Source organism: Physeter macrocephalus, chromosome 1, assembly GCF_002837175.3.
Source record: "Physeter macrocephalus isolate SW-GA chromosome 1, ASM283717v5, whole genome shotgun sequence".
NCBI lineage: Eukaryota > Metazoa > Chordata > Mammalia > Artiodactyla > Physeteridae > Physeter > Physeter macrocephalus.
The window spans coordinates 50,407,553-50,479,436 of record NC_041214.2 but is presented as its reverse complement, the minus strand read 5'-3'; the positions used below and the strand labels follow the sequence as shown (position 1 = coordinate 50,479,436).

At 37.2% G+C, this 71,884-nt stretch overlaps 3 protein-coding genes and 1 long non-coding RNA gene across 11 annotated transcripts in view; 2 read left to right on the top strand and 2 right to left on the bottom strand.

Annotated features, from left to right (window-relative positions):
- The window catches only part of GMPS (guanine monophosphate synthase), a 115,800-nt gene extending 115,716 nt beyond the window's left edge, over window positions 1-84 (bottom strand). Inside the window, exon 1 of the mRNA XM_024124297.3 lies at window positions 1-84. This exon is cut by the window's left edge and continues 279 nt beyond it. The gene's annotated coding sequence lies outside the window, so the exon portion shown is untranslated.
- Window positions 85-510: 426 nt separating this feature from the next.
- On the bottom strand, window positions 511-11,700 carry LOC114486413 (uncharacterized). Its single transcript, XR_003680067.1, has 3 exons — window positions 11,602-11,700; window positions 1,254-1,382; window positions 511-682 (listed from the first exon to the last, which is right to left on the bottom strand). It is a non-coding gene; the product is annotated as an uncharacterized lncRNA (long non-coding RNA).
- A 7,107-nt stretch (window positions 11,701-18,807) lies between these two features.
- On the top strand, window positions 18,808-42,041 carry SLC33A1 (solute carrier family 33 member 1). 4 transcript variants are annotated; one of them, XM_028490402.2, is made up of 7 exons: window positions 18,822-20,017; window positions 32,148-32,338; window positions 36,219-36,403; window positions 36,678-36,795; window positions 39,096-39,311; window positions 40,003-40,198; window positions 41,685-42,041. In XM_028490402.2, the coding sequence occupies exons 1-6, from the start codon at window positions 19,243-19,245 to the stop codon at window positions 40,168-40,170; spliced, it is 1,653 nt and encodes a 550-aa protein (XP_028346203.1). In that variant the 5' UTR covers window positions 18,822-19,242; the 3' UTR covers window positions 40,171-40,198; window positions 41,685-42,041. The 4 variants fall into 4 exon arrangements, with proteins under 4 accessions (XP_007106966.1, XP_028346203.1, XP_028346204.1 ...); XM_007106904.4 differs by lacking the exon at window positions 41,685-42,041 and having other exon boundaries at window positions 18,808-20,017; window positions 40,003-41,042; XM_028490403.2 differs by lacking the exon at window positions 41,685-42,041 and having other exon boundaries at window positions 39,096-39,143; window positions 40,003-41,042.
- A 7,495-nt stretch (window positions 42,042-49,536) lies between these two features.
- On the top strand, window positions 49,537-67,521 carry C1H3orf33 (chromosome 1 C3orf33 homolog). Of its 5 annotated transcripts, none has more exons than XM_024124380.3 (6): window positions 49,696-49,828; window positions 51,665-51,724; window positions 55,967-56,044; window positions 58,735-58,882; window positions 63,993-64,153; window positions 66,442-67,505. In XM_024124380.3, exons 1-6 carry the CDS (start codon window positions 49,715-49,717, stop codon window positions 66,841-66,843), a joined length of 963 nt encoding a protein of 320 aa, XP_023980148.1. In that variant the 5' UTR covers window positions 49,696-49,714; the 3' UTR covers window positions 66,844-67,505. The 5 variants fall into 5 exon arrangements, with proteins under 5 accessions (XP_023980150.1, XP_023980148.1, XP_028346197.1 ...); XM_028490396.2 differs by lacking the exon at window positions 66,442-67,505 and adding an exon at window positions 65,291-66,435; XM_024124382.3 differs by lacking the exon at window positions 55,967-56,044 and having other exon boundaries at window positions 49,537-49,854; window positions 66,442-67,521.
- Window positions 67,522-71,884: the final 4,363 nt, after the last annotated feature.

Below are 71,884 nucleotides of genomic sequence, written 5' to 3'. Positions count from 1 at the left end.
GGGAGGAGCCAGAGCCCTTGTGGCTAGGATGCCGAGCAGCGGACACCCGCAGCTGCTGCCGCCGCCGCCGCTGCAGCCCAATAAGCCCGCCTCCGGAGGAGGGGACTTCGGCGTCCGGCCCCGCCTCCAGGTCCGTACGGGCCGCCCAGGCCCGCCCCCGGGAGAAGAAACCTGCGGGTCTCGGGCCTGCCCACCCACAAGAGGAGGGGCCTGCGGCGCCTGGCCGCGCCCCCGCCCCGTCTGGCCCGCCCTCTGGAGGAGGAGCCCGAGGCGCCCAGCTTAGCTGCCCCGGTCCCGCCCCCGTACCCGGCAGCAGGCGCTGAGAGGAAGGCCGGTGGCGCCCTGCCCCACCCCCGTCGCTAAAGCCGGCCTCGGAGAAAAACCCAAGCCGCCGTGCGCTTACTGTTGGCCCGCCGGCCCGCAGTCTTTGATGCGAGAGAGGCTGGTGGCACTGAAGAGGAGGCCTCCAGAGAGCTGGGTCGCTGGGGAACGCTTACCCGGTGGTGCGGCCTCATCCCAGGTTGCGGGTCATGGGGGAGGCCAAGGCTACTTTGAAGAGTTTCGTGGTGACTTCAACGTGGACTTCAAAGTGACATTTGATCACTTAGGTCCCTCAAAAGTTCTACAGCGGGTGCAGAATTTCCAAAAGGAAAGGGTTTGGGAGCGGCAACCTGGTGGGAAACTGGACCGGCAGAGTAGAGCTCTGTTTGTACAGCAACATTTTTATTTGGATTGTTTGTGGGAAAGGGAGGAACTGTAGTCTATCCAGCTACTCACTGATACATTGCATTGATACTCAATGCAAGTATTACAGTACCTTGAATTTGGTCACCTGTGGGTCTAAACCAGGGTTGGGGAATAAATAATAACACTTGGGGCGGCTTTCCGTTTACAAAGCCTTTTAACAGATATTCAGTTAATATTATAATACAGCCAGTATTTGCTGAGCTCATGCTGTGTGTCATGCTCTAGTCCAGGTATTAAGGAGCTAGAGTGAGACTGCCCTGACTTCCAAAAACTCATTTTATTCTAAATAATCCCGTGGAAGTAGTGCAGTAAGATTGATGTTCTTATCCACTTTTACTAATAAGAAATTTGAGGCCCAGTGAGATTATGTGCTTTTGCCTCTCTATATAGGAGGTAAGGGGTACCTGACCTGGGAAGGGATAGGCAGTTTGTTAGTAAAATATTTACAGGATCAAAAGGCCCAAGGCCCTCCTGGACCTCACACTCAAGGAAAGTATTTTACTTACCTTTTTTCGAGGTGAAAAATGGATACTCGAACTTTCTAAAGCCATGGAGACTGTGTTCTCTTGTTAGGTCTGAGTGAACAATCCAGAGAACAGTGTGGTAACCAATAGGAGAACTGCATTAACATCCACCTGGAATGGAATGGAACGTGATGTGCCGGCATTAAGTATTGGCTAAACCCCATCTGTATTAGATAATGCCTAATTTAAATATATTCTAGTGGTCACTTGTGTTTATGGCTAAGAATGTCAGCATGTACCAGAATCCTTATACCTTAAGTCTTCTGAAGCTTTTGACTGTATTCACCCCTTCCTCCTTCTTGAAACTGTACGTCCTTACAGGGCACCATAAAGGTGTCGTTTTACCTCCATGATTGTTCTCCATCACCTTTTCTTGTCCCTCTTTGTATATCTTTCCTATAGGAGGAAACTTAAGTATTGGTTTTCTTCAGTATTTCCATTCCTAGCCCTCCTCTCATCTTATTCTTCACTTGTGTTTCCCTGGGGCACTTATTTAAAAATATAGACTTGCTTAAAAACACCTTAATAGGCTGTATGTCATGACAGCTCTCTCTTCTGAGCTCCAGGTCTCTATCACTGTATACATCCTCAGTTAGATGTTAAATGTCATAGTGGGTCCCAAACTCAAGTCTGGAACAAAATGTTGTTCAAGACTATTCTTGTTAATTTCTTGTCCATTTTATATATCAATTATTGAAAGAGGGGCACTAAAATTTCCAACGGTAATTGTGATTTTATCAGTTTCTCCTTATAGTTCTATCAGTTTTTGCTTTGTGTATTTTGAAGCTGTTTTTAGGATCATAAATGTTTCGAATCATTATTGATCCCTTTATAGTTATGAAATGGTATTTTTAGATCCCCAGTAATATTCTGCACTCTGACATCTACTGTGTCCAAAATAGCATGCCTGATTTCTTGACTGGTTCTTGGCGTGATATATCTTTTGCAACCCTTTATCCTGTTTGTGTCTTTATGTTTAAAGTGTTTCTTGTAGACAGCACATAATTACATCTTGCTTTAATTGGAGTGTTTATACCATTTACATTTAATGTGATTATTGATATGGTTAAGTTTATTTCTTTAATCTGGAGATTCTCAAGGCAGTAAGCTGAGGCAATTGAAGGGCTCATCTTTTTTGCTTCCTGTCTCTCAGGGATCTGTCCTTTGTTGCTTGTTATCCAGTATCTTGCAACCATTATTGCATATATTTTATCTGAGTTTTCTGTTATTGTTGTTTCCAGGAGGGTGCATCCAGTTCATTGCTCTATTTTGGCATAAGTGGAAGTGTTTTAATGATTAGTTGAGGCATCTTAAACCTGTAAGGTCTTCCTTCTGTTACCTGTCCTATCATATTTTTATATGATTATTAAGGTTAAGGGTGAAGATTGCCCTGAATTCAGAACAACTTAGGCAACATAGAATAGTGATGCTGATTCTTATAATTGTGTGGTTTCTGGGACCAATACATTTTAAAAGAAACATTTCAGAAAATCCACAGAGAGAAAATTTACGTGACTCTTCAGATTTGATGAGTATCATATAAAATATTTATTTCAGATATAATCCATGGTCATCTTTTCAAATGTTTAATATTTTAAATCTGCCATTAACAAAAAAATTAACTTTTAAACTCACAAAGAATATTCGATGTCAACATAAAATGTGGAAGGAAGTACATAGTTTTTCAAAATCCTTTTAGGATGGTATGTGAGTTAGAAAAAAAAAAAACTTGAAGACAACTGTTCTAAATTTGATCATACATCCTTTGCCCAGAATCTTCATAATGGGTCCCCATTGCTCTCAGGATAAACTCCAAAACTTCTAACATTGCTTACTTGGTACTTGGAAATTTGACCAGCCCGTTTACCTTGTAGCCTGCTATTACCACTGCCCTCCTCACTCTACTCTCTAGCCATATTAAACTTCTTTCATTCCTTAAATATGACATGATCTCTCTTGACTTGGGCCTTTTGCACAGAAATGTCTTTTATCTAGAATATTTCTGTTCCCCTCCCCACAACCCCGAAGTCTTGGGTTAGATGTCTCTTCCTCTTTTGTGCCCCCATAATCCTTTCACCTTCATCATTACTCACCACCCTCTACAGTGTTACCTGTTCACTTGTCTCTGTCCACAGAAAAGCCCTGGAAACAGTAACATCCAGTAGCAACAAGCAAACCTAGCACCCAGATACTGGTTTCTAAATACCAGTCTCCAGCAAGAAGAACCAGGACTTCTTGGAGAAATGGCTGATCTCAGGACTAAGGCAGGGACAAGGTGACCAGGAACATCTTTTTGTGCCAGGAAGTTAGGAAGTGCTCAGAGAATGATGGGCACATTTCAGAGGGACACAGAGTTACTTTGAAAAGATTTTACTGGCCAAATCTGGAACAATATATCAAAATAGCGATGGTAAACATATTGTAGGCTCTGATTAAATTAGGAATCCATCAGTCTCTGATGATATAAATAAATGATTAAATGGAGAGAAAACCGTTCCGTATAATAGTCAGCTAATAAAGTTCAAAGGAATAATTGAGTTAGAAAATCATCATTTGTACACATTATGTAAAATAGATCATCAACAAGGACCTACTGTAGCACAGGTAACTACTCAACGTTCTGTAATAACCTATACGGGAAAAGAATCTGAGATAGAATGGATATATGTATATGTACAACTGAATCACTTTGCTGTACCCCTGAAACTAACACAACATTGTAAATCAACTATACCCCAATATAAAATAAAAATTAATTTTAAAAAAAGGCAAGTCATCATTTGGCAACCATCACACAAATAATAAATTCAGACAAGAAACATCAATGGATGGTAAAATTCGTGGATGAAAGTAGGATCAAGAACAGGTTTTATTTACATTGTCTCAAAGTATCTCCCTACAAAATAATAATTATACAAGGAAAATAGTAACTTTACAGTGGAAAAACTTGAGGATACCTCATTACTCAAGTGGTCGAAGTTAGGAAAAAATCAACATGTGTCACCTGATGAATGCAATGAGGCAACCATAGTATTACTTCAGTAGTGCTTGCCTAAAATGTATAACCTAAGGGTGAGTAAACATCAAGCAAACCCAAATGGAGGCACGTTTAAAAAAATAACAGGTCTGTAATTTTTCCAGTTATCTCTTGCTTTGTAACAAACACACCTAAATCTAGTGGTTTAAAACAACATTATTCATTTTACTACAATTTGGACAGGTTCAGCAGGAGCAGATCTTCTTTGCCCTAATGGGTCAGCTAATACAGTCCAGAGCACAGCTCCACTAGACCTCAGCTAGAGTGGCTCAAAGGCTGGGAGCTAGAATCATGTGAAGGCTTTCCCACTCACATCTCCTAACACCTAAACAGGGAGACTCAAACAACTGAGAGCTGGAACAGCTGCAGCCCATATGGCATCTCTGTCTCTATGTGGTCTCTCCATTACCACAGCTTCATAGTAACTGGATTTCCTATGGGTCAGCTCAGGACTCCCAGGGAGTGTGAGTGTATGAGAGAGAGACACAAGAGCAAGACAGAGAAAGAACTAGTGAGAACCAGGTAGAAGCTGTGTGGCCTTTTCTACCAGGCCTTGAAGTCACCGTTTATTTCTCTGCATTCTATTCATGGAATAAGTCACAAGACCTGTCCAGATTCAAGGAGAGGGTTCTGGAAGAGCACGTGGAACTGCAAATGTGGTGTGATGCTTGGAAAATACAATCAGCTACAGTAATCTTAAAAAAATTAAGGTCAGTATATGGAACTGTTCTAGATTGAAGCTGAGAGAAATACATGCACCTAGATGGAAACTTTTGCTATAAAGGGTATTTTTGGGTCAGTTGGCAAACCTTGAATGCTCTAAGAGAAGGGTTTATGGGAGCTCTTTATTGCAACTTTGCTATAAGTTTGAAATAATAAATAAAAATAATAAGACACACCATAAAAGCTCGTTGTTTAAAAATCTTACAATTAATCCTTTCATAAAGCAACAGATGATTGTGTAATGAAATAACCACCCATATATGATACAATCATATTTTTGAATGTCACATTTTATTAAAGCAGATCATTGAATGTTATTATCATAATTATATTTTTATTGATTACCTCTGCTATGCCCTCTGTCTCAACTGTTCTCTCAAATTTTGGTCACCTTCTCTTAGAGCCAAACTGACATCCTCCTGGTGAGAACTGATTCAGCCAAATCCTGTCCCTTCATCATCTCTAGGAAAGGGAGGAATGCAATTTTTTTTGTGTCTTGCCTTTGACAAGTTTCTAAAACTGGTGATGAAGAAAACCCTTAACAGTAGTAGTAGTAGTAGTAGTAGTAGTAAATCTTACATAGCACTTTATATGCCAAGGCCCTATTCTAAATTCCTTACATATGTCAACTCATTTAATCCTCATAACAGTCCTATGAGATGGGTACTATTATTATCTTCTTATTGCCCTTTTATGATTGAGAAGACAGAGAGAGAGAGACTAACTTAAGGTTATATAGACAGTAAACCACAGAACTGAGATTCAAACCAGGCCAACTGGCTCTAGCCTTTTATTGTTTATTAAATATTCAAAATATACATTGCCAAACAATCTTTAAAGCCACACGTATTACTGGGCACATTTTAAAACAGAGTAATGGCCCTGTTAACCACTGTTTCTTTCATCTGTTTGCAATGCCATGATTTTGATGAATTTTTTTGAATTGGTTATCCTTAACAAAATTCATGGCACAAATTCACTGGGTGTTTATATATTTAATTGTGGTAAAAAAAATACACAACATAAAATTTACCATCTTAACCATTTGTAAGTGTACAGTTCAATAGTGTTAAGTAGATTAACATTGTTGTGCAACAAACCTCCATAACTTTTTCATTCTGCAAAAAACACATCCCATTTCCTCCTCCTCTCAGCCTCTGATAACCACTATTCCATTTTCTGTTTCTATGAATGTGACTACTTTAAATACCTCAAATCATACAGTATTAGTCTTTTTGTGACTGGTTTATTTCACTTAGCATAATGTCCTCAAGTTTCAACCAGGTTGTAGCATGTGAAAGGATTTCCTTCCTTTTTAAGACTGAATAAAATTCTATTTTATATGAAATATATATACATATGTTTATCCATTTAACTGTCTATCGGCATTTGGGTTGCTTCCACATCTTGGCTATTGTGAATAATGCTGCTATTGGCATGTTCATATATTAAAAACTGAAAATATAAGAATGAAACATGTTAACTCATAAAATAGCTCACAGTGAGGGTGAAGAAAATGAAGCTCTTCAGGTTTTGAAATGTAGTATGCTTTCTGTTCTTGTATAAGTAATGATAACACTTTACATGGAATTTTTTAAAATTTATTTATTTATTTTGGCTGCGCTGGGTCTTAGTTGCAGCATGCGGGATCTTTGTTGTAGCATGCAGACGTCTTAGTTGCAGCGTGCGGACTCCTTAGTTGTGGCATGCATGCGGGATCTAGTTCCCTGACCAGGGATTGAATCTGGACCCCCTGCATTGGGAGCACAGAGTCCTACCCACTGGACAATCAGGGAAGTCCCTACATGGAATTTTTAAATGTAGGACTTTAAGCTGTTTTCATATGTCAAAATTACTTTTTACATAATGTCCATGAATTTAGTATTCTGGCAATAGGAATCATAATACTTATACAAGTACATATGTTACTGAACTGAACTTGGGTCCACTCACCTGCCGCACAGTAAGGGCAATTTACTGACAACAGGTTGTGGTGAAGGAAAGTACAGTGTTTATTGCAGGTGCCATGTGAGGAAAACGGGCAACTCATGTTCAAAAACCCTGAACTTCCCTATGGCTTTCAGGGAAAGGTTATTAAAGGCAACATTTGGGATGAGGACTGCAGGGTACCTGCCTTACCTCTGATTGGTTGGTGGTGAGGTTACAGGGTGGTGTTTCAGGAATCTCAGTCACCAACCTCTGGTTGCAACCAGTCTGGGGCCTAGTGCTTGTGCTCAGAAGGTAACCACCATCCTTCGCCTGGTGGGGGCCTTAGTTCCGGCAGAACAACTCAAAATATGTGTCAGATTGTTATGTATAGCCCTTGAGAAGGAACTGGGACTCTGTTTTATCACTAAACTATTGTTTCTTAACTGCTTTTCCTTTGTTTCCTTCACTTCCTTAATTAATTGCTTGAGTCTGCTCTTTGGAACTCAAGGAAGGCCTAGGAGGCCAAAGCTTTTTCTTTTTTTCAACAAAAAAGAACTGGGGACAGGAGGGGCCTTCGTACTTGCGAGGGCCCTGCATGGTCCTGCTCAGTTTCAATCCCCCCTTTTCTTTGATACTTCTCAATCCTGAGGGGGACAGGAGTGGGACAAGAAAGGGAATCAAGTTTTGGGTAAAGAGGTTAATCATAAATTTGGCAGGGGAACTCAGTTTTAAGGGGACTCAGTTTCGCATATATTTGAGGCTCAATTTGTAACCAGTAGCTTGATGTCTTTAAACTTCTGCATCTTCCCGGTAATAAGCTCTACATTCAGAGCCTCAATTCAACCAAGACACCACAAATCTGAGGCTAAAAAAAAGCGGCGTGGCCCAAATTTACTTAGGGACTGTTACAAGGGTAGATGCTTTTCCTGAAAGGAGAAACTTCACAAAGTCTGCCTTTTCAAACCTACTCCCATTTTACCTAAGATTTCTTTCCCTAGTGGCGGTGTTAGTTGCCCAAAGTAAAATTCCTTCTCTGGGAACAACTTGTTGGAAAAGATAGGTAAGCAGCATTTCAAAAGACTATTTAAAAATGTGAAAGTATATTGTAAAGATACCCAAGGGAACGTTTACCCAAAACTCTTTGAATGGCCTTCCTTTCTCCACTTGCCAGCCTCCCACTCACACATTTGTTACCTCATTCTCCAACTTTCTTCATTCCTTAGCCAATTCAACACATCTTTTGACTGTCCTTCTATTGTTCATTTTGACATTTGTCTTTGCCCTTTAATTGTCCACAATATATACATGAAAAGAATGTTTGGTTGTGGGTGATTGTGAAATCGTACAACTTAAACAGGACTCGAACCCAGTCAAAATCCAGATTGGGACTTGAACCCACTGTCTTTTTTTTTTTTTTTTTTTTTGCGGTACGCGCGCCTCTCACTGTTGTGGCCTCTCCCGTTGCGGTGCTCCGGACGCGCAGGCTCAGCGGCCATGGCTCACAGGCCCAGCCGCTCCGCGGCATGTGGGATCTTCCCGGACCGGGGCACGAACCCGTGTCCCCTGCATCGGCAGGCGGACTCTCAACCACTGCGCCACCAGGGAAGCCCTGAACCCACTGTCTTTTAATTGAGACCGCACACCTGGTCTCTCAGGACTTAAATGAAGCTCAGGTTCTTTATGTCTCAGCACAGAAGGAATTCGGCGAGAGACAAAGTAATGAGTAAGAAGGGATTTATTTAGAGAGATACACATTCCATAGACAGAATGCTCTCATCTCAAAAGGCAAGAGCGGCCCTGGAAGTAAAACACTCCAGAGACAGAGTGTGGGCCATCTCAGAAGGCAAGAGTCCCCGAAATATGGGGTAGTTAGTTTTTCTGGAATGAGTAATTTCATAGGCAAATGAGTGGCAGGATTATTACAACTATTTTGGAGTAGGGGCAGATGTTTCCTGGATTTGGGCCACCGCCTGCTTTTTAGCCTATTATGGTCAGCCTCAGAACTGTTATGGCGCTGGTGGGTGTATTATTTAGCATATGCTAATGAATTACAATGAGCATATAATGAGGCTCAAGGTCCACTGGAAGGTGAATCTTCTGCCATCTTGGACTTAGTTGGTTCTAATCAATTTATGTTGTATCCTCAATGGCTATGTAATTCTTTTAAATATTGTACCCTTACCCCTTCCCTCCTGTTTCAATTGTGTTCTCTTTTAATTTTCTTATATAGCATTAGATAATATATATGAAAGCACTCTGTAAATGATAAAACACTGTACAAAATGTTAGTTATTTTCAGAATATATTCCACTGCGTAGCATACTGTGGGTACCCAATGATTTAGTAAAGCATTATATACTCTGTCCTAATTTTTAAAACCATGTACATTGGAACATGACAAGAGATAGGGAAACTTTAACAGCAGAAGAACAGGTATGTTAATCTCTAAAGTATATGTAGCACATTATAATAAATAAAAACAAAAACTACCAAGACCCCAATTGAGAAAGGTAGAGACAAAATTCACAAATTAGGCAGTACAAATAGTTAATAAACATGATATGCTATTTTAAATATTTTGGCATCATTTTCCCAGCCTTCTGAAATCCCATAACATGAGAGAAGAAAAAAATTTTAAGTAAAATGTGGCAATATTGGAAAAACAGGTAGAATGTCATAAGCAGAGAAAAATGTTTCTGGCAGGAGTGCAAATGGCACAACTACTTTAGAAAATACTTTGGCAGTTTCTTATAAAGTGAAATATACACATACCATACAACTCAGCAACCCTATCCTAGGTAAGTGCCCAAGAGAAATGAAACTTATTTACACAAAAACCTATATGCAAGTGTTTATAGTGACTTTATTCATAATCTCCAAAAACCGAAAATAGTCCAAATGTTCTTGAACTGGTAAATGGATAAACACACGTTGGTACATCCATACAATGAAAGGCTACTCAGCCAAAAAAATGGGGGGTAGAGGGGTACTCAGGGAGGAACTATCAATACAGGCGGCAACATGGATGAATCCCAATGCATTATGTGGACTGAAGGAAGCCAGACTCAAAGGCTACATATTGTACGATTCCATTTATTTGACATTTTGGAAAAGACAAAACTATAGGGAGAAAAAACGTATCAGGGGTTTCCAGGGGCTGTGGGCTGGGTGGAGTGGCTGGCTTCAAATGAGCACAGGAGAATTTTTTGGAATGATGAAACTATTCCATATCTTGATTGTGGTGGTGGTTACACAACTATTTGTGAAAATGGTTTATATTTGTCCAAACTCATAGAACTGTACACTAAAGTTCTACTGTACATAAATTATACCTAAGTAAACCTGATCCCCCTTACACCCCCAAGAAAAAAGCAATTAAAAAATTCTGAGGCATATATAGAAGATTCCAGTCCACTAGCATATGGATAGTGAACTGGAAAAGCAGTCAAGAAATCTGCAACTACACACAGGTTTAGGAAGAGGCCACTAGATGGTGGTATTAATTTTTGTAATAGAGCCCAGGAAACGCTGGAAGCTCAGAGATCACAGGCCTGGAGCAGTTTTTTCCAAAATTTTCCTATAAATCCATAGCTATAACTCCTGCTGTCAAGCCTTAAGCTGCATTGGTTTCTGTGTTTTTGCTAAGCTAGGTCTCTCAGCCTTCCACTGATTCTGGGAAGCCATCAATACCCTTCCAGTTAAATTCTCTCTCTCTCTCTCTGCTTTTGTTTTTGTTTTCTGAAACAGACCAAATAGCAGAACTACTAAGGCTGTTAACCAACTTTTTGTTTGTTTGTTTTGGTTTTCTTCTTACTTTTCATTACATAGAATTTTGAACATGTATGAAATAAACAGAATGGTATAATGAACTCCAATATCACCAAACGTCAATAGTTATTGATAATCTGACATTCTTAATTCATCAAACCTTCATCACTTCCAACCCTCATGAAAATAGTTTTTTACAGTCATTTTTCTAATGAGATAAATTTACATTATTTTGAAATGCACAGGTTTTTTAAAAATAGCCTTATTTTATCTCAGCAAAATTGAGCAGAATGTACAGAGATTTCCCATATGCCCCTTGTCCCCACACATGCACAGCCTCCCCCATCAACATCACAGAGTGGTACATTTGTGATAGCTGATGAACTTACACTGACACATCATTATCACCCAAAGTTCATAGTTTATATTGGTGTCATACATTCTGTGGGTTTGGACAAATACATAATGACATATAACTATCACTACGGTGTCATACAGAGTATTTTCACTTCGCTAAACATTATCTGTGCCCCCCTTATTCATTCCTCCCTCTCCCTAACCCCTGGCAAAATGCACAAATTTTAACTATACAATTCCAATTTGTTTTGGACAGACCTAGTTTGGAAGTTTATAATAACATAAAGCAAAAAAGAAAAGGGAAAGTTGTAAGAGAAGACTAAAGAGATAAGTCCAGTAAACAAACAAAGTTTACTAGGATTTCCAGGAGGAGTTAATGAAGAGGAAAGAAAAAAAGGAAAAATCAAATACATTATAAAAGAAAATTTCCCTTAATTCATGAAAGATTTGGAACTTTCTTCAAAAAGGCCTAATAAATGTTGAACAAGATTAATAGAAAAACATACATGTACATACCTTCACACATTCTGGTGAAAATTCTGAACTCTGAAAAAAAAAAGAAAACTCCACAAGCTTCCAAATGGAAAAACAGGATACCAGCAAAGGAACAAAAATGGATTGATGGTGTCAACTGAAAGGAAAAAAAAAAAAAAGCACAATGTGAGAGCTCTGAGTTCAGTTATATTTGGGCTGTTACTGAAGACTATAGACTATAGCCTGGGAGACAGCCCTTCAGAGAGTTCTGAGGAAGCACTCAGAAGAGGTAAGGTGGGGAGGTCAGTATATGTGTGATTTTGGCAAAGAGGTATATGCAATCAAGCACACATCTGAGTAGAAGATTGCTGCTAGTCACGAGGAGCAGATGTCTCCATTAATGATTTTAGTGCTTTTCTAGGTAAGAGAAGATGCAAGAAATTTGGTTCATAAAATTTTCTCCCGAAAATATTTCACTATGAGAAGGCCTGTTCTGCCAGTTTTCCCAGAGCATAGAGTGCCTTATTTCTGATCTCCACCTGAATTCCTTTCAGGGTGTGTTAAAGGTCAGTGACTACAGTGGCTAGTGACTTCATTCTTGTAGAACCAGATGGTGAGTGACATTTTTTTTGTTGGCAATAGTGAACAACAATCATATAATAATATAAGTAGGGGCTTCCCTGGTGGCGCAGTGGTTGAGAATCTGCCTGCCAATGCAGGGGACACGGGTTCGAGCCCTGGTCTGGGAAGATCCCATATGCCGCGGAGCAACTGGGCCCGTGAGCCACAGTTACTGCGCCTGCGCGTCTGGAGCCTGTGCTCCGCAACAAGAGAAGCCGCGATAGTTGAGGCCCGCGCACCGCGATGAAGAGGGGCCCCCGCTTGCCACAACTAGAGAAAGCCCTCGCACGGAAACGAAGACCCAACACAGCCATAAATAAATAAATAAATAATATAAGTAACTTTTTTTGGTGTAATTCATATCTTGTTTTTGAGAGCTTCAGCCTCAAGTTACAGGAAAGAAGAAATAAAATTTTTAAAAATTGATATCATAAACATGCACATATGCTTTTATCATAATAGATTACAATTAAAATAACATCACATTTTTGTGCTTTCATACTGGTGTAGACTGACAAGTTTGAAATACGAAGGGTAGGTGAGGGGCAAGCAAATCCAATTAATCACAGCTAAACAGTATACATTAGTACAAAACTTTTTGGAGGACTATTTGGCAATATATTACATTTTAAATATATATTTCGACCCAGAAATTTCACTTCTAAAATATATATGTTTTATTTTTATGCACATTTATAATATTGATATAAATTTTACATTTTATGTATGTATTTGGGAGAGTATTGGGAAAACAAACCATCAAACCAGAAAGAACCTAAATGGTCATCAGTGTCATAAGTATGGGCATGGAACTCAGTTCTAAGAGTGATTATCTCAAGAGACAGGAAGTGAAAACTACCAGTTTCTTAAGACTTGAGCCTGGAAATTATTCCAGCATCACTTAAGCTGTATTCTATTGGTCACAGAGCCTAGATTCAAGGAAAGGGACATAGACTCAAAGGGAGAAGTGGTAAAGAATTTGGAAGCTATGTTTTTAAAACTGCCGTATCAAGTTCAGGGAAGATAATATGTTTTTAGGGTTAGGGTTGGATCCTCTAAAAAAACCTCAAGAGTTTAGATACTCAATGTGGAGTATACATTATGTATGACCAGCTGGCTTACTGTGTAATATCTGGCATTGTATTACATTGCTACCTACACCTTAATTACACCAAGATTGCACCATACCCTACATCAGAATTTCTTGACTATCCCTCACCCTCAAAGTGCTTTTGGTCAAGATTTTGCTTTTTGTGTGTGTGTGTGTGTGCGGTACGCGGGCCTCACCGTTGTGGCCTCTCCCTTTGCGGAGCACAGGCTCCGGACGCACAGACTCAGCGGCCATGGCTCACGGGCCCAGCCGCTCCGCGGCACGTGGGATCCTCCCGGACCGGGGCACGAACCCCGGTCCCCTGCATCGGCAGGCGGACTCTCAACCACTGCGCCACCAGTGAAGCCCCAAAATTCTGCTCTTAAATGAGAGGAATTGACCAAGAGGGATTTGGCTCTTTTTTTTTGTTTGTTTGTTTTGTTTTTTGTGGTACGCGGGCCTCTCACTGTTGTGGCCTCTCCCGTTGCGGAGCACAGGCTCCGGACGCGCAGGCTCAGCGGCCATGGCTCACGGGCCCAGCCGCTCCGCGGCATGTGGGATCTTCCCGGACCGGGGCACGAACCCGTGTCCCCTGCATTGGCAGGCGGACTCTCAACCACTGCGCCACCAGGGAAGCCCGGATTTGGCTCTTTTTGATGCAGCATTATTAGTTGAATGTCAGCTCTGGATAGCCATGTAGTAACATTTAAACCTCTGGCAGACTGTGGAGAATGGCATAATGAGGACAATTATAAATATCATGACACGTTTGGAAACTATTTTGTATTTAATTTTTTAGGTAGCCTGTACCTAATCAGGAGACTAAATATCAAGGATCAGTTTGATCAACCTTAGGTAACCAAACAGACTTTTTTTAAAAATGACTAAACATTTCATCTTTTTTTTTTTTTTTGTACAAGATATATTAGCTATTGTATGGCTCTCTTGGCTGGCCTGAAAATAGTCAAGGGCAATTGTATTATTTTGGATGATTTTAGACATCAGATTTATATTAGTTGTTGAATTTCTTGTTTTTTGGGGTTTTTTTTAGTATCATGGTCAGTATGATCACTTGTTTTGGATTAGAAACTTGTAGTCAGTGTAGACACCTATGTCCTGGACTCCTCCTGATAAGTTAACTGGGCTTTAAAAAACAATAAGTTACTAAGAGGTTTGTTTTGAATACTTGGAAATGCAGGATTACCTGTCCAAACTACAGGTCACAGTTGATACAGTAAGTACATGAAGACCATCTGAATACACAAGAATAGTCCTGAGGGTTTACACTAAGGAGATACAATTTTTTTAATTTATAGTAATCCAAAAGTACCAATTACTATATAAATTTACTTGGTCTGATGGACTTCAATATATTTTGTTATAGCATCTGAATAAGAAAATAATTGGACTATAGCATATTTCAGTAGTCTATGTTTTTTTTTTTTTATCCTTGACATCCCTGGAGTTTCTTTGAGGCTCTAGGAAACATCAGTAACAGTAGTAATATCAGTATCAGAGATACAGAGTAGGTGTGTTGGGGTTAGTTATATTAACAATAATAATATAACTATAGTTATAAATTGATATATAACTATATTTATAACAATAGTATTAACTCTAATAGTAACCTATGGATTTAGGGGTTAGATGACAAATACAATAGCAGATTGTACTTCAAATTATTTATAATATAGCAAAGTCCTTCCATTGGCACCTACATCTGAGTTAAGTCAAAATTGCACCTTTCCTTCCTGAAAATGTCTCAATTTTAAAAACCCTTAAAAATCTACAAGTAAATTATTACATGTAATTTTTTTTTTAATAATAGAAGAAAACTTTGCTGCACTGGAAAAAGATTTTTATCTTCAGATTGAAATGATTCACTGATACCCAGTGTGATAGTATTAAACTATGTTTAAAAATCCTTTGAGGGGCTTCCCTGGTGGCGCAGTGGTTGCGCGTCCACCTGCCGATGCAGGGGAACCGGGTGCTCCGCAACGGGAGAGGCCACAACAGAGAGAGGCCCGCATACCACAAAAAAAAAAAAAAAAAAAAAAAAAAATCCTTTGATACTCCTCCCTTCAAGAGGTGGAGCTTTATTTTCCTTCCCTTGAGTGTAGGCTGGACTTAGTGACTTGCTTCTGATGAAAGGAATATGGTGGAGATTTAAAATAAATAAATAAATAAAGTGACAGTATGTGAGTTTTGAGACTGTGTCATAAAAGCATTGTAACTTCTTCCTTGCTCTTTCTCTTAGATCACCTGCTCTGGAGGAAGCCAACTGCCATGTTGGAAAACTACCACAAAAAAAAAAAAAAAAAAAAAAAAAAAATCCTTTGATACTCCTCCCTTCAAGAGGTGGAGCTTTATTTTCCTTCCCTTGAGTGTAGGCTGGACTTAGTGACTTGCTTCTGATGAAAGGAATATGGTGGAGATTTAAAATAAATAAATAAATAAAGTGACAGTATGTGAGTTTTGAGACTGTGTCATAAAAGCATTGTAACTTCTTCCTTGCTCTTTCTCTTAGATCACCTGCTCTGGAGGAAGCCAACTGCCATGTTGGAAAACTACCTAATCAGCTCTACAGGGAGACTCGCATGGCAAGGAACTGAGGCCTCCTTCCAACAGCCATGTGAGTGTGCCATCTTGGAAGTGGATTCTCCGGCCCCAGTCAAACGTTCAGATGGCTGAAGCCCCAGCTGATATCTCACTGCCACCTCATGAGAGATACCAAGGCAGAACCATTCAGCTAAGCCATTTCTGAATTCTAACCAACAACTGTGAGATAAAATGTTTGCTCTTTTAAAGTCCTAAGTTTTGAAGTAATATGTTACTCAGCAATAGATAATGAATATAACCAGGAAGGATTAAGATTTATTTTTTAAAAGGCACATCTAGAAATTAAGAAAAAAATCTTAAAGCATCAGACAGAAAGAACAAGCTATTTACAAAAGAAACAAAATAAGATGAATATTTCTTTCTTATCAGTAATAGAAGTTGGAAGTCAACAACTACAATTTTCGGACAAGCAAAGATTAAATTTACCTATACATCCTATCTTAAAAAATAATTGAAGAGGGTTTCCCTGGTGGCGCAAGAAATTCTCTAACCATATAAAAATTGAATAGAATTTAATCATGACTATACCAAGATCTTACAGGCAAGATAAAAAAGCACACACACACAAAAGGCTATTTTGCAATATTTAAATCTAAATGGATGCTGACAATATGACTAGGAATTTGTAATATGTTATAAAATTAGTCTTGAAATACAAATAATTTTCACTTACATACTTACATAGCTTAGTATTAAACTTTCTATTACATAATTCATCATTCATCAAGTATTTACTTGTCACTTACTATGCATATGCATTTTTAAAAATTCTCAGCAAGTGAACAGACCTTTGATGCCCACAAATGGAACTTAAGAACTACCATCCCTGCAAAAACTTTCCTGAAACATTGCATAATGTTAGTTTTCAGAAATGTGCTATTTGTACAGTTTGGTTTCCTGTGTAAGCTCTAGGTAACATTTAATAAGTGTGTAATTTTTTGTATTCAAATTTTTTTCCAAGTTCCATAATCTAATTCATTATCATTTCTCCAGCACTTCATTTTTGTTTTAAATGACTCTTTGTTAATCATTCAACATCTCTTTGCTGAAGATAAATAACACAGCACATTCCCAAATGATAGATGTGGAAAATGAAAATAAACATGAAGAAATTTATCCTTGGTCATACTGCCAATTTCTGAAAAGGCCATATTATTAATTCAGCCTCTGATACCTTATGACACAATTCACTTGATAAATATTTACTGGATACCTACCATGTGTCAGCACTGTATTGGCCACTATAAAATCAAACATGAAGACAACATAGGCCCTGACATAAATGAGTTTAGAGAAAGAACTCAGGAAAAAAAATTATAAATGCAAGCTTTAAAGCAAAGTGATAACAAAGAGTTCAGAATAACCACATTTTCTAGAGATTAGGAATAGCCAGGAAACTCTTCATAAAATGGGTCATGAGGATATATTTCAAGAAGTTTGACAGGTGACCAATTAATTGGCTATGGGAGTTCAAGAAAATAGAAGCCTAAAATGATCTTGCTTTCCCTTCCTACTTTTTTTCTTTCTTTCTCATTGAACTAACAATGTAGGTGGTATCCTTAACCAGTATGGGTAATTCATGACTGAATGTGAGGCCTGATGGCACTTTCATGTATAAAATACAAGAACTCTCTATTCAGGTTGTGGAGTTATTGATCTAGATACAATATTGTATTCAAATTTTAAGGTCCATCTTCAGGAAGCTAATCTTTTTTTCCGAATAATTTTGAGGTGAACAGTTATTTCAACATTTGCATTTATATTTGTAAGAGGCCAGCTATAACATGTTTTACCTTTTAAATGCTGTCAGGTTTAACTTTAATTACTGTTTTTTGTTTTGGGGGGGTTTTTTTTGGCCGCACTGCGCGGGCTTACGGGATCTTAGCTCCCCAACCAGGGGTTGAACCTGGGCCACCGCAGTGAAAGGGCCCTACCCTAACCACTGGACAGCCAGGGAACGCCCTAACTTTAATTATAGGTTTTAAGTTTTTGTTTTTAGTATTTAATTACCCAATGGAAAGCAACATATATACAGATATATGTATATATGTAACTTGTATAGCTAATGTATTTTCTATACATTACAAATGACGATACTAGTTACTCAAGGTTGAGTTCTCTGTAGGATCATTTCAATAACTCACACCTGTTAACATGAAACAAAATTTTAATATTTGGCTCTTACAAGATCTTTTACAATAGCTCAAAAATAGAGGGATGTAACGAGTCTTACCATTCCAATCTACCCAATGTAACTAGTTTGTAACCCAGACATCAGTTCCCCTACACTTCTTCCACCACTTTGGAAAAACGGACTACAACGAAACCTAGCGGCTCTTGAGCAGTTTCATTCATTCCCTGAATAAGTAGGCACTGTAAAGGACGCGCTTCACCTTTTAGCCAGGCCTTTTTTACCCTTTTGGGGGCACAAAGCGCCCCTGCCGGCTGATAAGGAAATTCCGTAAACTTCAATCCCCCTCCTCTCTGTTTCTGCCCGGCCCACGAAAGAAGGAGCATCACAAAATTCCCAGCCTGGAGCTTGGGTATTACCCACCCAAGCCTAGTGACGAGCCCTCACAGCGTAGCCCGGCCTTCAAAGGTTGAACCGTATTAACCTTCGGCGGTGGGGTCCGACCTAGCTGAATCCGCCATCACGTGGCCACAGGGGCCCAATGACCGAGGCCCACGCTTTCCAGGCCGTTGCGAGTGCTCACAGAACTGGAGCTCGCGCGACGCCCCGCCCCGGCCGCACGGTGCTCCCGCGTTAATCCTCCCATGAGGTCCCAGCCGCTGGGGCTGCGGGTTCCTACCGAGCATTGTTTCCGAACTTGGCCAGGAGAGCGTTTCCAGATTGGCTTGCTCTGGAGGCGGACTGAGGACTCATTTGAGACTAGGACCACTTCCTGAAGCGCGAGACAGGAAGTTATCTGGTATCTCTGGAGTCCCGTGGGGAAAGTACCGGCTTCCGCATCGCGGGCTGCTAGAGCGGGCGGTGGGTCGGCGGACTGGCTGTTGGGTCTCGCCGCAGCTAGGGGCCCGTTTCCATCGCAGCACCACGGCCCCCTCCTCCAGCCCAGACCCTGGCGAGGCTGACCGGGGTGCTCCTTCAGGCTCCTTGACGCCGCTCCAAGGGGCATCTACCTGGGCATCGCCTGGGCCTCCCGCCGGGAGACTGGCTCCCGGCTTCAGCACTCCGGGCCACAGTAAGAGGTGCCCTTATCAGCCCGCGCCCTGCCCCCCTCCCTGAGCCATCGAGACCCTGGTCCAGAGCGACAGCCTTGGACCTGGGACTAGAAGGATCCAAGACGCTAAGCCCTGGCCTCCTACAGACGGGGCTCTGCATCGTCTCTGATATGTCACCCACCATCTCCCACAAGGACAGCAGTCGGCAACGACGGCCAGGGACTTTTAACCACTCTCTAGATATGAAGAGCGGTCCTCTGCCGCCGGGCGCCTGGGATGATAATTATCCGGACTTGGTTGGCGGGGAAGGGGACAAAGAAGCTCTTCTGCGGGATATCGGCGCTAGTGACTTCTCAAAACCCCCACGGAGCTGCCGGGCGGAATTAAGCAGCATTTTGCTGTTGCTCTTTCTTTACGTGCTTCAGGGCATTCCACTGGGCCTGGCGGGAAGCATCCCACTCATTTTACAGAGCAAAAATGTTAGTTATACAGATCAAGCTTTCTTCAGTTTTGTCTTTTGGCCCTTCAGTCTCAAGTTGCTCTGGGCCCCGTTGGTTGATGCGGTTTACTTTAGGAACTTCGGTCGTCGCAAATCTTGGCTTGTCCCTACACAGTATATACTGGGACTCTTCATGATATATCTCTCCACTCAAGTGGACCATTTGCTCGGAAATACAGATGGCAGAACCCCCGATGTGGTTGCTCTCACTGTGACATTCTTTTTGTTTGAATTCCTGGCAGCTACTCAGGACATCGCTGTGGATGGTTGGGCGTTAACTATGTTATCCCGGGAAAACGTGGGTTATGCTTCTACTTGTAATTCAGTGGGCCAAACAGCCGGTTACTTTTTGGGCAATGTTTTGTTTTTGGCCCTTGAATCTGCCGACTTTTGTAACAAATACTTGCGGTTTCAACCTCAACCCAGGGGAATCGTTACTCTTTCAGGTAGTGTATTTAATTTATTATGCTGTTAGGTTTATTGTACGTTTATGAATCCTTTCGACAGTGTGTGTGGTGTTAGAAGGAACCATTATTTAATGTACTGGAAATCATTTTATGGGAGGTAATCCGAGGTAAGTTTTCTGTTCTACTAAAATGAACTTCAGCCAGAATGATTACATTAGAGCAATCATAATTGATCAGTAGTCTGAAGTGAGCAGGGGAAGGCAAAGCATCCAGTAAACATTGTTGTGTCATAGCAAACAAAACTCTTGAGTCTAGGGATACCTTGGCACTTGCCTAATAATACTCAGATGCACATTTTTTAGAAGACTGGCTACTGTGAATACATGAGCCCAGCCTTATTTCAGAATTTTCCTTTCGTCTTTTGTTAGACTGAGGTTTCTAGCTCCATGTTTTCTGGTCCATTTCTACCCCTACCCTTATACCAAGAGCCCTCATCTAGCCTTCTGGTGAATGGAACAGGGTTAATTCATTTAAACATTAATGAGCAGTCTAAGTGACAGGGTTCAAAGGGCCTCCTATGATTAAAGCCAAGTCCCGCCCACAAGAAGAACTTGCCAGAGTCAGGCTTGGCATTTGCTGTTGTTGAATTACAAGATTTCATGAAATGGGTAAGTAGAGTTCCAGAATGCACAAAACACCAGGTGAAAATGCACTGAAGCAGCAAAGAACAGAAAGATACAAGACAGTACATACAATGTTCAAAGTGCCTGAAGCAGTCATTGTGGGGCCTGATTTTGGAAAATGATACTGAAAGAGAGGTTATGACCAAATTAAAGGTTGTTGACCAAATTCTTTAGTTGCTATGAGTAAGAGTTTAAAGTTTATCCTGTAGGAAATTGGGTGTAAATTCTACAGATTTCCCCCTATTTCTGCATGAGCACAATACAAGGCCCTGTAAGGTTTTCTGGTTTTTTATTTTGTTTTGTTTTGTTTTTTAACTTTCCTAACAACTGAGAAACAGTAAAATTACCAATATCAGGAATGACCAACATTGGGAATATAGTAGAATTCTTCATTCTTGTAGTGATGATCAATTTAGGTGACTGTCTCTTGAAGTTTAAACAGCTAAACTTTCTCTCATTTTCCTGGTACTAGGGGATTCCCAGTAGGGTAAATGTCAGGGCAAGGTGTGTGGTGAGGGAAGTTTAAGGGCTATATCATAATATTCAGGGAAGGGAGGAAGGGATTCCCAACTGTATTACTGAAATCGTATACACCCCCTCCACGCCCCTACACCCTATAAATGACCCCCTTTCTACCTCCTCAAACTACCAGTGAGCCACTACTACTGATGAAATAATAGTTATACTTTTCCTCAGTTGGTTTACGGCCATAAATGGTTGAGAAATATTGCTTTGCACCTAGACAGATTTGTCTCAGTGTTCTGGGGTCCCACTCCTGCTATATGGATGATTCTCTGCTTACAATTACTTCATGAATGCATCGTTGCTTTTTTATGTGTCTTGCTTTTCCTTTTTTACTGGGACTGTTCATATCACCAAAAAGGGCTAATAGGATGATGTGTTACTTAACATGGGAAAGTCTCAATAAAGAAATCAAGATTGAAGAGACTATGGAAACTAAATTACTAAGTAAATTAGACCTTTCTCATAAGTGTGATAAAAGAGTGATTAATAAAATATCATTCCAGAGAATGCCATTAACTGTTCCCCTATGGGAAGATCAAAATTGTGCCACTGGATTTTTATTTACACTGATTTATTATTTTGAATAGCTGTTTGTTCTGGAATTTGAACTTTGTTCTTCAGGAAATTAGAAAAATAGCTTACTTTTTAATAAGAGTTGAAGAGTCCTGCATTTTCATTCTCCTTTGTATGACTGTACCTATCACATTTATAGGTTTTTTTTTTGGAACTTAGTATAACTAAGAGTAACCAGTGGCTTTGAGGAATTTAGAGAGCGCAGAAAGAATCATGAAGGAAATACAGTTGCTTAGGTAATAAAAGAAGAGGCAAACACTGAGGCAGATGTTTACAAAATGAGGAAATTAAAAAGAGGCATAATTATTTTTTAAAATTCTGAAATACGTTCTGTGATTAGCACTTTGTTTTGAGTTACAGATACATAGAGAATATATTGAGAAAGAACAGTTTTTGCCATCTAGAAAGCAGTAATCTAAATAGTAAATTTGAAACAGGAAGGAGAGGATGAAAATACAGTCCCTTAGAAAGAAAACCTTGATTATGCTGAGATTGGTTTTTTGGTACCTTCAGGGATACAGAACAGTCCTTAACTCAGGTAGCCTTTTTTTGCTCCTGCCCCCTTGGTTTAAAAGGTTCTTTAGTAGCAAAAAGAGATAACCTTTTAAGCTTCAAGCAATGTGAGAGTAAGCCAGTAGAACACAGAGATTAGAACATAAAGTTTTATGCCTTGAAAAGATCGTATATTTCAGTTCCTCATTCTTATTGATGAGGAAACTGATAGGAAATTCGAACTGGCTAGTTAGAGGTAGAGCTAGATATACCTACAGCTTAGGTTTCCTGACTCCTTATTTGGTGTTTTTCCTCCAGTTGGTAGGAAACTAGGAAAAACTTCAAAAAAAAAAAAAGCCTCAAAACCTGAATATAATATGTGCTGATTGGGCTTTTCTATAAGAGAAATCAGCACTCTGACTGCTGATGTCTAAAACACATCAACATGCTCCCAGAATGCCAGATACCCAGAAGTGACAGTCTAAGGGTTTCTTGCTGTTGTGTTGTTATTTTGATTTTAAAGTGACCCATGTCATTCATTTACTCAGCATTGAATGCCTGTTTGGTACTGGTGTTGTGATAGGTGTTACAATTTGATGAATAAAACCTGGACATTCTCTGCTTGCAAGGAATTTATAGTCTATAGTGCAGGTTTGCAAACCAAAATGATGAGTTGGTGCAGGACTGTAGGTATTGGAGGGGACAGTGATGACCTGAAAAACTCATGCCCTTTTAAAGGCGGGTAGCTTCATCTCCAATAAATTGTTCTCTTGTGGCAGTAGCATCCCAGGATTGCTAGATATTATGAGTATTCAGGAGAAGCTGAAAATTCTCTTTTTATTTCCTCATTTTAAAAACATTTGCTAGAATCATAAAATATGTCCTTATGCCAGATCCAGCCTGAGAACTGGTAGTTGAGGCCTGCTTCTCTAGAAGTAGTGGTAGGGACTTCCCTGGTGGTCCAGGAGTTAAGACTCCGTGCTTCCACTGCATGAGCGCAGGTTCGATCCCTAGTCAGGGAACTAAGATGCTATATAACACGCATGGCATGGCCAAAAAAAGGGGAAAAAAATTAGAAGCAGTGGTAACAATAATGAATAGAAGTGGTTGGCATGGGAGCAGTATATTTGGGTTTTGAGACAGGGAGCAGGATAGTCTGATGGTGGAGAAGAGGGCCAAATATATTAGAGCTATGAATCTGTTTATCTGTAGATAGGCCTGCACATATAGCAGTAAATCAGAGAAAAATGAAATGATGCTTTGAAAAAACAGATGCTCTAAGTATGAAGGTAATCAAACCGATGATAATAATAGTAAAAACATTATTTTTAAGACATTTATGCTTTGAGAGAGAGAGTGCTGAATTCTGACCACTAGACCACCAGGGAGACTCATGATATTCATGCTTTGAATTAGGAAGAGAGCAGGACCATTAATTCTGACTTAGTGACAAATTTCTTTGTCTTGCTTTCTGAAGCAGTACTCATTAATATATTTTACGTGACTAGAAATGCTATTTAGAATTTGGGCAGAACTAACTGACCCATTTCTAGATCAGTTATTCTTATATAGGCTGTAATACATTCTTTAGCATCTAAATCTAGGCTTGAAACATTCCCTTACATTCTCAAGAGATAAAACTATAGAGATAGAAAACAGATCAGTAGTTGCTGGGGGTTTTGGGTGAGAAGGTTACTATAAATAAACAGCATGAAGGAGTTTTGGGGGTGTTGAAACTGTTCTGTATCTTGATTATGGTGATAATGATTTGAATTTATGCATGTGTTAAAATTCATAGAACTGTACACCAAAAAATTGTTTTACTGTATAATTACTTAAGATTTATAAAAATTTAAAAAAGGAATCCATTACCTTACAAGTTAATCCCTGGGTAAATATCATACACAGTATATGATATTCAGTCCTTGAGTTTCACTCTATTTTTGTCTTGAATGGAACAAATTCATAAATCTGGTGGATCTCACATCTCAGTATAGACAAAGGAAGAAGTGAACTTCTTTTCAAATGTTGGCGCCCTAGTAGTAAAGTGAGATAGCTGGGGATACTGGAGCTACTAGATTCAGGAGAGATTAAATATTAAAAACTGGAGACCATACCCCAGAAAGAAGGTTTAAAGCCTTTTTTCTTTTTAAAACAAAGCAAAGGAGAAATGGTACTGTATGCTTTCCTTGTCCAGTAAAGAACTGTAGAATAGCTTTTGTGGATGGGGTGCATAAAAGCCAATTTACAAAATACACTGTAAACCAAAAAAGTATTTGATTTTATTTGACATATGTCTTACTCTGAATTTCACTTCTAATTTTATTGAAATTTATTTGGAGGCCAATTGAATTAGCCTTTACTATGTAAATTTATGAACAAAACAGTCAGAACCTCACTAATTACAAGCAGTCTCCTACTTTCATTTATAGTGTTCCTGAAAACTATAATTTAATTGGAGAAAGCAAAATAGACTTACCTAATACAAGATGTTTTCCTAGAAAATTAAAAATGAAATATAGGGACTTTACTGGTGGCACAGCCGTTAAGAATCCACCACCCAATGCAGGGACACGGGTTCAAGCCCTGGTCTGGGAAGATCCCACATGCCGCGGAGCAATTAAACCTGTGCGCCACAACTACTGAGCCGCGCACCTAGAGTCTGTGCTCCAAAACAAGAGAAGCCACCGCAATGAGAAGCTCGTGCACCGCAACGAAGAGTAGCCCCCGCTCACCGCAATTAGAGAAAGCCCTCACGCAGCAACGAAGACGCAACACATCCAAAAATAAATAAATAAATAAATTTATTTTTTTTTAAATGAAAAATATAAAACCCCTGATTCCACCTGTTGTTTTAAATACAATTTTGGATAAATGTTGCATTTTATACATGTCCTTTTCATTCTTTTTATTATTTCATATTTTTTAATGTGGGGTTTTTATCTTACAATGTATATATATATATATCTTAGTATAGGAGGTCACAAATACATATTTTTGTTTTTAATTTTTATTGGGGTATAGTCGATTTACAATCTTGCGTTAGTTTTAGGTGTACAGCAAAGTGAATCTGTTATATCCACTCTTCTTTAGATTCTTTTCCCACGTAGGCCATGACAGAGTATTGAGTAGAGTTCCCTGTGCTATACAGTAGGTTCTTATTAGTTATCTATTTTATATATAGCAGTGTGTATGTGTCAATACAAGTATGTATTTTATATGTCAGTGTGCATGCTGAAACATTTATTAAGGATGGGGTGCATATTCAAAAAGCAAGATGTTTGTTCCGTTACAGAATTCCTATTTCTTGGTTTGGTGTTATCTAAGAAAAATATTTTTAGTTTAATTTTTTCCCTTTTATTTATTTATGGCTGCGTTGGGTCTTCATTGCTGCATGCGGGGGCTACTTGTTGCGGTGTGCGGGCTTCTCTTGTTTCGGAGCACAGGCTCTAGGCACGCTGGCTTCAGCAGTCGTGGCATGTGGGCTCAGTAGTTGTGGCTCGCGGTCTCTAGAGCGCAGCTTTAGCAGTTGTGGCACATGGGCTTAGTTGCGCCGTGGCCTGTTGGAATCTTCCCAGACCAGGGATTGAACCCATGTCCCCTGCATTGGCAGGCTGATTCTTAACCACTGTGCCACCAGAGAAGTCCCTTCCCTTTACTTTTGAACACATGATAGCTGAAGTCCAATCATCATCAGTTAAGGCTACAGAATACATGATTCAAAACACCTAAAGATTTCTTTCTTTTTAGATATTTTATATTGTCTTGTATTTGAGACCTACATTTCTTATTCCTAGCACAGTCGTAGAACTTTTGCATTCTTAAATTTCCCATTAGTTTTTAAAAACTTTATTTAAAAGTAATTATGGATTCACGGGAGGTTGCAGAGAAATGTTTAGAGAAGTCCCATGCACCATTCCCCTAGCATCCATTGTTAAAATCTTATTACATAACCATAGTACAATATCAAAACCAAGAAATTGACATTGGTACAATCCATAGAGCTTATTTAGATTTCACTAGTTATACATATATTCATTTATGTGTGCGTGTGTGTAGCTCTATGTAATTTTATCACGTGTAGCTTTATATAACCACCACCACTATCAAAATACTCAACTGTACCATCACCACAAGACTCTTGTGTTGCCTCTTTGCAGCTATACCCATTTCCTCTTCTCCATCCCTAATCCCTGGCAGCCACTCATCTGTTTTCCATCTTTATAATTATGTTATTTCAGAGATGTTACATAAATGAAATCTTGCAGTATGTATCCTTTGGAGGTTGGCGCTTTTCACTCTGAATAATTTCTTTGAGGTTCCTCCAAGTTGTTGCATGGATCAATGATTTGTTCAGTCTTATTGCTGAGAAATATTCCATTTGTTAGACATACCACAGTATATTTTACCACTCATCCATTGAAGGCAATTTGAGTAGTTTCCAGTTTTGGGCTTTTGCTATGTGAAAATAAGTCTTCATTTCTTTCAGATAAATGCCCAAGGGTACAAATGCTTGTTTACGTTAAGTGCATTTTTACTTTTGAAAGGGACTGCCCAATTTTTTTCTGGAGTGGCTATGTCATTTTATCTTCCCACCAGCAATATGTGAGTGATCCAGTTTCTCTACATCCTTGCCAGCATTTCATGTTACCATTATTTTTCATTTTAGCTATTCTGATGAACTCTGCATCTTCATGTGATAGTTTGGAATGATCACTGTCTTTTAAAAGTCTGAATTCAGCTTTCAGCTTACAAAAAGTGATTTAGGGGTGTCAGGGTGTAGGTTGTACAAAAGCTGAATGCAAGAACCTCCTATCATAGCATCAGAGTAGAGATAATGTCATACATGTTTAATTAAAATGGATTTTGTGCTTGGCCTGAACATATTTTAAAAAATGGAAAGAGTGATTCATTTTCATCTATTCAGTGATACAGGCCCCAGATTTAGCATGAGGTGGGAGCATTGAATCTATTGGCCTCTCAGCTTCAGTCTTGCATCCTGGGCTGAGTTTAAGTCTAGTGTTTTGAGACAACAGGGATCTTGATAGTGAGACAGCTGCTTAATCTAGAGCTTGATTGAAGAAACCATTTCTTCTACCCCAGAGGAGAACCTGGCATTGTTGGAGTTAATGAAAAAGTATGTGATCTAAACATGGCACCTTCCTAAGGGATGAGGAAAACTAAACGCTTAGGAAGTTTTCAAAATTAGCTTTGTATTTACTCAATTTTTGCATTGCATGCTGTCTTTCAAAAATCTAATCCCCAAATAAGATATGACTATATTGTATTATAATCAAAACAGAATTTTCTGGGAGTGCTCCTCAGCATAGATATTTCGAGCAAATGCTTAAAAGGGAGAGATTTGTGACATAGAAGAAAATTCTGTTTCTTGCTAAGACTTAGCTGGAGACCCAGGGCCAGATACATAGTATATCTATTTCAGTTTCTTCCATTGTGAAAGAGCAGTGGACTGATGATAGGTGTCTAAATTTCCTTCATGCTCTAACTTGTGAAGTAGAGAAAGCTGTACTGAAAGCAAGATGAAAGGAAGGTCTGATGGTTATTTAGAACAGAAACTGAACGTTTGTTTTCCTGTGACTTCTGAAGGACTGAAGTTCATTCCATAGTGTGAGAGTTAGAGAGAGAACCTGGCCTGAGCCAAGGATGGTTGTATCAGACAGTGCTTCTTAATTTTTCTACCTCTTCTGATGGTGGAAGAGAATGAACCTATACCACGAAGGGTCTGGGGGCCTGGTCCAAAGCCTTGAAAGCTTGAAATTTTTTTGAAATCTAATGTTTTAAATTTAAAATTCATGGAAATTTTGCCTTCTCTATAATATATGTTTTTCATGAAAATGTTTCTTTCTAAGTTATTGAGTATATGAACTGCTTAGGAAGATGGACCATGTTTGGTTTCCATACCCTATGGCATACCACCATATGGGGAGATGGAGGTGGGGAGGGGGAATACAAGTAACCAGTTCAAAGAAGTATTCTTAAGTGTCTATGTCCCGGACTTTGTGATTGGAGCTACAATAAGTACCTTTTTTCTCAGGTGTATCTGTTTAGTAGGAAGACAGCCTTCTTGCAGTAGGTGTTTCTGAGCATCTGGGTAGTATAATGAAGAACATTCTTGTTTTAGAGTCAGATCTGAGTTTGAATCCCACCTCTGGCACTTTCTGGTTTGTGATTCTCTTTCATTGAGTATAAAGCAGGAATAATAATGCTTGTCTTGGAGAGTGAGGTTTAGGGTTATTGCCCTGTCCTGTGTTTTGCTTTGGCATAATAGGAGCTCAGGTCCTGGCTATTATATCCTTTTTGATTACTGGTGCATTGTTACATGCTCTTAATTTTTGCACTCATTGGAGCATTAGGTAAGATCTAGTACCACTTCAGAATATTTAACTTGTCTTACAGGTCTTTGCACAAAATCGTGTTTAAGAAACTTGAACATCAGCTCTGACATCTTGATCATACATATATATGTCACAATGCTTTTGCAGATAAAATATATAAATCAGAATCAACCAAAATGTTAATAATGAAATATTTAGATTATTCTTGCTAATAATATCTTTACAGTGGTTGGTATATCAGACTATGGTTGTTCTGTAGGATCCAAGCAGTATTAATAAACAATAGCCAATAGTCTAATAATAGTATTTATGGTAATTGTGTTCATAAATCTTAATACATTTTCTGGCAGTGGTTAAGCCTCTCTTTCTGAGCTATTACTTCATTCTTCAGTCTCTGTGAGCAATGGAAAGCCTTTGAATGAGGGCTTTGAATGACCTATTGTCACTACTTTCTTCTTTCTTGCGTACTGTTGTCTTACCCTAAAAGCACAAAGAAATTAGAAATAATCTTATCTGCAAACAATACTGAAACCTGTTTAACTTGTTCTTAATCTTTTTTCCCTTTGTACTGGTATCAAGGAGTTTAAATTCAGATGAAGATTTTATTCATTAAAATTGGGAGAATAGGGAATTCCCTGGCGGTCCAGTGGTTAGGACTCCGTGCTTCCACTGCAGGGGGCATGGGTTTAATCCCCGGTCGGGGAGCCAAGATCCTGCAAGCCTTGTGGCGCAGCCAAAAAAAAAAAATTGGGAGTGTATACTAAGCAAATTAAAAAATTTCTTTGCTGAAAGTAGTACATAACTGAAAACTTTTAATTTTCACTTAACTTTTTTTAAAAATTATTATTTTTATTTGTTTATTTTTGGCTGTGTTGGGTCTTCGTTGCTGCGTGCAGGCTTTCTCTAGTTATGTCGAGCGGGGGCTACTTTTTTTCCCAGTGCACGGGCTTCTCATTGTGGTGGCTTCTCTTCTTGCGGAACACGGGCTCTAGGCCCCCGGGCTTCAGTAGTTGTGGCACGTGGGCTCAGTTGTTGTGGCCCGCGGGCTCTACAGCGCAGGCTCAGTAGTTGTGGCGCATGGGCTTAGTTGCTCCACGGCATGTGGGATCTTCCTGGACCAGGGCTCGAACCCTTGTCCCCTGCCTTGGCAGGCGGATTCTTAACCACTGCGCCACCAGGGAAGCCCCTTGTGCTGGTGCTGCCAGCATCATGACAGAGGATCATACTGAGTATCGCTAGCCTGGGAAAAGATCAAAATTCAAAATTCGAAGTACAGTTTGTACTGAATGCATATTGCTTTCACACCATCATAAAGTTGAAAAATCTCAAGTGAGACCTTCATAAGTCGGGGACCATCTGTATAAATTTCACACTGTGGAGAAAAGAATTCACCTCAGAATACAAATTTCTGCATGTGTTTGAAGCAGTTTAGCTTCTTTAATTTGCAAAATTTGAATAGCAGAGCCTTGTTTTTGGTTAGGCTTGTGGAGACTACATAATTAGCCAATTCTAATAGATTTTTAATTCAACATTAATTTTAAAAAGTCTTTATACGGGCACTGTGAAATAATGGAAGGAGTATGAATCTCAAATTCAGAAGATTTAGGTTCAAGTTCTGCCTGTTAATAATTTGACCTTTGGCAAAGGTTTAAATATTCTGAGCTTTTCCTTGTCTCTGCATAGTAATAATGCCTACTTTGCCTGTCTCACGTGTTTACTACAAAAATCAAATGAAATAACTTATAAGAAAGGAACATTTAAATACTAAGGTGAATTTGGTCTATGCATGAGGGAAGTTTATCTAAATGAATGATGCTGTCTGCCTCCATCGTAAGTGAGAGTTAAGCTGTAGTGACCCAGCACAGCAGCCGAGCAAGACTGAATACAGAGGGAAACCCTGACTCAAAAATGGTAGACCTTTTTTTGGAAAAAGGTGACTAGGCTTCTTGAACAGTCAGTTATGCTGCATGAGCAATAAAGTAAAAAGCAAACACATTTAAAACAATATGATTTTAGAATGTTAGAGCTAGAAAACATCTGGGATTTTCTACGGAACTCCTCTTATTTTACAGATGAAGAAACAGGGTTATCCACTAAGTTTTGTGGGTTTTTTAAATAAATTTTATTAGAATAATGAAAAATAATACATGCAGATAACCATAGGATACACACACAGGAATTTAAAGGTAAGTTTTATACTTTTCAATATGAAACAAAGTACATATCTCATGGAGATATATTTCTAGAAATGCCATGAAACAATAGAGTAATAGTCTTGAAAATGAAAAGTATAGGAAAATATTATAGGAATTACTAAATAATAAAAAGGTTCAACTCCATTACATGTAGCATAAAATACAGGTATTGGAGAAAGTTTTATAGAGACAAAATAAGATGCATTTCTTAGGGTGGTTAAGGAGACACAAGTTTTTGAAATCAGTTGTATGAGGCACTGACTTAAAATGTAACATCAGGGGCTTCCCTGGTGGCGCAGTGGTTGTGCGTCCGCCTGCCGATGCAGGGGAACCGGGTTCGCGCCCCGGTCTGGGGGGATCCCGCGTGCCGCGGAGCGGCTGGGCCCGTGAGCCATGGCCGCTGGGCCTGCGCGTCCGGAGCCTGTGCTCCGCAACGGGAGAGGCCACAGCGGAGGGAGGCCCGCATACCACAAAAAAAAAAAAAAAAAAAAAAAAAAAATGTAACATCAGGCAATGTAACCTCTCATCCTCTTTCTTCATCTGAAGATTGGTGCTAGTAATAACTTCCCCTGTTGTACTGTTGTAGTAAAGGAAATGATATATGTAAGATTCTTAGCACATTTATGGCACATGGTATGCAGTCAAGAAATGGTGCCTCTATTATTACTATTATTTTTAGCTGTTATGCAGAATCTTCCAGGACATTATTCACTCCCTCCGCTTAATTTGTTTGCAATAAGGGCCAATGGCCCAGCCATCTTTCACTGAAACAACCCAAATAGTACTCTTCATGTGTCTTTTTTGTGCATCTACAAGTACGAGAAAATTACTTACGTATCATAGTATTGAAAGAGAAGGTTATTCTTAAACAGATTAAAAGCAAAAGGCAGAAAATCTAATGTAAATGATCATCTGTTTGTTGTTTAAGTTGTCAAAATTTAATAAAGAACTGAAATGGTTTAAGTGCTTAAGAAGTATGACTTAAGATGGATCTTATGGGATATGAAAATCATCTCCTGCCCTTAAGCAGTTTCCTTGAATAAAAAGACACAGCAGGTGTCACAGTTTGGTAACTTTTATTTCATTCAACCCACTAAACCCTTTCCTTTTTCCTTGTTAAGTATCACTGTCTATGTAATGTATGTTGTATGTTTAACAGAGACAGGACTGTCTTATTCATCTGCTGTGCCTCATCTGGTGCCTTGAACATGACAAGCCCTATGTGTTCATTTTTTTTTTTTAACAGATTTTAGTTGAGGAAAAGTTGTGTACAGAATTATTTAGTATCAATGAAGATATTTTATTTCAAAGGTTAATTATAGATTTAAAACATTTTTAATTTCAGACTTCCTTTTCTTCTGGGGAACTGTATTTTTGGTAACAACAACTTTAGTTGCCCTTCTGAAGAAAGAAAACAAAGAAGTATCAGTAGGAAAAGAAGAAACCCAAGGGATCACAGATACTTACAAGCTGCTTTTTGCAATTATAAAAATGCCTGCAGTTCTGACATTTTGCCTTCTGATTCTAACTGCAAAGGTAAGAGATTTATAAAGCAAATTCCCCATTCTGTTACAATTAACAATATCATGGAATACTTCTGTTGCCTTTTCGTAAGTCCCTTTCCAGTAATATTAGAATTTAACAATCAAAACTAATATACTTTGTTTATTAAATGTGTTTTAAAAGGTGTGATGATATCAAATCGAACATAACTTCAAAGTAAGCTAATGTCTTAAGATCTTGAAAAAATTATGCCAATTTGAAGTGCTTCTAATAAATGTGAGTTTTTAAATGAATGATATTAATGCTTGAAATGGAAATGAATACCTTAAAAAATAATAGCTCTCTACTGTTAGAATGAGTATATACCTAATGTCAAAGGTATTAAAATTATTTACTTAGAATGTAATTTACAAAGATATGGAAATGTATGATTATTAGAAGTCCATTTAAAAATCAGTTGGATTATTTTAAAACGTTAGAAGGAAATATACTATCAAATAAAGGGGGATTTTGGTGACTTTTTAAGAATTTTGTATGTTTTCTGTATTAAGATGTCTTAATTTTATAGTTCTAAAACATTTTAAAGAGATTATGTTAGAAGAAAGGTAAGTATATTTTGTTATAGTGAACTATTGCTAGTATTGGAATTAATATCCTAAAATATAAAATCAGTTATAGGATTTTCATATTATATTTAAACCTATCTGCATAAACACTTTCACAGCTATCTTTTGATAACCCTAAAGTAAAAATTACAGCCTCATTGTTTTGAAGTACTGAGTTTTTCCTCCTCTCTAAGGATAAGGAGGGTTAAATTTTTAGGAAATGTTAGGAAGGTTTAAACTTAAGGTTCAACTTTAGAAATGCTAAAAGTTTCAAGGAAGATAATAGTATTATCTAATTATATCATTTAGAGATAACCATTGGTAACATTTTTGGTATATTTCCCTCCAGCCTCCTTTTTTCCCCTATGTATATATGTGTGTGCATGCACATGTATGTACATAAACTTGACATATATAATTAATACATTAATTATAATTAAGAATTAATATTAATATATTTATATACACACAAATACTTTAAAAGTAGAATTGGATCATACTGTGTATAATTTTTTATTTTGTTATTGTCTTATTCCATATTCCTGTATCATTAAATAATATTTTATAATATACTTTTTAATAGCTATAAATTGTCACAGTATATAAATTTGCCATAATGTACTCATTTTTCTATTGTTGTATATTTAATTTGCCATGTGTTTTAATTATAAAAATGCACTAGTGAATATTTTTGTGTGTAATTCTTTGGTGTTCTGAATATTTCCTTCCAATAGATTCTTAAGTGAGCAATTAATGGATCAGTGAATATGATTGTTAAATTGCTTTTTAAAAGATTTTAATAATAAATTATACTGTCACCAGCAATGTATAAGGGGTTGCTTCAAATACAGAGTCTAGAATCCCATGTTCCCCCTGTAGAGTAAACCTCACTAAAAGTAACATCTCTCCTAACTTTTAACACCATAGATTAGTTTTCCCTGCTTTTGAGTTTTATATAAATGGAATATCCAGTATGTATTCTTATGTCTAGATCTTGTACTCTTTCACTCAACATCATATTTGTATAATTTATCCATATTGTTATTTATAGCAATAGTTTGTTCATCTCATTGCTTATAATATTCCATTGTATGAATATGCCACAATTTATCCATTCTATCAACAAATGTTTAGGTTATTTCTACTTTTGGACTATTATTAATAGTGCTTCTATGAACTTTCATGTAAATTACTTTTGGGGAACATAGGTGAGCATTTCTGATGGGTAAATACCTGGGAGTAGAATTGCTGGTCATTAAGAAAAGCATAGTGTATACTGCCAAACAGTTTTCCAAAGTGATTGTTCCAGTTTTCTCTACCACCAGCACTGTAAGGGAGTTCTAATCACTATGCAGCCTTGAAACCACATGTATTGTCTTTTCAATTTTAGCCTTTCTGGTGGGTGTGTAGTGGCATCTCATTATAGTTATAATTTGCATTTCCCTGATGACTAAAGAAGTTGAGCATCTTCTCGTATGATTATTGGCCATTTGAATATCCAGAGTTACCCTTCTCTTTAAATTTGTAGAGTTTTTATTTTTTATATATCCTGGATATGAGTTTTTTTGTTAGATATGTGTATTACAAATATCTCCTGTGCCACTTTTAAAACAGAGTAAATGTTGAAGTCAGTTTGTATATCTAATGTTTACAAAGAGAATGTGTTAAGTATAAGTGAAATTCTTTTCTGGACTTAAATGAAATATCTCTGACCTTTAATTTTTTATGTGAAATTTGCTCTTTGGCTCCATTCCGAGAAGTTAAAGTATTTAAAAGTATTTAAAGTAATATTTATCATTAAAAATTTTTTTTATTTGTATATTTTCACACTTACTGAAAATTTACTTGTATAGTTGAAAGAATGTCCATATATGTTTATCTAAATTCTGTGATTGTTAACATTTAGCTCCACTTTCTTTATTCTGTAAATTGTGCTATTTTACATATTTCTTATGAAGTATTTGAGAGTAGTTTGTACATATCATGTCCCTTTATCCATAAATACCTTAAGTATGCATCTCCTAAAAACAAGGACTTTCTCTTACAAAGCCACAACTTAATAAAAAATTAGGAAATTTAAATTGATATAGTACTATTTTCTAATCACAGTGCATATCCAGATTTCACCATTTGTCCCCAGAGCAACCTTTATAACTATTTCTTCCTGGTCAGGGATCCAGTTCAGGATCACACATTGCATTTAGTTAGTATGAGCCTTTCTTTGTCCTTCATGACCTGGACACTTTTTAAAAAAATTTTTATTATTTTATTTTATTGGCATATAGTTGATTTACAATCAACTATATGTTTTGTTTCAGGTGTACAGCAGAGTGATTCAGTTATACATATACAATATATTTATTCTTTTTTAGATTCTTTTCTCATATAAGTTATCACAGAATATTGAGTAGAGTTCCCTGTGCTATGTAATAGGTCCTTGTTGGTTATCTACCTTATACATTGTAGTGTGTGGTGACCTGGACACTTTTAAAGAAGACAGACCAGTTATTCTGTAGAATGGCCTTCCATTTATGTTTGTCTAATGTTTCTTCATGTTTAGGGAATTATATCAGGAGCCATATCATGTCCCTTTATCCATTAATTATTGTTGTTAACCTTGATTACCTTGTTAATCCATTGCAAAGTTACTATTTTTCCTTTTGTAATTAAAAACTAATTTGTGGGGAAATACTTTGAGACTATCTAAATATCTTATTTCACCTCAAACTTTTACCCACTACTTTTAGCATTCTTATTTGTTTTTGCTGTTTTTAAGAATTAATCTAACTACACCTTTTCTTACCCCTCATTTAACTCAACCTCTTAGATATAATGTTTTCTCAGAATTATTTTTGAAAAGCTAGATGACTATTTGGAAATTTTGTTGTCAGTCAGAAATCATCAAAAATGTTTATGGTTTGTGGCAATGATGCTTCATTTTAACCAGATTTATTTGGAGTCAAAGGCTTTTCTTTTAAACTTAAAATATACAAATCAGTAGATTTGGACTTGGACACTGTTTATTGTAAGATATAGAACTTTTTGAAATGGAAATTTAGTTGTAATTAAAATTACAGTTCCTAAGAGTGCTGAATTTTCACTTGTTTTTACTTCATATTGTTAGTAGACCATAAGGGCAAAGTGTGCCTCTGTAACTTGATTGTTGTACCAGATATAATAATATGATACTTACTTGTAACTGGCATGGGTCAATAATGAGACTGAGGTTCTTAAATTACTTACATATGCTTGGAGGAAAATATTTCATAAGTCACAAATTAAAATATTTTTTTGTTTTTATATTGCAGATTGGTTTTTCAGCAGCAGATGCAGTAACAGGACTGAAATTGGTAGAAGAGGGAGTACCCAAAGAACATTTAGCCTTATTGGCAGTTCCAATGGTTCCTTTGCAAATAATATTGCCTCTGATTATCAGCAAATATACTGCAGGTCCCCAGCCACTAAACATATTTTACAAAGCCATGCCCTACAGGTAAAAATGAAATGAAACCTTCCTAAATAAGAGAGGTTAAATGAGGAACGGTCATCATTATCACTAATATCTGTGTATAGAGTGTATATGGAAAAAGGCTTGAAAAACATCTTTAACTTCAGTATCATTTATATGCACTTTTATCTCTTTTTAACTTCCTAACAGGTTTTAGATACAGGCTTCTTTCATATGGTAGGCACACAAATTTCTGTTTTTGTTATTGTTTTTTAACCTAAAATGGAAGTCAGCTCCACCTTTCTTTCTTTTTCTATAGATTATTGCTTGGATTAGAATATGCTCTACTGGTCTGGTGGACTCCTAAAGTAGAACATCAAGGAGGATTCCCTATATATTACTATATGATAGTGCTGCTCAGTTATGCGTTACATCAGGTAAGCTTGCCATGGTTTTTCCCAGGAAGTAAACTGTCCTGTGTAAAATAAAGAAGAAGTTCTTCTACAATTGCCTTAAAATAATGATAATAAATTTTAAGATTTAAGCACGAATCTGTTTCTGAAGAAATTATTTGACAGTGAACTTTAAACCTTGTGGATTTTATTTTTTTTATATATTTTTATTTTTTGGATTTTATTTTATTGAGTTTTATTCATAGAAAATCATTTTTTTTTCTTTTGTTCATTCAACAAATATTTGTTGCATTTCAGAATTTATTCCAAAGTTAGTTAGGAATTCTACCCTTGCTAAGTATCCCTCAGTTCATCCCTAGATTTGGATTCTTTCCTTCTTCTAGTCCCATTATTTTCTTTTTTCTGAAAGTATTGAGAAATAATGACAGCTTCTAGATTATAGGTCCCAGGTTTTTGGTTTAGATTCTGTATTAAATTTTTCTTTCTTTCTTTCTTTCTTTCTTTCTTTCTTCCTTCCTTCCTTTCTTCCTTTCTTTTCCTTCCTTCCTTCTTCCTTCCTTCTTTCTCTCTCTCTCTCTCTCTCTCTCTCTCTCTCTCTCTTTCTCTCTCTCTTTCTTTCCTTCCTTTCCTTTCCTTTATTTCTTCCCTCCCTGACCTGGGATTGAACCCAGGCCCTTGGCAGGAAAGCATGGAGTCTTAACCACTAGACCACCAGGGAATTCCCTGTATTAAAAATTATGACTTACTCTTTGTGGTTTTGGCTGGGTGTTAATCTGCTTTTTTTTCTTTATTAAATGTGCTTGTAATCCTCCAAAGAACTGGTCTCCACTTTTCCATAATGTCACCCAAGCTGCTGTTGCAGAATGGGTTTTTCTTTCCCTGGGAATAAATGGTTCAAATAAATGGCAGATGCCCAGTAGTAACCTTTGGGACTCAGTTGCAGTTATTGCTAATGTGTGTTTCAGATTCACTTTGGATTTTTCTGTAGTACCTAGTTTAAACTCTTTGAAAATTATATTTACCAACTCCTCACTGTTTTTAACTGAAACCTAAAAATATGGCTACCAGGTAACCTCAGTAATTTTTTGCATACATTTATATCATTTAGGAGAATTCTGTAGTGGATCATGTCTGACTAGCTGTATGTAAAAACATTGAGGCTAAGGTGTCAAATATAATTTTTTTTCTGTTTTGCACATAGTTAATGCTAGGTGCCAAATTGAAGTTAAAAGAAGTAGTTTAGCTTAGTAATGCTTCACTTCTTGAGTAAGTAAAGAAAAATATGATGTAGTTGTCCAGAAATCATTTGTTTGGCTTTGGATTTAATTAGAGAATTTTCCAAAGTGTAGTCACTGAAACTCAGAAAACCAGATGCTTTGTGGTAAAAAAATTACAAGGCCAAGTAAATTTGAGAAATGATACCTGACATAACCCCTCTTTATGTAGCAGCATCTTAATCATTCCTTTAGCAAATATTAAGTGAATACACCTATTCCATGCCAGGAACCATTGTAAGTACTAAAATAAAACAGTGAATAAATCATGCCAGAATCCCTGCCCTTAAGGAGCTTATATTCTAAAGGCTTTCAGGAGGCCTACAGTCTAATTTTGTGTAACTCAGTGTTTCTCAGTCTTATTTGACTTTGGAACTCCTTTTTCTATGAACATCCCATGGAACAGTATTCAAAGGAATTCTATTTTAGAAACATGGGTTGTTTTCATGTTCCTAAATGAAGGGTTAATTCTTGCCTCTCAAGGAGATTTTTCTCTTCAGTTTGTCACATAAATTTTGAATTATATATAAGATAATTATATATTCATATTCCCTTTGAATATTTGAGTGCTTATATGTATAATACTTATATACTATACACACATATGATATATTTAGGTATAGTATAAATATAGTGTTTTGCTTATTACTATATGGATCCTTCAGTACTACCTCATCTGTCATTCTCAGTTGAGCCTTCCTTGACTACTTGTGATAAAATTAATCTCCCATATATTTAGGCCCTGATAGCACAATGTGTGTACTTCTTTTTTCAATACTTACACATTTCATCATAATTGTTTATTCCCTATTTTCCCAGCTGAGAATAAATTCTTCAAGGGCACAGAGGGACTGTGTCTTATTCATCTTTATATTGCCATGACCAGACGTAAAGCCTGGCTTGTAGTAGGTGCTCAATAAATGTTTGTTGATTGAGTTTAATAAGGGTTATGAATATTAATTTTCTGGTTTATGCTTTCAATGTTCTTAATTTAGACCATAGCTTTTTAAACTCTAATTGTACTAAAGATGTTTTACATTTTCCCTGTAGGTTACATTGTATAGCATGTATGTTTCCATAATGGCTTTCAATGCGAAGGTTAGTGATCCACTTATTGGTGGAACATATATGACCCTTTTAAATACTGTGTCCAACCTGGGAGGAAACTGGCCTTCTACGGTAGCTCTTTGGCTGGTAGATCCCCTCACAGTGAAAGAGTGTGTAGGAGCATCAAACCAGAATTGCCGAACACATGATGCTGTTGAGGTAAGAATGTTGCAATTTTAGATAATGTTAAGGTAATATTAAGATATTAATTTCCTCATTTTTGCCTCTAGAAGTACTACATCTTTTTAAAATATATCTGCCCATGGTTTCTAATAGTTTTTTCTTTCCCATCATAACTGAGGGTATAAACACACTCACATCAGTAAGTGAAGCTCACTTGAAGTTGCTTCTCAGCAAGGGAGGAGCAGTCTCTCTCTCTCCTTCACCTTGTGTACCATTGTCCTTACACGCTAGGCGTTTAATAAATGCGTGATTAATAGTTAAGGTATATAACGATAGAAGAAGGAAAATTCCATTGGCTATTCATATAACAAATGGTGGTAAAACTGAATGGTGTTAGTAGTTTGTTGATAAATTATTTCAAAGTAACATTAACCCACTTCTAGAGTAAATTCCTTGGAAATTTCCTCACATTTCCAAATATGAAAAGCTGTATCTTGAAAATGAATATTGCTTACAGCAAGAGCTGAAAATTGTTTTTAATACCGTTAGTAGCATTAGAGAGATTAAGATACATTAACTTGTTTTGTCACTTGGAGTGAATGAAATGTTTTAACAAAAGTATATTTTGATTAATCCTTTAAATCACAAAGTAGAAACATGTAAATTGCTGAATACTTCCATTTTGAAATGTGGAGTATTTATTGATATTATAATTTTATTTTTACAGCTTTGCAAAAAACTTGGTGGCTCATGTGTTACAGCACTGGATGGTTATTATGTGGAGTCCATTATTTGTGTTTTTATTGGATTTGGTTGGTGGTTCTTTCTTGGTCCAAAACTTAAAAAGTTACAGGATGAAGGACCATCTTCATGGAAGTGCAAAAGGAGCAAGTAATGCATTCACTACTGGACATTCTATAAAGGTAACTCTAGTTTAGTTTTAACTCAGAGAGTTATGATAATCAGTGTACAGGAGTATAAAATATTATTTTAAACAGGAAATTATAAATATAAAATGCCAAATGGTTAAAAATATAGAGACCTCTCTTTATATTTAAATATACTTTTCCATGCCTTGTCAATGTATTTAAAGTTTACTTAAGGTCAGGAAATTGGTACTAAAACAGCTTTTCTGATCTTGTTATTTGATTTATGTCTTTTTAATTTACTGACCAAAGCATGTTTTAAGCTGCAATGCAGTAGTCATGGGTGGAAACCATGCAGTCGAGTATTGTTATCAGTACCTATCATTGAGCTATATTAAAATGTTTGGTAAAATATATTAAATGGAACAGAGCTTGATATTCAGGTACTAACTACAACTAGTTTGGCCTTGTTGGCAGTTAAATCTTATTTTGAATTGTAAATTGGTTAAATTTTATGTGGAATTTGTTGAGAAGAGAATATAAACTACTAAAATACCATTTTAGTTTTATTTTTTCTGACCATAAACACATTGTGCTAATGAATCTGTGTTAGAAATACTGTTTTAAATGTATTTCCTGCTTTTGTAAGCATTAAAGATTTATAGGAAGATTATTCAAACTATTTTTTATAAAATGAAAGCTATGACTTTTACTGGTTCCCCTCCCCCTTCCCCACTTTTGGAAGATATTTTGATTCCTTGTTAATTTTACCCTAAGCTTACATATGGTTTTTTGTCATAAGTGCTTCATGGCATATGGACAGCTCACAAGTGGTTCAAATTTAATGTTGTATGTATGTTCATGGCAAAGTTTTGAAAATAAAAATTAAACGTTTTTCTTCAAGTAGTTTTCTTTTTATTATTGAGAGAAAAACAGTAAAACTTACTGATTAAGAAAAATTTAAATGAATAATAGTGTAATTTTAGAAACTGTTTTGAAGAGAGAGACAAAGACATTTTGTGCCCTTGACAAATTATGTGTTGGAAAAAGATTTCTTAATTAAGCACTGTACTAATGAGAAAAGCTCTCACAGTTATACCGTATCAGGTACTATGTTTCCTCTTATTAAAACACAACCTTCTGTTTGTAAACTATAGTTTCTAGTGGAGAATTGCTATCCTAGGAGAATTAAGCTTTTGAGTACTTTAGCAATTTCCAACATATTATGTGTACCTGGTAATAAGGTTCTTTGCATATTTTGTGTTGTATGGTACTCGGACTCTTTAGAGATTACATAAAGCCTTCAAAAGTTAGAGAAAAAGAGATATTAAGTTGACTCTATTTTATTTATTTATTTATTTATTTTAACATCTTTATTGGAGTATAATTCCTTTACAATGGTGTGTTAGTTTCTGCTTTATAACAAAAGTGAATCAGCTGTACATATACATATGTCCCCATATCAGTTGACTCTTATTTAATCATTATTATCTTTGTGGGAAAATACATACTAATGTTTGATTTTGTTAATTTTATAACATAGGTTGAATTTTAGAGTGGGGTTTTTATAAATAATGGAGGATAACATGGGTGGGAGAAAATGGCACTCAGCATCTGAAGAAAGATAGAGGCAGTGGCTTCTAGAACTCATGCATTGCCATTGGAAAGCCTGTGTTGGGCATCGCTGTCAGATCCTGAAGAATCACCTGGAAAATCGTCCTAGAGACATACCAAACCGTAGACTACAGTACTTTGTCACGTGTGTTGTCCTTTGTCATGTATTATAATCAAAATGTTTACTTGAATAAAGAAAACCCACTAACTCTCATATGTGAAATGTATTTTGATTTTTAACTTTTGGATTAAGAAGCTCACATTGCCATAATTACCTTTATCTTTTCCCCGTATTATTACAAATTATACATACTTTCAAACGTACTTTAAGTTTATAAATCATTGATGACTTGAAGTTTTAAAATGTATTTTAAGCCTTAACTGTAAGGTGAAAGGCCATTCCATTAATTGCACTTGCTCTAGAAATGAACACTTGCTTTGAATTGTAGTCATTTGGTTATTTGGATACATGCTTGTAAGGTTTGCCAAAAAATTCCTACCTGTTTCCTACCTGTCAAAACTACTATTAGAGTCTTCATTTTAGTCCTCTAAATTGTTAGCAAGGTAAAATGGCCATAGAGAGCTAATATTCCTTCCTGGAATTCTGTTTTGGTAGAAGCAAGTCCTGTATCAGGGCAGAATAGTTAATGTACAGGAGTCATGTCCTCTCCCTTAAGCTAAGAGAAACTTTGACTGTTGGATTATAAAGACTGCTTTTAAGGAGGTCTGTTTGTTTGTTTGTTGTTTTATTTTGTTTTTTACCTGGGGGGGCAGACATTTTGTAGGAGAAAATAGTTTTATATAGCAGGATGAAAATTGTATGATTAATCACTGTTCCTTTTTTTAAAAAATGTTGCTGGGTATAGTTTAAAAGATCATCTTAAAATATCAGCAGTATTAATTTGCATAGTTTATAAGAAGTCTTGAAGCATAGGGAAAAATGTTGCTACATTTTAATAGTGTTTTGTCAATATAGACATAGCCTTTTATAACAATTTTGTGTTAAGAATAATGAGTAAATAGTGTGATTGAAATGAACAAAGTTTTGGTATAATTCTTAGGGAGTTATCCTAAGTATCTAAAATTTAGCACCTTAGTTACAATTAAATCAGTCAATATTATAAAATATGAGTATTAAAGGCTCTTCTTATTTTCATCAAAATGACTTTATCTTTTTTTTTTTTTTTTTTTTTGGCCGTGCTGTGTGGCATGCAGTAATTCTTAATTCCCTGATCAGGGATCAAACCCATAACCCCCTGCATTGGGAGTGTGGAGTCTTAACCAATGGACCACCAGGGAAGTCCCCAAAATGACTTTAAATGTTGAGAAAAGTTTACTTTTTATAGCCTTATAGCTCATGAAATTGAAATTTTTTTATCACATGCAACTATACAATTAGGAAAATATAAAATTGGGAAATTTGATCATTTAAAAAGTTAGTTTGGCATATCTGATAAATTGATAGATTACCACTGTCAAGTTTTATTGGTGAGTCTATATCTATTGTTGTCCTCAGATAGAGCCTTTGCAAGGATTAGTGTAAAACTGAAAAAAATACTCAATGTTGAAAGCTGTCATTGTTGAGGTTTTTATGGAATCATTGTACCTTTGTCCAGTTTTGAATTAAAAATGCACAGTCCAAAATCAAAATCTATTATCATTTTTGGAAGATCTAGCATTAGCTTTGATAGTTTAGCATTAGTATATGTGAAATGTTTATTTGGCTAATTTATTAAAAGATGTGTGTTAAGGCTTGATATTTATGCAGTATTTAAATATTTAGAGTATATTTGAAATAAATTCTCCAGATTTTTATATAAAGCGTTACTTAAATGCTCAAAATGATTACTTAACAATGAATCTCTAAAAAAATAAAACATTAATGAAAGATTCTTATTTTCATTTTTATTATGTAATAACCAAGTTTACCTTCAAATCATTCATATCAAAATTATACTAGCTTGGCATTATATAATTAAAAACAAATACAGTAATTTCAAGAGATGTACGCTTTCCACCAAATCTTTTGTCTGTTTTTATGAAGTCAGCCTGAATTATTGGTTGTACTATTAGTAGCCTGGGCAAAATGGAGAATAGGTGGAGGCACAACACTTCTCCTTCAAGAGGAAATGATGTATGGATAGTTTGGGATTATAAAGAATTTCCCTTGAAACATTTGTGTTTGGATATGGCTTCTTCAGTAGTTACAGTTTTGAAAATTTCTTTAAAGGACAATTTGGGACTGTAGATAAAATATTTTGTTTCTGCAGAGTTAGAGCTTTCTGAGCAAATTTTACTCAGACTTGGAACCTGGGCTCAAAGAGAAGCCTTCAAAGTTAAATTGTGACTGAATAGATAGTGAAAAACCATCCAGAGTATATATTAGTTTGCTAGGGCTGCCATAACAAAATACTACAGACTATAGACTTAAACAACGGAAATGATTTTGTCACAGTTATGGAGGCTGGAAGTCCAAGATCAAGGTGGCAGTAGGTTTGGTTTCTCTTGAGGTCTCTCCTTGTTTTGGAAACTGCCACCTTCTTGCTGTCTTCACATGAGCTTTCCTCTGTGCATGCACATCCGAGGTGTCTCTTCCTCTTATAAGGACACCAGTTCTATTGAATAAGGCACCCACCCTTATGACTTCACTTAACCTTATTTACCTCTGTAAAGGTCTTATCTCTAAATACAGTCATATTGGAAGTTAGGGCTTCAACATAAGAATTTTGGAAAGACACAATTCAGTCCATAACACAGATGTTCACATCTCCGTTATGCACAGTTCAAGAGGGTATGAGACTGGAGACCATGAAGACATCTCTGGGCTCTAAACCTGGAGACACAAGTCTTGTCTTGCCCCTAAAGACATATATTTACATTCCAAAGGGTAAGAGTACAGGATCCTTTCCAAGGAGAATTTATTTAAATTAAGGAGTTAAGATTTATCTTCCCTTCTCCGGAAGAGAGGAGGCCTTCCATATAGGACTGATAACAGCTGTCCTATATAGGGCCTCAGATTCATATTTTGAGGCTCCTCATCGAAAGTACTAAACCTAGTATATGTTGGCTGTTATCAGTCTGATAAGCTGTTATCAGTGTGGCTCTTACTAGTCACTGCACAGGTGAGAATTGAGAATTAGAGTATGGGAAACCAGTGTGGTTATTAAAAGTAATAATTAAATCTGTCACTGCTCCAGAAACTGTGTGTACTTTCAGTACAATGTGGATAAATATAACTTAACAGACATGTGTTAGTGATGTTTCTTGAAAATGAATTCTGTTTAGTTCACATTTTTTGGTTATATTATGGTCAGAGGCCTGGGGTTATGAAAACTTGTGTCTTAGAAACCAGAGTTCAGTCTCAAGTGATTAGATGTTTCCTTTTATATTTTCTCCTAGCCTAAATGGGGCAAATTAAGTAATTCAATTTAAGGTGATAATAAAAAAGTCCACTCCTGTGGGTAGAGGAAATTGTAAATCTAGTAGTTCAGTAGTGAGGTATGAGCTGAGGCAAAAATTGGAAGTTATATGTGAAGAAACCAGACCCTGTAGGTCAGGAAATGAAAATTATTACAAAAGCAGAAACAACTAACTAGGTTAAAAAGAAAAAAGAAATGGTGAAGCCATTTCAAAATTGAACTTTTACAGTTTTTTGAACTTTTTTGTTTGCTAGGTTAATAAGTCCTGATAAAAGAAAAAGTAGAGTTTTTAAAAATTTTTATTTTATGTTGGCGTATAGTTGATTTACAATGTTGTGTTAGTTTCAGGTGTACAGTAAAGTGATTTAGTTATACATATATCTATTCTTTTTCAGATTCTTTTCCCATATAGGTTATTACAGAGTATTGAGTAGAGTTCCCTGTGCTATATAGTAGGTCCTTGTTGATTATCTGTTTTGTGTATAGTAGTGAGTATATGTTAATCCCAACCTCCTAATTTATCCCTCCGTCCAACCCACCTTTCCCCTTTGGTAACCATAAGTTTATTTTCTAAGTCTGTGAGTCTGTTTCTATTTTGTAAATAAGTTCATTTGTATAACTTTTTTAGATTCCACATATAAGTGATATGTGATATTTGTCTTTCTCTGTCTGACTTACTTCACTTAGTATGATTATTTCTAGGTCCATCCATGTTGCTACAAGTGACATTATTTCATTCTTTTTTATGGCTGAGTAGTATTCCGTTGTATATATATGAACCACAACTTCTTTATCCATTCATCTGTCGATGGACATTTAGGTTGCTTCTATGCCTTGGCTATTGTAAATAGTGCTGCAGTGAACATTGGGGTGCATGTATCTTTTTCAAGTATGGTTTTCTCTGGATATATGCCCAGCAGTGGGATTGCTTGATCGTATGGTAGCTCTATTTTTAGTTTTTTAAGGAACCTGCATACTGTTCACCATAGTGGCTGCACCAATTTACATTCCTACCAACAGTGTAGGAGGGTTCCCTTTTCTCCACACCAAAAGTAGAGTATTTTTTAAAAATTCATTTCCTTTCAGTTCTCAATTTTTTAAAAAATTGCTAATCAGATACTGCCCACACTGAGATTGACGTATACATGGATCATAAGGTATATATATAGTCAGAGAATGCAAAAGATAAAATTTTGCAGGCTATAAGCATTGGTTTATTAGTGATGTTTGTTTTCTTTTTTGCCAATTTCTAATAAAATGAAATTGGAGGAGAGATCAGTTAAAGGCCTTCAGAATAGACAGGGACCAAACTAGAATAGTAATATTAAAGAGGAAATGGATTCCAGTGATTGTGAAGGTGAATTGCAAGGACAGTTGGATACTATAGGAAGCAAGGACATGACCTTTTGAGTGTAGATGATGTAGGAAATGTGGATGGGGGAGCAACTTTGAAAGAGAAGGCAGTTTTAATCAGAAGATGGTAGTATGAGTGTAAATAGGAACTTGTTTCAAACATTTTTTTCCGAAGGAATTGAGACTTGAGCATTCTCTTGAGTTCAGTGAGTGAGCCAGGGAAATGAACCCATTAAGGGTGCAAAGGAGAAAGAGGGAAATTTGTAGGACAAAGTTCTGGAGAAGACAGGATGAAGATCATAGTTTTCTTTTTAAAAATTAACATTTAATACTGTAAAAAAATCTAATGGTACACTCTTCATTATTCCAGTCCTGATAAAAATAAGAAAAAAAATTATGAGTTGGAATTTTGTTATTAAAACTCATACTCTTCATGGTGAATATCATAGTATTTTTTGAGGTGCAATAGCCTTCTGATGGTTCTTCTTACTCTCAGTTCTACTATGTCTATATTCCTCACTACAGATATTATAGTGTTCTTCCAAAATGCAATCAGAAATTATGAACTCTGCTTTAGAGTAAATTGCTTCCCCTAAGTGATAAAATCCATATTATCTTCATGATCTTGTCACATTTTCCAACTGTCTCTGTTCATTGCATAATCTACATACCAGCCGCAGTAAGAGAATTCCTGATTTCTTTTATTTGAGGTAGACAAAGTAAATCTCTGTTCTTGGCCAACAAAAGAGCTCAATAAAATAAATCTGGTTCTACCACAAAGGCTAAAATTAGGGATTATATATTAATATATTAAAGATTTTGTCTGTATATAATTTGCAATGATCTGCCAGAAATTCCTTACATGGACTTAATTGCCAGATTAATGCCCTGAAGTGAAAGTAAACAGTGCATGTAAATTTAATAAGAGCTAAGGACTGTAGTGATAACCCCAGGAGGCAAACATTTCAGAGTTTTACTACCTCATTTCCTGATTTCAGAAGCCAAGGATAGAAACTGGGGGGTTTTTGTAAGTGGTCCCATTCAATTTTTTCCCCTTTTTCTTTGGATTCTAGGAACATTCACTTTAATATCTAGTTGATTTTTTAAAAATGTAATTGTACCTAGTTAATATCAAACTTTCCTCAAAAAGGCATTATAGACACAGTCTTTGTGTCCATGGTATTGTGGGAAATTAAGGGATGGGCAGAGAATCTAAGTGTGCCTTTTTCTGCCTACCTCTCTACTTGCCTAAGCAACATATCCAGTGAGCTCAGAGGTCACCAGCAGTAAAAGGAGCGGGGTTCCTTGGTGGAGCTACCCCAGGAGAATGTTAAATTGCTGGTTAATCTGCAGAAATCCTGGGGCAGGCACTATACTTCTCACATCAATGGTTAGTGGGATGATGCTGAAATATTATTGAGAAGGACCTTTTGAGAAGTCTTAGAGACACCCAGGCTGATATCTGGGGTATAGAAAAAAAGACTGGATGGAAAGTAGGGAGAACAGACTAGTTATCTTCAACTAGGACAGTGAGAGTGGGAGCAGAAAAAGGAGGTAAGAGATACAGGACATTGGAAAAGCAAAGGAAGCAGAATTAGGCACATAATTGCCCATAATCTTATTTTTTCATTTATTAACTAAAGCTGTTCAAAATCTATTAATATACAGAACTTTTGTTATTACTTGAAATAGTGATTAAAGATTTTGGTTGTAGTGGATCTTTTTTTTGGATTTTCCCCAATATCATTTGGGTTGTACCATCACTGGAAATTTATAAGGATTTATGTGATTTAGCTGGTTGCCTTTGTGGGAGTCAGTGTTGTTAAGTGCACAGACTGAGCCAACTGGCTGAGTTGAATCCCAGCACTACGTCCCAGCTCACTGGGTGACCTTGGCTACTGGCTTAATCACTCTGTAAATACTTCCTCTTTAAAACTGAGATTAATAATAGTGTCTACTTCATAAAGTTGCTATGAGGATCAAAGGTGTTAATATATGAAAAGTATTTAGGACGGCGCCTAGCACATAGTAAGCAAGATCTAAGTGTTAGCTATTGTATTTACTTTGCATTGACTATAGTACTCAGACAATACATTCCTTGAAGCAGTCCTTATAATATGCGTTATTAGGAATACAGCATACTCTATTTTGACTTTTAAACGGAATATATGCATACGGTAAAACAAAACTGTCCAATATGGTAGCCACTAGCCAGTTGTGATGATTTAAATTAATCAAAATTAATAAAATTAAAAATTCAGTTCCTTAGTTGCACTAGCTACATCTCAAGCACACAATAGCCACATGTGGCTATTACCTATGAAACTGGACAGTGCCGATACAGAACATTTCTGTCTCAGCAAAATGTTCTATTAGAGCCGGCAGATAGTGAAACCTCCCTCCCATTCCTACCCCCAAATCCTTCCTCCCAGGGGTAATCCCTGTTACAGGTTTCTTGCACAGCTTTTCATGGTTCAGACGCACAATTTTTTTTACATAAATATTATATAATTTGCACTGTACTGTGACTTATTTTTGTTTGTTTTAAAATACACTATTGATTTTTTTATTGATATATAATTGACATAACATTTCCTACTTTTAGGTGTACACCATAATGATTTGATATAAGCATATATTGCAAAATGATTACCGCAATAAGTTAATATCCATGTATTGATTTTTGGAATATGTCAGCTCCCTACATTTAATCAATTAACAGTTCAAAGATTTAGAGCATCTGATATCTGGTTTAGGAAGCAACAATTCAACTATAAGAAATACGCATCTTGTTATATTTGGGAGCAGGTGGAAGGAATGATCTACTTCAGTTTTCTTTCTTGTGTGGCACATGCTACCCACACTGGTGTGAGTTAAGCGAGTTGAAAATGATCATCTCCCATTAGCATGGCCAGGAATTCTGCAGCTCCTGTCCCCGTATCACAGAGATCTCCTGCGCTGTGGGAAAACCCTGCATAAATGCTGGGGTCACTGTGAAGATACTTCATTATGGGTTGGGAGGCCTGCCCCCGGCCACTCCTAGGCTGCGGAGAAGGGGACCAGGCGGTCGGCTCGGACGGCTTCCCCTCCAGCCGGAGGAGCGCGAACACGTCCGCCCGCTCGCGGAAAGCGGCGCCCCCTGTCGCCCGGTCAAAGAGGCGGCGCGGGCTCGCGGGAGGCCGGGAACATGGCGGCGAGGCCCGCGGCCGCCGGCACCCCGCCGCCGGACCGGGACAGAGCGGCGCCCAATGTGGTGGCGTGGATCTCGCAATGGGCAGACGACCACCTGCGTCTCGTCCGGGTACCGCAGACCCGCCGGCCGGGCAGGTGGTGGGCGCGGGCTGCGCGGCGCGAGCCTGAGGGAGTCGCGTCCTGGGGAGGCCCGGGCAGCGGACCCGCCGGGCCGGGGAGGCATGAAGGGCCGCGGGGGAGCAGCTCGAGGGCCGCCCGGTCAGGGCAGCGTGTGCGGGGCCGCGGGGGCAGTTGGGAAGGGCCGGGCAGAGACCAAAGCAGGGCACGTAACTCCATAGGCTTGCGGAGAGTGGAGGAGTTCGTTTCTTTAATGCAGTGAGAGGCCATCGGAGTTCCAACAAAGGGTGGGGGCAGGGGGGAGGGGGGCTGCATCTTCGGCGACAAGACGAGAGAGGATTGTGGTGATCCTTTCTTTCTAACAAAGAGAGGAATAAAGGGGGCTGCCTGCTTCGTGAATGGTGTTGGAAATTGCTGATATAGAGGAGTTGGGATAAATGAATTGTTAGGGAAATCTAGGGAGCTTTTTGCACGTGTGAACTTGAGGATGCCTATGAGACCTCTAAATGGAGATGTGTGAACTTGAAGATGGTCATTAGACTTCTAAACGTTCCTGTAGATGTTCCAGGCAACTGGAGACAGGAGTCATGTATTGAAGGGAAATCAGAACTGGGCATATAACCTTGGGAATGGGCTGCATAAACCTTGAGTAGTATTTAAAGCTTGGATGACATCTTGGAGCCAGTCAGAAAAGCTCCTGAAGAAACCCTAGAACTGAGACCTGGGGGCCTCTCTAACATTTAGAATTTGGGGCGTGAAAAGGAGGTCAGCAAAGACTAGGAAGGAACAGACAGGGAGGAGGAGGAAAATCAGGAAAACCAGGTGTCCTGGAAGCCAAGTGAAGAGTATGTTTTCAGATGGAATGATTAACTGTTGAATTCTGCTGGGAAGTTGAGTAGGATCATCAGCTTTGCAAATACTTTGCAGCCAAGCAGCACAAGAGCCAGGATCATGTCTATTGTCACTCACCAGTGCAGCTCAGTTCTTAGAGTAGTAACTACCACTTAGTAAGTGCTAGATAAATATTTGTAGCATTAATGCAATATATATATGTGAACATACACACACATATATGTTAATTGACAAGGCCTTGGTTCTTCCAGTTAAGCAGGAAGAGATGCATTGGTTATTACATATTAAAAAAATAACCTCATCAGCATTGGGGAGGAAACAGTGTTAAGTTAGCAAGCACATGGATAGTTCATTCCAAATAATCCAATCACAGAATGTACCCTTGTGTATATTTTCAACTTCATCTCTTATATGCTTAGTTGTATTTATTGAAGGAAAGCATGTTAGATTACCACTGTTGTGGGAATTACAGGATCCTTATTAATTAATTAAACTCCTTTAGGTCTGTTTCAGTTTAAACGAAGCACTTTAAAGGCATCCCTAAGTTTTTCCCAACTGTTTGCAACATGTATTTCCCAAGTGCTCTATTTTAAGGTTTTGGTGATAAAGTTTTCTACCAAATACTTAAATTCTGCCTGCAGACTCAGGGTTATGGAGTTCCTGTGGGCCTTGCAGAAGAAGTATTAGACTAATTCAAGCATTCAGGGAACTCATGGTTAAAGCAATACAATCAATAGAGAGCAGTACCGTATTATGTATATAATTACTGTGTGTGCCAGTTTGGTTGGAGAAAAAGTGGAAGATTAATGGGCGGGTGGGCAGTTAGTTTTTTTGGAAAAAGTGGACCTTTAGTTGAAGGATATGCCTTATTTGGGCAGTTAGATACAGAGAGGATTTTTTTTTTTTCTGCCTTCTAATTAGTACTTTCACTATTGTGAATAATAATTAGGATTAATCATTAAATCTCTTTTTGAAGAACATCAGCACCGTAATGGCCATAGCTGGAGTAATGTTACTTCTAAGAAGTGTTCGACTGGTAAGTTAAAAAAATGAAGAAGACATTATGATAAGCACCAGACAGTTAATTTTTCTCACTTCAAACGAGAAAGATGATATCTCAAGCAGTGTATCATTTTGTTATTCATATTAGAAGCTTTTAAATAGTATTTTAGAACAATGAACCTATTTTAAGATGTTGGTTTAAAGGTAACACATCCACAGGATTTTATGGAAAGTAGTTGCACAGCCTGTATTTCCATAATCATTTTTCTTCCTGCTTAAAAAGGAATATGAAAAGGATTTAATTTGCTAGAATGGTGTAACCACTAAATTTGCATTTCAGATGTTGAAAACAGTCAAAAGTGTTTCCTATGGTAGTATTAAATTTAAATCGCCGTTGAATTATGTCCCTTAGAACTAAATAATTTATGCTTTCATTTAATGTATTTTTTTGCCCTTTCAATAATTGTGGAAATCCATTTGATAATTCAAGATTTTCAAGTACTTTTTAATACACCCTATTGTTATCATAGGATGTAATTTCATTGTCATGTTCAGTGTCAGTGTCATGTGTCATCCAACTGCGATGGATATATTGCTTCTCTCTATATTTATTTCCTACACTTATCTCTATATTGTTTTGTATTATCATTGACTACACCCCATTACTTTATCACACTATATCTTTTCCAACTGTTGCCTTTTCACCCAGACACCAATTTCAAAACTTTTGTCTCTCTTTTCCCGTCTTTTTGTTTTAGTGCCTTGCACTCATCTTTTTAAACTGAGAGGTAATTGACATACAGTGAAAGTGTAAGTTTAAGATGTACAGCATAATGATTTGACTTACACACCTCATGAAATGATCACCACAGTAAATTTAGTGAACATCCATCATCTCATATAGATATGAAATTAAATAAATAGAAAAAAAAACTTTTTCCTTGTGATGAGAAGTCTTAGAATTTCCTCTCTCAACCACTTTCATAGATAACTTACAGCAGTGTTCATTATATTAATCATGTTGAACATTACATCCCTAGTACTTATTTATCTTATAACTAGAAGTTTGTACCTTCCAAGTTCCCCCTTCCCCTACCCCCACCTCTCCTAACCACAAATCTGATCTCTTTTTCTATGAGTTTGTTTTTGAAGTAAAATTGACCTACAACACTATGTTATTCCCTGTTACACAGCATAGTGATTTGATATTTCAGTACGTTTCAAAATGATCACCATGAGTCTAGTTACCATGTCACCATACAAAGATATTGCATAATTACTGACTAAATTCCCCATGCTGTACACTTCATACCTGTGGCTCATTTATTTTGTAACTAGAAGTTTATCTCCTAGTCTTATCTCCCTTACCTATTTCTTTCCTTCCCTCACTCCCCTCCCCTCTGGCAACCACCTGTTTGTTCTCTGTATGTATGACTGTGTTTCTGTTTTGTTGCATTTGTTCATTTATTTTTCAGAGTCCACATATAAGTGAAATCATACAGTATTTGTCTTTCTCTGTCTGACTTATTCATTTAGCATAATACCCTCTAGGTCCATCCATGTTGTTGCAAGTGGCAAGATTCCATTCTTTTTTATGGCTGAGTAATATTCCACTGTATATATACATACCACATCTTCTTTATCCATTCATCTATCGATAGGCATTTAGGTTGCTTCCATTTCTTGGCCACTGTAAATGATGCTGCAGTGAACATGTGGGTACATATATCTTTTCAAATTAGTGTTTTCGTTTTCCTTGGACAAATACCCAAGAGTGGAATTGCTTGATCATATAGTAGTTGTATTTTTAATTTTTTGAGGAACCTCCATACTGTTCTGCATAGTAGCAGCACCAATTTACATTCCCACCAACAGTACATGAGGGTTCCCTTTTCTCCACATCCTCACCAACACTTGTTATTTGTTGTCTTTTTGATAATAGCTGTTCGGACAAGTGTGAGGTGATTTCTCATTGTGGTTTTGATTTGCATTTCCCTGATGATTAGTGATGTTGAGCATCTTTTCGTGTGCCTGTTGACCATCTGTATACCTTCTTTGGAAAAATGTATCTTTAGGTCTTCTGCCCGTATTTCAATTGGGTTGTTTGTTTTTTTGATGCTGAATTGTATAACTTCTGTGTATATTTTGGAAATTAAGCTCTTATTGGATATATCATTTGTAAATATGTTCTCCCATTCAGTAGGCTGCCTATTTGTTTTGTTGACAGTTTCCTTCACTGTGCAAAAGCTTTTTAGTTTGATGTCCCATTTGTTTATTTTCACTTTTGTTTCCTTTGCCTGAGGAGGCATATCCAAAAAAGTACTAATCAGACTGATGGCAAAGAGCATACTGCCTGTGTTTTATTCTAGAAGGTTTATGGTTTCAGGCCTTACATTTAATTCTTTAATCCATTTTGAATTTATTTTTGTGCATGGAGTGTAGTCCAGTTTCATTCTTTGACATGTAGCTGTCTGGTTTTCCCAACACCATTTATTGAAGTGGCTGTCTTTTTGGGGGTGGGGGGGCTTGAACTCATTTTTAACCTTATATTTAATAGGCTCTTTCTTATAACTCCTCCATGATTTTGTAAGTCATTCATTTTTAGCCTATGTATATTCTTCTAGAATGGAGCTTTTGAAACTTTAGTTCTTTTCATTCTACTTTTTTCATTTTCTTATATCTCTACATTCCATGACATATCTGTATTTTGAAGTTTCCAAAATTGCCAAAATATTAAATTATCTGATTAAGAGTTAAGGGGAAAATAGTGCTGAGGGATCATTTCTCTTGTTAGCCCTTAAAAAAGCACATGAATCAATTAGAGATCATTGTAAGTTTTTCGTTATTTTTAGTATATAGTTCAGTACTTCACTTTGGTAATATTAAAAGCAGAGTGTGTTACTGTTTATTATGTTCACTTTTATTCTCACTGACTTTCATTCTTTTTTTTTTCTCATTGACTTTCATGTCCTAATCCTGCTTATGTTAGGTACGTCATTGACTTATGCAAATTATTCAATTATATATATATATATATATATATATAGTTGTGAGGTTACTTATTTTAGACTTAAGTTTGGTGTCTTTTTCTTAGATTTTATGGTTTTTGATAAGAAGAGCAGACTAAGGAAGAGAAAAAGAACATTGGAACATTAGGGGATAAAAAACTCTGTTATAGAACAGTTGGAGAGGTTTAGCTAGAAATAAGGGGAACCCTAATCAGCAGTGGCTTAACCAATTAAAAAGTTGATTTTTCTCATGTCACAAGAAGCTTGGAGGTTAGAGGCTGCTAGCATTGCTTCCCCGGCTTAGTAACATAGAATTTAGGTCTGTCTGATTTTCCTTGCCTTTCCTCATGGCACAGATGGCTGCTATAGCAGGCTGCTCAAGGCAGGAGGAGAGGAAAAAGGAAGAGAGGTGCCAGCCGCATCTTTTCCTTTTATGCAAAAAGCAAAAACCTTCCCAGAAGCCCTCTGTAGACCTTTGCTCACATCCTTTTGTCACATGGCCACCTCTAGCTAGGGAAAGTAGGCTGGGCAAGTGGCCATTTAGCTTTTCCACCCCATACAGAGCATGTTGGCAAGGGAGAATGGGTTTGGGAATGGATGTTGCATTGATATCTTGCCACAAGGAGCCTTGATAATTCCTGTCCAGCTTTCTTTTTGGATTGCTGGTTTTCTCTCCTTCTTCTTCCCTCTGAGAGTTTATCAGTTTCTCATATTCTTTCAATCACAGATTGACAATTCCAAATTTCATTTTTAAAAAATAAAAAAGATTATTAAGTTTGGTACTGTGCTGAGCCCTTTATATATATAATTTCATTTAATAGGTAAAATAATTCTGTGATAGAGGTATTCTTATGCCTAACTTTTATAGATGAGGAGATGGATGGTCAAAGAAATAACTCTGACAAGATCATCTGGCTAGTACATGGCAGAACTGGATTTCATATGACATCTTCCTGAATTTAAAACCCTTATTATTTTCTCTTCACTGCGATGCTTCCAGCTTTTGTCTGTTTGCCTTTAGGACACGCCCTTCACTCTCTGAAGCTTGGGCATAGCACCCTTGTTAGTGGGATCATCTTTCTGCCTGCTCTGGAGAGCAGGCTGTGTTTATCACAAACTCAGTATTTTTTTGTTGAAAGATGTCTTCCTCAGGTGTTCCTATCCTTTCCATTTTGACCCTTTAGCACTTGCACTTTATATTAAACCTATTCATGTGTTGCTCTATAGTTGTATTCCGGTTTTATGCATATTGTCTTTTCCTCTTCCAGATGGTGCCTTCTGTATCACAGAAATGCTGCACTGAACTTTTGGCTGTTGAGGGATTATTGGATTCCTCCCATCATGAGGTAGATGCAGTGGGATCTGCCTTTAGAGGTTCTTCACATAGACTGTGAGCTTCGTGAAAGTAGAACATTGGGTTCTACGTTTTTCCGTTTCCTCCCCTAGCTCCTTAATAACGTCCAAAACTCCAAGCATCAAGGCACACTTTTGCCCTTTTATGTGTATCCTTTAATGAAAACACCTCAGAATTTAAAGGATGGACCTGTAGTAGTTGAAGACATCTTTAATGTCCCTCTCTACTCCTTCTAAGTCTTGCCTTCCTTGGGCAAAATACTCTTGGTTTTCTCATGTGATGTAGTTTCCAGGCTCTTTACCATCTTTTTTCTCCTCTTCTGGCTTTGTTCCAGTTTGATGAAGTCTTTTATGAAATATGACACCCAGAACAGCCTGATAGATTCCACTTAGAGCCTGATTTAGAGTACTCTCTCCCTCACCTCTCTTGTTCTGGATCCTGCTCCTAATAGTGTTGCTTTGGGTGGAACTTTGCAGAGGGGAGTGGGGGCGGGGTGCTGGGCAAAGAGGAGAGGGAGTTTGCACTTTTTGTTTTTGGCAGCCTTGTCACATTTTCACTCATTTTGAGTTCACAATTAACTAAAACCTGTAGATCTTTTTCATATATGCTACTTTATTCTCTTCTATCCTTTAGTTTGGGAGGATACAGGGGCAGACTTTTATGTTGTAGCCATTCATTCTAATTGTCAGGATCTTTTTAAATACTACCTCTGACTTAGTATTCATACCCTTCCAAGCATCAGACCTGCTGATGTTCTATCCTTATGCTCGCATTCAAGTCACTGGTGATCATGTTAAACTGGAGAGGATCCAGGTCAGAGCCCTGTGGCTTACTCCTAGAGTGCCCCTCCCATTGACATTAACTCATCAGTGCTACCCTAGGGATGTCACAGAACCATATAGGGAGCCATCTATGTGGATGTTTAGCCCACATTTCTCTGTCTTTCCCATAACCTTTTCATAGACAACTTCTGTCAGGTGACTCACTCAAACTTTTCATGTGTGTTTGATTTAGGATTTCTCTTCCCTTTTGTTTACATTCTGCATATTCCACATTCTTGAATGAATGCTGACAATACATACCTTCAGAATCTTTTTCCTCACAGTGTTTTCTCCAGAAAAAGCAGTCACCTCCTTTTTATCTAGATTCACCAGTTGTTAACATTTTGCCATGGTTGTGCTTTCTCTCTCTCCCTCAGTGAAACCATTTGAAAGCAAGTTGCAGACATGATGGAACTTGTCCCATAAGGACTTCATAGTGTACCTCCTAAGAGCAGGGATATTTTCCTACATAGTCACATTAATATTACAGCTAATTAATTTAACATTTTTGCAGTAAAATCTAAAATCCAGTTCATATTCATATTTATCTTCTGAAAATATCCTTTGTAGCTGTTTTTTTCCCAGCCTAAGGTTCAGTCCAGGATCACACACTGTATTTAGTTGTCATGTCTCTTTAGTCTCCTTTATTCTAGACTTTTATCCCACTTTATCTTTATGGTTAATTTTTGTCTGTCATGACACTGCCATTTTTGAAGAGCCCAAGCCACTTGTCTTAGAGAATGTCCCACAGTCTGGATTTGTGTTTCCTTGGTAGATTTAGTGTGAACAAGAAGGTGACAGTGTATACTGCTTCCTGTTGTGCCGCATCAAGAGACTCACAGTGTCCGTCTGTCCTAGAACGTTATCACATCTAAGATAATTAATAACCCCTTAGCATCATCTAATACCCAGACCATATTAAGAGTTCCTTGATTGTCTCAGTGGTGTCTTTTTTCAATAGATGATCTGTTCAAATCAGGATTCAAATGGTCCATATATTGCGTTTGTTTGTTATATCTCTTATGACTCATTTATTTTGTAACAGTCTAGACCCCCACCCCCATTTTTTCCCCTTTACGCCATTGATTTGTTAGAGTAACCAAGTCATTTATCCCATTTTTAACGTTTCACATTCTGGATTTGTCTGCTACAATATTTTTCTTGTTTGAAAAAAATTTTTTTAATGTTTAGACCAACTTTACTATCTTAGGAAGTTGGGTACTCATTTATTCTTCTGCCTGTATGAGGCTCTCACCCAGCCATGATTATGAATTAAGCTTGTCTCTGTAGTACTGTTAATATGGAAGACACAGGTATAAAATGTTGACTAACTCCAAGGTGTTAGGTATTTAAATAAATTCCTAATGTTGGCCTTTTGGGAGGGACCTTTTCTTCCTATGATATAAAAAATAAGGAAAAAAACCTTGTTGATTAGTAGTCAAACTTAACTTGCCTCAGTTTTGGTTAGGTTCTCCCAGCAGTACCTGCATGAATAGATGGTACATCTATAGTATAGGATAGTGACTACTTAGTCAGATTTGTGTGGTGCCATGTTCAGACTCACAGCTTTTTGATGGATTGTGTCATATTTCGAGGATGTAAGCTTTTAGAAGTTAGGAGTCTGTTTAATGTTCTCTATATAGTAGCTTGAAATAGTAAAATAATGACTAAAGATTTCTAAATAATGTTCCCGTAAACACTTTCTGTTAAATCTTATTAAAATTTTAATATAAAATTAAGAACCAAATTAAAAATTTTCAGTGGTTATATCTTCTTTAAAATGTTTAGAGAATTTGACATGCTTAATTTTAATATGAAAATGGTAATTAAATGTTATATTTTTCTCCTTGTAAATCAACAGACATCAAAATTCACAAGTTCTTCAGATATTCCAGTAGAATTTATAAGAAGGAATGTTAAACTACGAGGACGACTACGCCGAATAACCGAGAATGGTTTAGAGATTGAACATATTCCCATTACTTTACCTATTATATCTTCATGGAGAAGTAAGTAAGGTGCAGAAATAATAACACTAAATAACTATTTTAATGTTCCTTTATTAGAAGTTATTTTAAAAACAGCAAAAAAAAGTCATTTTAATTTTTAGTAACTCTCCATTGTCTATGAGGGAAAGTCCAAATTCTTGACTTACATACAGGAACTATTTAATTTGGCTCTAGATTTCTTTTCTTCCTTCCCTCCTTTTCTCATTCAACCACTCAGTGGTTCATTCAGGCATTCAAGCATTTATTCCACAAATACTGAGCACATGTTATGTTCTAGGTCCTATGCTAGCCGTACGTGCGGAGTGAAATAAACAAGACCACTCTACCCCTTGGAGCTTATAGTACAGGTGGAAGATGGGTAACAAACAAATGAAAAATTGTCCTAAGAGCTATGAAGAAAAGGATCAGGGTATAGGATGAGAATTATTGGAGGTTGTATGAAGGGCGAACCTACACATATAGTGGTCAGAGAAGGCCTCACTGAGGAGTTGCTATTTAATCAGATACCCGAAGAATGGGAGGGGGCTGGCTAGGAAGAATATGCCTGGGGATGAGTTGGCTCTTTCGGTAGGCACGTGAAGACTCGTATGGCCGGGGCATAGGGAAGAATGGGACAAGAGACACCAAAGGAGGCTGGAGAGCTGGGCAGAGTCCATAGCTTTGCTGCTGCAATTCCCATTTCTCCCTGCTTCATGGCAAAGCCCCCAGCCACACAGACATGCCTACTGCTTCCATGTGTTCTCATGCCCTGGGCATGGTTCTTTGCCCAGAGTGACTTGGCTCCTGTGGATTCTTTAGGACCTAGCTCAAATGTCAGCTCTTCTGTGAAGCTCTCCTTACCTCCCAAGCAGAATTAGCCTCTTTCTTTCCTATCCCCCAAGCAATTTATACACACTACAATTAAAGTGCTGAAACACATTTTCCTGTAATTATATATCTAGGTTTATATCCTTCTATTAAACTGTGAGCCCTGGTGGGCAGGGAACTTTTCTTATCTATCTCATTATTCACAGTCCCTAGAAAAATAATTGTTAGCCAACAGAGACTTGGCAAAATTTGTCAAATGAATTAACTGAGTTATATTTAAAGATCTTCTTAATATTATTTTACTGTTTTGAAGAAAGGGCTTCTTATTTCTTTAGCCTCAGATGAATGAATATCACTCTGTTCAGTTAGATAGGGCTGCAAAGGAATAAGATTAATTTTTTTTCCCCAAACATACCTGACATGATTGACTTCTTTAACAAATCAAACAGTATTGTTCCCTAAAGAAAGATACCTGTGATGTTTATTTGGCCATTTAATGGCCATTTAATGGCCATTTCAGCTCTAAGCATGGTTTATACTTCATAAGTCCTCTACCTTCTCAGTTGTTGTAATAATGCTACAATAATTTAAATCTCTCCTGTCTGAAATAGTGATGATTCTTTAGTGCTTAGACAGCAAGGTCATCACTTGTGATTGTCCAGGCTGTACATTGCACAACTCCAGGGATGGTATTCAGTGGGAATCTGCCCCAGAAGTCGAGCAATGCCACAGCACTCTAATTGCCATATACACATATTGTTATTAATGGGTTTCACATCAAATAAAAATGTTTATCAAGTTGGTACAAACAATCAAAATTTTAGAGCTGAAAGGAAACTTACTTTTCTCCCCCACTTATTTAAATATTTTCTATAGAAGTTAAAGCCCATGTATGAAGCCATCTACCTAACAGTTGATGAAATCAAAGGTAGAAAACAGATTTTCTGCTACCCAGTCCACAACTTTATGTATAGAGATGCAAAAGTTAAAGAAACAGACATGTCTTATTCGTCCCAACAGATGATAACCAGTACAAATGTAACAGTAGTGTTAATACTTTTTGTAACTGACATAAATTGTTGATGTTAAAGAGATCATTTTGCATTTTCATTAGTTAAACCTATTTACGTATAAAATGGTTGTAAAACTAGAAGGTTGCTTTCCAAGCACTATTTTGAATGATGTAATAAGATGTTACAGCATAATCTTTTTCATTTAAAAATAGCTGTTAATTGAAAGCTCCTTATGTTCCTTTCACTATTTTTACTACCTGGCCTGTAGGATAGAGATGGACTTTATTTTTTATTTTTTAAATTAATTAATTTTTTTGGCTGCGTTGGTCTTTGTTGCTGCACACAGGCTTTCTTTAGTTGTGGCGAGCAGGGGCTACTCTTCATTGCAGTGCGTGGGCTTCTCATTGCAGTGGCTTCTCTTGTTGCGGAGCACAGGCTCTAGGTGCACAGGCTTCAGTAGTTGCAGCACATGGACTCAGTAGTTGTGGCACATGGGCCCTAGAGCATGTGGGCTTCAGTAGTTGTGGTGCGTGGGCTCAATAGTTGCAGCACGTGGGCTCTGGGGAGTGCGGGCTTCAGTAGTTGTGGCGCGCAGGCTCAGTAGTTGTGGCGCATGGGCTTAGTTGCTCTGCGGCATGTGGGATCTTCCTAGGCCAGGGATCGAACCCGTGTCCTCTGCATTGGCAGGCAGATTCTTAACCACTGCGCCACCAGGGAAGTCCCAGGGATGGACTTTTGATTTTATTGTAAGGAGGGCTAGGATTCAGGCTCCCCAAATTAAGGCCATTCTAACCAAAAAGATTTAGCTCAGAAAACTACATTAGAGTAGTCTGTGTGGTGTAGTAGAATGTGTACTGGCGTGGAGAGCTGGTGTTCTGTTTCTAGTTTTGGCTTATTGTTTCCACCACCATCAAAGAAGAGAATTATAATATTTCCAAGACTCCTTTCTCATGACTATTCTGTGATATCCCTTCCTTCCATGATCTTATCTTTGATGTGTATGATGAGGAGGCAAACACACACAGAGCTGAAAATTTTTATGAAGCGAAACTCTTAGGACACTTCATTTCTTCAGTAAATGTTTGCTGAATGCCTGCTGTTTTGTCACATTCTCAGTATATAGTGGCAAACAATGGATGTGATCCTACAATAGTCACAAAACCTGCAGTCTAGTGAGGATATTACTCAAAGCTTCTCCTATCCCGGATGGTAAAAAAATAACCTTTTTGACATATGTAATACTCCTGTCTCGTGAAATTGTCCATTGTCATGAATTCACTTATAATGTTTTCTAAATTGAGGGTATAAATCAGTTGTTTTTCTGTCGTGTACTATCTTTATAAAAACCTTAAGAATATTTAGTCATGAAGTTTCCGACCCATCTGATGGAACAGAAATATAACAAACTCCTTAGTGGTGATTTGCTTCAGTATTCATCTTATGTCTGCAGTTTTTTCCAGGTGCCCATGGTCTTTCCCTTACTTGACATACTCATTTCCTACTCCTCCTCCTGCCTGTCTGTTCATTCTGCAAAACCCAAGTCCTGCTCTTGGGCACTTCCACTGGAGCCCATGTTGCTGTCCCCTTATAACGTTTGGCATCATCTGTGTCATCCAATCCAGTATGAATTAGGCTTTTTTTTTTTTTTTTTTTTTTTTTTTGCGTTACGCGGGCCTCTCACTGTTGTGGCCTCTCCCGTTGCCGGGCACAGGCTCTGGATGCGCAGGCCCAGCGGCCATGGCTCACGGGTCCAGCCGCTCCGCGGCACGTGGGATCCTCCCGGACCGGGGCACAAACCCGCGTCCCCTGCATCGGCAGGCGGACTCTCAACCACTGCGCCAGCAGGGAAGCCCTGAATTAGGCTTTTTAAAAATATGTGCATAAAAGATTTGTTGAAGAGCTAGTAAGATAGAGGGATTCACACAAAGCTAAAATTAGACATCATAAGCATTAAAAGTCGCATCTCCTTTTTCAAAAAAACCTCAACTGTTTGGGCAAAAATATATGATGCGTATAACTAACCTTATTCAGTAGATTAGTTCTTGGAAGATTTATTTTTAAATTTTTATTGGCCGCATCGTATTTTAAATGCTTAATGGGGAATTGCTAATTTTAAAGGGATCCCAGTGACCTTTTGTGAAGTGAAGAATTAGGACATTAATACTTAAGGTTGATTGTGTTGACTTAGATTCATGTTTTTGGTCCCCAAAATTTTGGTCTTAAAGACTAGAGGATGTTTTATTGGAAGACAGCTGGTGTTGATGGCAGCGTTAAAGAATTGAAGAGAGACCTCAGAATCTTCAGGCTTCCCTTAACTCATTGTGTACCAATGATTTGAATTCATCTAGTCTTTAGTATATGTTCTGCCTTAATCTAATTTGTGTATTTACTGTGTCACAGATTTTTCTAAGGACATAATCCTACTTACACCTTTTGATACTTCTCTAACTGAAACTCTAGGACAGGTTTCAAGAACCCATGCCCTAAAGAAAATGTTTTTCTATCATCAAATAATATTGTGGCAAGCTTCTAGGATATGTTCCTGAACTCAAGTATTACTTTTTCCCTAGCAATTAAGTGAACTTAACTTTATACTTTCAGCTACTTGTATAAGAGTTTAGCATATGTTAAGTGTATAATTTCTTTCAAAAAAAAGTCATTAAGATTTTTTTTTTGTCAGCCATTATCCTTTATGGAAAGTTATAAACTTTTTCTACAATAAAATCCTGTTATTAAAGTTTAATTGGTTAAAATTTTATCAAGAGTTTGCCCAGACTTTCTTATCACTATGTTACTTGGATAATAAATTGATAAAATCCTGTCTGGAAGTCAGTTTTGTAAAATGTATATAAAAAAAATAATGTCAATATTAATCAATATTTATTGAGATGGGAAAATATCCTCAGTACATTAAGTGAAAATGAAGTTTATACAGTCCTATTGGTCATAGGAGCTTATATTATTGAACGACATATCTTGTAGCATTATGTGTATGTGTGCATAGAAATAAATCTGGCAGATTTTTTTAATAAAAGGTAAATTGGTTAAACCCCACATCCTGTTCTGGAGCTTACTGAAATGAGTTTTTGAAATTATTCCATCTGTTACATACTTGTATTGTTTTAAAAGACAAGTTGACTATAGAAATGAATGGATCTATATCTAGAGAGTCTGGGTATTTATAAATAAACATAATATATCCAATTGTTTTTTGGAGCCCAGATGACTTTGGAATTTGCTTTTGCAACGTGGTATTAAATCTAAAACTCTCTTCTACCTAACCGTTTTAGAAGAGCCGTGTGGTGCTTTGCTGGTTAAGTTGGCTGGAGTAGAACTCACTGAAACTGGGAAGGTGTGGTTACAAAAAGAGCTAAAACCTTCCCAAGTAGTATGGTTCCAACTTCTTGGAAAGGAGAATTCAGCACTCTTTTGCTACCTTTTAGTGAATAAGGTAAGTAGTGTGAAGAAATAACTAGCAATATTTTATTCTTATTATTTAATACATAAACTCGTCATTAATCAGAACCTTGAATATATAATGAGACTGAATTTTTTTGTCTTTTAAAGTACTGCTCACAGTGATTATGTATAGAGAACTAGATGTTTCATATATAAATTTTGCTATAAAATTTGTTTATTATAGAAAAAATTATGTTTATATGTTTATTATAGAAAAAATAGAAAATTAAGAAAAAGTTAAAAAACTTCAAATTATTAATGACTCTGGACATTGCCAGTTTAAGGAGTATCTTATACATTTATTTATGGACATTATATCACACTTGTTATTATAAACCACTTATTGAGTACGACTTGTCAACTGGAAATTGCAAAGAGCAAGGGTGTTTTCTGAAGGTAAATATTGCTCATTCTGGTCCAATACCTTGTAGATAGGTATGCCTTAACATATAAGTCTTTGAACTCTAAAAACATTGAGCATATTTAATACTACTGGGCATATTTAAATTGAGCCTATTTAAATACTATTCATGATCAGTAGTCAGTCATCTGAAGACATTGCCTCAGAGTTTCCTTACCTTTATGACTGGCCATTAGCCATTCTGTAACTGTGGATGCCTTAGAGCTTCATTACTGTTGCCCTGTCACTGTCTTGAGTCCTTCAATATGCCTTCTTCCAAATTTCTTTTGGTGGACAACTACTGAAAAAAGAACATGGAAAAATAAAATAGTTGAAATGTTATTATAACAGGATTAAGGGTAATTTTTCTTATTTTTAAAGTTTCTTATTATATAACAAACAAGAATAATCTGAAGAGAAAAATAACCTCACATTAAAGTGATTAGAATTGTAACCATTTTAATTATTAAAAGATTTTTGAATTATTAATAGAACACCTAATGAAATCCATTAATTTTTGCATGTCCAGATCACATTCAGTTCTTTCAAAATAAGAATTATCCAATACTGATTGGTTGAAGCATCTTACACTTGACTAAGTTGATAATACAAAAGTATATAAAAGATCCCAAAGGCCTTACAAAAATATTAACTTGTCTTTTCAATTGAGGAGTATATATTATTTATCCTCAAAACCCCCCTATGGAATCATTTTATTCCCATTTACAGGGGCGGCTCTGGATAACCAAGTGGAAGAACCAGTATTCAAGCCCAGCTCTTCCTGGCTCCTGAGCCCACACTTCACCTTATCTGTCTTTATCTTATACTCTTTCCTAGAAGGTGACCAAATTATGCTTTATGCATATTTCGGTAATTTACTTCTGTTGAATTTTACTGTAGTGTGAGGTTGAATTTTACTTCTTTTTATTTTGGTTCAGCTCATTAAATTTAAAACATTGAGACAAATATGATAATCCCTTTAAAACTGTATTTCTTAGCCGCTTATCATCATGTACCAAAAGTTACTGCATTTAAAGGAACAAAAGGTTACTTTATTCCTTTATATAGTCTTAGAAAATGTTTCCTACTTTAAACTTTTAGTTTTCACATTAAAAAAATTTAACTGTGAATTACTTGTCTAATGAAGCTCTAAAATTACTAATACTTTGTTAAAATTAATCTTGTTAGGTTAAAATCCCACAAGGACTATGGAAATAGCTAAGCAGGATCTCCTTTACACTGTAAATTAGCGAGAAAAAAAAAATCCCATTTATCTGGTTTCATTAAGCAGTGAGGTATGAATGAAATTTCCTGAAGGGTGAAGATTCAAGGGCCAGGACTATTTTTATGTTCATTATTTTATGGGACATCTTTTAAAAATGTATTTACATGCCAGTGCCTTCCTCAACACTGGAATTCTGAACCTAAATTAACAGTTCAGTGATGATTCATTTCATTTTGCGTTTGTCTACTTTTTAGTTTCGTTACTTTTCTTTAGTTTCTCTTTTGCTGTGGCCTCCTGTCATTTTACCTATCTGGTGTGTGCTCCATTTCTCCTCCAAACAACAACAATAAAACCAAAAAACCCTTTTCGTGCTTTATTGCTTCTGCACATTTTTGGGTAGGAGACCAGTGAGCCTGTGGAGAACTATATGTTATAAAAGAGTCAGTTGTCTTTGAGCAATGGTCTCTTCTAGTAATGAAATTCTTGGATTTAGCATTAACTGTTTTAAGCTCTTAAGGAGCCTTTTGCATTTATATTTTTGACTTTTATTTGGAGGACTCAAGTTGCAGAATGACTGATTTTAAAGTAAATAAAGTTTTACAGGTATGCTAGTAACTTTATTAAATAATTGACTTTTGTTATTTTTTTATTCAAGGGTAGATATTTTAGTGTGAGTCTGAATGAAGAAATTTTGAGAAGAGGCCTTGGCAAAACTGTTCTCGTTAAAGGGCTAAATTATGATTCTAAAATCTATTGGAGAATTCACAGAAACTTACTTAAAGCTGAATTAATAGCCTTAAAAAAAGGAGAAGGAATATGGAAGGAAGAATCTGAAAAAGAAAGTTATTTGGAAAAATTCAAAGGCTCCTGGAGAGAAATATGGAAAAAAGACAGTTATTTTAAAAAAATTGGATCAGATTTCAACTTGAAAAAAGAAAGTTATTATGACAAATTTAGAAGGACTTATGAAACATGGAAAGAAAACATGAATAACTACTCCTTATTACTGAAGTTCAGAGAACTTCTGAGTCGCATACACTTTCGTAGAAAAGGATGAAGTATTCCAAGAGATCTGGAGGTGACCTACTCCAAAAAGAATAAAATATAATAGATAAATATAATGGATATTTTTCATTGAGCTGAAATGGGAAATTTCCCCAAATGATCAAAGTTGCATTCTAATGTATTTAAATATTTAAGAGATGATTCTTATAAATGTAATATCAGAATAATTTAAATAAATTGTGATTAATGTAATATCCTTTTAGGAAAACTGAAACGCTCTATAAAAAGTTGTCAGGTTGAGGGCGATATACATGTAGTGATAATACATGAAAAGAGAGTTTAACTATTGGCCATTGTATTATTTTAGTCATTTTGGGCAACCATATTTAACTTTTGTTTAAAGAGAATATTTGTTTACTTATAATAAAGGGACTCTATGCATCACGTCTGAGGCTGCTGTTTTCTCGCCACTGCTTTATAACTGCTTGTGAATTTGAGGCAGAGCTACAAGAGAAGGTCACTTAGACCATTTTCTACTAGTAAAGAGTGGCTTATTTCTACCTGTTGTTAGATGAGGAGGATAATCCTGAGGACAAAATCATGAATGAGCCGAGGATGGCAGCACACAGGGTAAAAAGAATAGGGATGCCTTCTGACATTGTCGAACCCCTAAGGGCTTTAACTCTCTCGCCTCCCAATTTCTTATTACGTGAGATAGTAAATTTTTTTGTTTTTAAAGCTAGTTTTAGTTGGTTTGAGGATGTGATATACACACATACTTGCTGCTAAAATCCTCCTGACAGTATAAGCTTCTTTCACAACACGAGCAATAATCCACCCACATCTCCAGAAGTTTTTCTTTTTTTATAATTATTTTATTTATTTATTTTTGGCTGCGTCGGGTCTTAGTTGCAGCACACGGGCTCTTTCTTGCAGTGTGCAGGCTTCTCTCTAGTTGAGGCCCGCGGGCTCAGTAGTTGTGGCGCGTGGGCTTAGTTCCCCTTCAGCATGTGGGACCTTAGTTCCCTGACCAGGGATCGAACCTGTGTCCCCTGCATTGGCAGGCAGATTCTTTACCACTGGACCATCAGGGAAGTCCCTCCAGAAGTTTTTCTTAATGATTTGTGATACTGACCAAAGTCAGAGGTATCATCTGGTCTAAATAGTTGACTCCTGTCAGAATCAATAATACAGAATGAGAAGTTTACTGCTGCTACCTGATTAAAACAGGAAACTGCTTCTTTCCTGTTTAAAACATAGCAAAGTAGATTTCTCAACATTTTCTAATTAAACAACATTAATTTTTAGTGAGGTCTCAAATCTTCCAAAGATACTTTTTGTGCGTGTGACTTTATTTCATCATCTTTGGGGTAGGATAGGAAGTTATGTGGTAGTTTTTATTCCCTGGGTCTAATGCCTCAATAGCTTTTTGTTTTGTTTTAAGAGGATGTTTTATTTTTATTTAGAGATTTTTAACAAGATTTTTATTTAGGGATGTTAAACTAGTTTTGTGGCAAGCTCTTGAGCCTTTTTTTTTCTCGGTTTGCCTCCGAATGATGTCAGATCTCATCACAGTTATCACTGATGACCTCTACCAGCTCAGCTAGTGCATTTTTATCTTTCCAGTTAAGCTGTGTGAATGTGGGGCTGGTGCAGGTCTTTCTGGGGACTAGGTGACCTGGTCTAATCTTTCCCTCGAAGATGTAGTAGGGAACCCTGATTATACCAGTTTGTTTGATGGTCCAAGGGCAAGGTGAACTAGATAATTGCAGAGAGGCTAGATCTTTGTCACTGGAGATGGTTATAACAGGGCCATCTGAAAAAGTGGAAAAGTCCTTTTAGGCTGAATTTTTGACTAAAGCCCATGTTCTTTACCGTTTTCAAATAGAGGATTTACTACTTCTTAGTCTCTTATCTTCAAAACAACAGGGCCTATGACCACCGTTTTCTTGACCTTTTTTCCTTTTGGTATCTTGGGTATTTAGAGCCCTTTACTTTTTAAATATATTTCTATCAAATGAGTTTAGTTCTTATTGTATTTCTAAAAGGTTGAATTTTTTTTTTTTTTCTTTTTTTCAATACGCGGGCCTCTCACTGTTGTGGCCTCTCCCGTTGCGGAGCACAGGCTCTGGACACTCAGGCTCAGCGGCCATGGCTCACAGGCCCAGCCGCTCCACGGCATGTGGGATCTGACTGGACCGGGGCACGAACCCGTATCCCCTGCATCGGCAGGTGGACTCTCAACCACTGCGCCACCAGGGAAGCCCAGAACCCTTTACTTTTTAAATATATTTCTATGAAATGAGTTTAGTTCTTATTGTATTTCTAAAAGGTTGAATTTTTATGGCCCTTTCAAATCTATTTTGTCTTAGATCCACATTTCCTTTTGGGGGTTTTATTTGTTTTTCATTTTTCAATCATATTTCTTATATATGCCATGCTGACAGCAATACCAGCTTTATCATAATTAATGGTGAACAAAACTTGGGAGAAGAGTGAAAACTATGCCCATACGTATATCATTCAGCACTGTCATTACTGGCAGCTAAAAGCATATTTCAGCAACATCTAAAGGAGGAAAACAGACAACTAAGGGCTCCTTATGTGTTGCTTTCTGTTTGTTGTGTTGGTGTTTCGTTAGTTCCATCCATGAGACAGATGGACAAATACTGGCTCTTCTCTAGCACATGGGACAATTACTGTTCAGTGAGGGCTCCATAAGGGCTTGCTATTATAGTCCTCAGGCTTGGGAGATTCTTAACTCTTCTTTCCCCACCTGCTTGACTCCCAAGGCAGTCTAGTCCACAGCCTTTGACTGCTGGATTCTCACCATCTGGGATGGGAAGGACACTTGAGTTTGCTTGTGGAAGGTGACTGGGCTTAGTTACTCCACTCACTGTGTATGTTGGGGGGTGTACTAGCAAGCCTGATCATTCCTGACACTTTCTATGATGTCAGCCCAACTTATAGGAAACTCCTGTAGTCACAAACTGACGACCAGGCATTTTCTCTTTTGCTTCCCTCTTTTTATCATGCTTCTTTCTCCTTAGGAAAATGAGGTCCAGTGGCTTAGTAAATGTCAGGAAAGAGATCATCACTATTTCCAAACTTAGTGGAAACAGGATACAGGGCACCTTCAGTCATGTAGAAAGGAGAGTGCAATGCTAATGTCAAGTCTTTCTCCCCTATGTAAATAGGAGAGGGCAGGGATGTTTGCTGCCTGACAAACTAACTGCCCAACTCCCCTTACTCCAAGACCTCTTATATCTCCTGGTCATGGAACCTTCTAAATTGGCTTGACCTTTCCCACCCCTGGGAAAGCCTGGGGAATCTGCTGCCTGAAATGCCATCTTTTAAAAGCTGGAGTCAAAGAAAAATTAGGGCCACTGATCCCAACAGTTTTGCTGTCTCTCTTCTTTGGTAACTCCGAGCATGGTAAAGATCCCAGTCAGTACCTCATACCAACCTGGTACACTTGCAAAACCTGCTTTAGGAGAGTTAACTGCATCTGAAGCAGGCAGGCAATGGTGTGCAAGAGTTGTATCCTCTTCTGGATTTCTCCAGCATCATTTGTATCTTTTTTTTTTTTTTCAGATTCTACATATAAGTGATACCATATGATATTTGTCTTTCTGTCTCTGACTTACTTCACTTAGTGTGATAATCTCTAGGTCCACCCATGTTGCTGCAAGTGGCATTATTTCATTCTTTTTTATGGCTGAGTAGTATTCCATTGTAGATATATGTACCACATCTTCTTTATCCATTCATCTGTCAATGGACTTTTAGGTTGCTTCCATGTCCTGGCTATTGTAAATAAAGCTGCAGTGAACATTGTGGTACATGACTCTTTTTGAATTATGGTTTTCTCAGGGTATATGCCCAGTAGTGGGATTGATGGGTCATATGGTAGTTCTATTGTTAGTTTTTTAAGAACCTCCATACTGTTCTCCATAGTGGCTGTGCCAATTTACATTCCCTCTAACAGTGTAGAAGGGTCTCCAGCATCATTTGATTCCTTACCAAGGTGAAGTTTACATCTTTGAGATATGAGTCTCTCCCTGGAGAAATGTAATTCCATGTGCTGTCAAGGGGCATGTTGTTGACCTTCTGTCCTAAATTCAATGGTTGCACATGGCATTGGTTTGAAGACAGTGACTTTTCATAAAGAGACAGCATATTTCAAGAAGCCAAGAAACAGCAGCATTTCAGAAGTTCAAGGCACCAACAGAGTCATTATTGCTTAAGTCACCATTAAAAGAGATGGCAGACATACTAAGGAGAAGCAACAGCTGCTGGGATAGCTGGGGTGGAGATGATTTTCTGGCTCTTTTTTGTGGTGTGAGGAGGGAAAAGTTTTCCTTGACCTTCTGAGGGTCCCTGGCTGGGTTTGAAAATTAAACTGACAAAGATTAACAGGAGAAAAGCACATATATTTATTTAATACAAGTTTTATATAACACAAGAGCCTTCATAAGGAAATAAAGACCCAAAGAAATAGACCTGAGTAGTTTACGGTAGGCTTGATGAGGAGTACACAGTCATGGAGGAATATGATGGGGAAAGGAGTCTGAGGTAATTGTAAACTGGGGGAAATTTAGCAAGTCCTGTTTGTTAGGATTCCTCTCGGTATCCCTTTGTCTTTGGAGATAAGGATGCTCCTTTCCTCCAGCACTTCTCATGTGAGGATTTTATGGCCTGTTTCAGGGAAGAAGGGTGAGGGAAGGAGGAGTTCAGAGTGAACTTCCTCCTTCTGCTGTTTTCTCAAACTCCTTCAGCTTAAAATATTCAATATACCAAAGTGCCATATTTTGGGGTAGTATGTCCCAAACCCCACCAGTGGTTTGGAACTTTTCTAATGCCATTACCAAGGTAGCTATTTCATTGAAGGCAAATCGCAGGAAGAAAGTAATGCAAATTTATGAAAAGAGTGAAGAAAATAAAGAAACCCAGGATTAAAAATTAAAATGTTAACAGAAATTTAAAAGTGAAATAGTAAAAAAAAAAAAAAGCTTAAAAATGAACTGTATTTCTATTTCAAGATGGTTGTTGAGCTCACTCATTTAACTTCTATTCAAATTATGTCAAAATAT

Excerpts from the sequence above, each read along its gene's own strand:
- C1H3orf33 (XM_024124382.3), top strand. The coding sequence starts at position 49,537 with ATGGGTTGGGAGGCCTGCCCCCGGCCACTCCTAGGCTGCGGAGAAGGG. Across the intron at positions 49,855-51,664 it reads CAGACCCGCCGGCCGGGCAG|AACATCAGCACCGTAATGGC; the intron begins GTGGTGGGCGCG and ends CTCTTTTTGAAG. Across the intron at positions 51,725-58,734 it reads TTCTAAGAAGTGTTCGACTG|ACATCAAAATTCACAAGTTC; the intron begins GTAAGTTAAAAA and ends GTAAATCAACAG.
- SLC33A1 (XM_028490402.2), top strand. The coding sequence starts at position 19,243 with ATGTCACCCACCATCTCCCACAAGGACAGCAGTCGGCAACGACGGCCA. Across the intron at positions 32,339-36,218 it reads TTCTGATTCTAACTGCAAAG|ATTGGTTTTTCAGCAGCAGA; the intron begins GTAAGAGATTTA and ends TTTATATTGCAG. Across the intron at positions 39,312-40,002 it reads GAACACATGATGCTGTTGAG|CTTTGCAAAAAACTTGGTGG; the intron begins GTAAGAATGTTG and ends TTATTTTTACAG.